The sequence below is a fragment of the Papaver somniferum genome, chromosome 5 (genome assembly GCF_003573695.1).
Source record: "Papaver somniferum cultivar HN1 chromosome 5, ASM357369v1, whole genome shotgun sequence".
NCBI lineage: Eukaryota > Viridiplantae > Streptophyta > Magnoliopsida > Ranunculales > Papaveraceae > Papaver > Papaver somniferum.
Window position 1 is genome coordinate 209,311,494 of NC_039362.1, and position 72,089 is coordinate 209,383,582.

The window sequence follows — 72,089 nt, forward strand, 5'->3', positions numbered from 1 at the left end:
CCTTTAACCTTAGGTTTCTACCGAGACCCTGTAGGTTAACGACTTGAAGACTTCATTGGGATTGTGAATCCAGACCCAACTATTTTCTCTGTAGTTGTGTGATCTGATCTTGTTGTTTCTATCGTGTTTGAGTACAATCTTAAGATTGGCTTGAGATTAATTTCCCCGATAGGAAAGATAGAAAAGTAGTCACAAACATCTTCATCTCATTGTTTGTGATTCCACAATATCTAGTTTCGCCATCATACGATTTAGATTATTGTGAGGTGATTGATATTTATAGGCTGTTCTTCGGGAATATAAGTCAGGTATATCAATTGGTTCGTGTTCACCTTGATTTATCAAAATACGGAACAAAAATCGTAGGTATTTCTGTGGGAGACGGATTTATCTATTCCTGTAGACTTTTGTGTATGATACAGATTTGTTTATTAAAGTCTTCGACTTTGGGTTGTAGCAACTCTTAGTTGTGGGTGAGATCATCTAAGGGAATCAAGTGCGTACTATCCTGTTGGGATCAGAGACGTAAGGAGGGCAACTGTAACTTGGATCAGTGTGAGATTGATTGGGGTTCAACTACAGTCCAGACTGAAGTTAGGTTATAGTAGGCTAGTGTATGTACTGGCTTAATACAATGTGTGCTCAATCTGTACTAGGTCCCGGTTTCTGCATTTGCGGTTTCCTCGATAACAAAACTTCTGGTGTCTGTATTATTTCTTTTTCGCAATATATTTTGTTATATAATTGAAATATCATAGGTTGTGCGTTGAGTCGACAATTGGTAAATGCAACCTTTGGTTGTTGATTGTAATTGATTGATCCTTGAACATTGGTCTTTTGTACCATTCAAGTGATGTCTCTTGTATTCAATTAGACTCGCAGATTTCTATTTGCTTGAGTAAGTATTGAATCGAGAAATTGAGATATAACTCCTTGATATACTTTTTATAAGATTGAGTCTGACTGTCTAGTTGATTCTCTTAAAAGTATATTGGATTTTGTCCATATAGATTGCTAAGCGAAATATTGGGTGTGGTTGTTAGACCCCCGCTTTTTCAATTAGTAACAGAGCAGGCAAACATGTTTAAATACCTTATAAGTCTGTGTTTGTAGCGATCTGACTATATGGACAGTAATATCTCTGATAAACGCGTCACAACAATAAAAGGTATGTTTTGGCAATTTCTATTAAAGAGAAAGATTCTTAAATCTCAAATATAGACGAACCTAGTGTTCTAACGAAACAGACTAACAATGTCATATCTTTTCCCGATTACCCTTCAAAAGAGTTCGACTCCGACAAAAGGGAAGCAGTTGAAGAGAGTAAACTGATTCTTAACCTTGTTAGAATCCAAGCTGATAGATTTAATCGGTTGAAAAACAATGTCCATGTTCTTCTCGGTATAGTAAGAGACTATGATTCCAAAGACGCTGAAGTTCAGTCTTCATGTATCTTACTTGAGGCAAGCCTCAAAAAGGATGCTATGGAAATCAAATATCGCTTGAATAAACCCTCGATTCAAGGATGTTCCAAAAAGTCCTCTATACCATCTACTCTGATTGTAACTGAGAGAGTTCCAATTCCAGAAGTAAAATCGGAATTACCTTCTATTGCAAAAGATGTGTTTATAGACTCTTCTAATCAAGGATGTTGCACATCATATGGGAGGAAGAAATCTTCAAATGATGATGTTAAGACGGAACTTTCTAATCACCCTCATGATCAGAAAGTATGTCTCTTTTGTGATTCAAAAGGGCCTGTTAGGCAAAAGAGAAACTCTAGGTTGAATAACAATTCCATTGTTCGACTTCATCACACCTTAGATTTAATCCTCAAAGGTGTAACTGACATTCTTATGTATAAACCAATTGGTTTCATTACTCACCCTGAAAGTCAGTTCTATGAGTTCCTCAAATGCTCAGAAGAATAATAGACGTCTCAACAAAAATCGTCTAAGAAGAGATCAGTTGTTTTCTTCTGTCAAAAATGGAGATAATGTTATGTGAACAAGGTTTCAGAAGAAGAGAGCAAAAATGATGATATGAGAAATTACCTAAAGGTGATAATTGAAGGTTATAAAGAAATCGTCAACAGACTGTCAACTTCCTCCAGTCAAAATTCTTATGGTAAGAACTCAAACCTTGTCTCGTATTATGATGACAGTAAGTTTTATGATATTTTCTCACATCAAAAAGAATTCTTTCCTAGATTCGAAAGGAAAAAGATACCCAACCGTAAACGCAATTCATTTAATGAGCTTAGAGCTCATACTTGTGTCAATTAATCACAAGGACTGAAAACTTACTCATAAAAATCTTGTTGAGTAAGATGTGTTAATAATCAGGTATACTGTTGCCAAAATTACTTTCTGTTTAGTTGAGATATTTTCTTATCGTCCATAGCTAAACTATTGTCTGCATACATATTTGCTTAAAGTATTGGTTGTGTCTGATGTTGTTCTTCTTTTGTTTTCGTTGCAACTGTTGGAATTTCATTTTCATAATCATCATTCATTAGACTTAAACATGATCATATAATTATCCTTATGCTGAGAACATTCTTAACCCTAGTATTAGCATGCTCAACAAACTAGAAATCACCTTATGCAGAGCTATTAGCACATACTAAACTTGAATGGATCACCATGATAGTTCTGACTTAGCTATAACATTCATATGGCTGTATTAGTAAGAACAATCAACTGAGATACAAACACCTTTTAACAATTCAGTATAAGGAAATAAAAGCATCACAAAATTAGAATAAGTCAATGACTTAGCTTCTACTTCCATTTCCTCTTGCTTACTTAATGGCAACTCACAAAATTCTGGATATATACAAGAGGTTAGAAGAGGGCTTAGTCATCACTTGATAGTTACGTGTCATCCAACCTGTCTATCATTAGTTGGATGACACCTCACTAGGTGATCCATGCTTAGTCAACATGACACCTAAGCTATCCTTACACTAATCTTAATTCATTAATTTAACTCTAATCATTCATTAATCTGGCATATACTTGAACCATCTTAGATTAGAACTAATCATAGATTGACTTAAGTTAAGCCTGATTTGTTATTAAACCAACATAAAGTCTAACATATCCCACTTTGGTTAGCAACAAATTCTTTACTGAAAACTGTAGGCTCAAGATTAAAGTACGTTAGCATTCGACTATGAAGATGCATACGCCATTTCCATAATCAGAAAACTAAGACGTACAATAATTCCAAGCTAAACTTTACGCATTCAACTGATCTTTACAACATAGATTTGTATACTTCAAAATTGAGTATTCTAGATGATCTCTGAAGAGATCGTTCGTCTCAATTAAGGGACTTCTTTATAATCATAACTGAGATCATTATATCCGACGCTAGAGATTTTCCCATGATCTCAAAAGATCTTCCAATGTCTCATTTAAGAGACTTATCTATCTTTGTTATTACAACGAGATTGTATCTCATTCGAGAGACTTTTTTAGGTCTTATTCAGAAGACTTTTAGTCTCGAAATAGTTGTTTATATATCTGCTATGAGATTTCTTTATAATCTTAACTTAAGATTTACACCAATGTCTCAATTAAGTGATTACAGGGCAAGCATAAATTTTGTATGACCTCAAATGAGTCTATTTATGTCTCACTTAAGAAACTAAGTGAACTCTTTATAATTTCACTTTCTGCTAATGTCTCAGTTAAGAGACTACAACAAATTCCTAATGATCTCAACTGAGATCTGCTAATGTCTCGCTTAAGAGACTACAACAAGCTTCTTTATGATCTCAACTGAGATATGCTAATGTCTCGCTTAAGAGACTATAACGAGCTTCTTTATGATCTCAACCGAGATCTGCTAATGTCTCGCTTAATAGACTACAGCTTACGAGATGTCTCTGGAGAGACTTTTTGTGCTCAGTATGAGCTATGTCGACTTCTTGTACTCAATATGAGCTATGTCGACTTTCTGTACTCAATATGAGACTTCTTTACAATCTCCGAAGAGATTTTCTGTACTCAACATGAGCCGTCTCTGAAGTACTTTTTGTTGTCATTATAATATACATCTCCGGAGAGAATTTTCTCTATTGTTCTCAATAATATAAATAGCAAGAACACATGTAAGTGATAATGAAACAAAATTATCATACTCCCACTGTTCTATGGGATTTTGTGTATCTATATTTCATCATTCTATGTTCATATAGTATGAATTGCTTACAACAGCAACAACTATCTCTGTTTATATGATATTAACAACACTAGCATATGAAACTTCATATAACTATAAATCGGAACTAACTATTGTCATTGAAACTTCATGATCATAGAACTCTGATTTCAGACTCAATACACCACGACTTCACCTTTGGGTAAACTTGTGATGTACTGAAGTCCCGACAAAAAACAAGACTAATCAGCTTATACATAGTACTCAAAGGATCTATTAAACCTTTGGGTAGAAAAGACCTATAATTTACTATGTATAAATAGATCACCTCGCTCCATTACAGACGTTACTAATATGATTAACCTTTGGGTATCGTCATAAGAACAACATCTGAAACGCAATTTTGCATAGCCCTTTCGTAACGAAATATGTATCTTTTATCAGCTCCCTACGTATCACTTTGGCGACGCATGGAAACGATAAAAGTTACATCAAGACTACTACAGTCATCAGTTATTCTCATTAAATTTCTTTCATCACTCTCAAAGCATCACTTTGGCAATGCTTAGTCGAGTAATGAAACAAGTACAGATTACATTAGAATTACAATTTTCAGAAAAACTGAAAATCAAACGACATAGATACAACAAACTAGTATACTATGAAGTTCAAATCTGCACCGTAAAAGAGAACATACCTGAAGCTTGATGTTGAACATACCTTCATTATAGTCCAGATTCCAATGATTGTCTTAAACCTATGGAACTCCTGAGAAGAGGAAAAAACTTTTGCTCCCACTGAACCAGGGCAGTACTCACATCAAATACATTCAGGAATCAAGCACCGGTATGATTAATAATCAGCGGACTCTCAAACCTAGGAACATTCTGAGTTGTAGTGTCTCAATGATCTGAGAAATATTTTCGGCAGATGTATCACCGAGAACCTTATTCAAAAGAATGGAGGTTGGTAAACTCAGACAACTCTTCTACTGCCAATCCAAAGTACTTGCTCTTTAGTAGAGTGCACTATAAAGTTCACCTCCATTACAACACTAGGCTTTAACCAATTCTCAGCTCTTTGAGCATTGCATCGACACTCCAATAGGTGCTTAACCTTTCCTGTATATGCCCTTGTTCTGCCAGGTTCTAATGGGAACCCATGATTTGAACCAACCACAAGCTCCATAGTCTACCTTCATCCAAACCTCTAACAGAAGAGCAGTATCACTAGATTCGTTTGCTGTCTCAAGAAGCGCAGTCCCTTAGTCTGTTAGCAGATCATATCAACACCTTATTTTTCCTGGTCATCCCTAACATAGCAGGCTCACTTATAATCCCGATTCTGATGACTTCCATAAACCCATGTAAGTCCTGAGCGGAGTAGGAACTTTTGCTCCCACTGACTTGTACTGCTTTCCAATGTATGCCCATACAGTTGCAGTAGTTCCAATTGCAAACTCATTCCCAAACGGTTGCAGTAGATCCAATTTGCAAACTCCTAATTAGAGCATGTTGCTTCATTGGTCTTTCATGGTTTTCATGCTCGACTTGTATGCCACATATGGAGCAGCTTGTAAGGAGATCAGAAAACACTTATATCTTACCCGAGCTTGATGGACCTACAAGTTCTGTCAAGTGATCCTCGCGTAATCTACCATGAAGAAGTAAGTTGAGCCCTTCAAATTCCATAGAACATGTTTATTCTTCCAAGCACCCTTTTAACACTGCCATGTATGTTCAAGTCTGCAGTAAAGATTGTTAATCTCATCCAAATCATTAAGATGAGAAAATAAAATCAAGTGCTACTACCAACGAAATCATTCCAGGTAAAATAAGTCTAAGCCATAAATTTTACCCAAAATAGATGTAGTGTCCATTAATCTCATTGACAGTACTATGGATTTCGGCCTTTGAGAAGAAAAAACATCAACCAGTGGTAGTATGTATCCATACAGTGAACTTCTTCATACATCCAATTCTCAGGTATATGATACCTCTGTTTGTTGTTCTTCATGCATCCAATTCCCAGTGAACTTTTTATTATAGAACTATGCTGACAGATAAACTTTAGGGCAGTCTTTTTCTTCAACACCTCAGCTTCAGATGCAACCTGAACTATTGGTAAGCCCGTGAATACTAGAAGCACTTTGCAGTCGTCATTCTGTTGCTTGGTCACCTTTACAGCTTGTGTATTAAACTATCCAATGTCTTACATAGAGGAAGTATCACACAGCTATAAGAATATGCTTATATGTAGCTAAACCAGAAACACAATTCCGTATATAACCTAGTTGTAGAACATGAAATAACTAGGAGAAATGGAAGTAGAATGTTGGAATTTCAGCTTCATAATCATCATCCATTAGACTTAAACATGATCATATAATTATCCTTATGCTGAGAACATTCTTAACCCTAGTATTAGCATGCTCAACAAACTAGAAATCACCTTATGCAAAGCTATTAGCACATACTAAACTTGAATGGATCATCATGATAGTTCTGACTTAGCTATAACATTCATATGGTTGTATTAGTAAGAACAATCAACTGAGATACAAACACTTTTAACAATTGAGTAGAAGGAAATAAAAGCATCACAGAATTAGAATAGGTCAATGACTTAGCTTCTACTTCCATTTCCTATTGCTTACTTAATGGAAACTCACAAAATTCTGGATATATACAAGAGGTTAGAAGAGGGCTTAGTCATCACTTGATAGCAATGTGTCATCCAACTTGTCCATCATTAGTTAGATGACACCTCACTAGGTGAGCCATGCTTAGTCAACATGAACCTAAGCTATCCTTAAGCTAATCTTAATTCCTTAATTTAACTCTAATCATTCCTTGATCTGGCATATACTTGAACCAGCTTAGATTGGAACTAATCATAGATTGACTTAAGTTAAGCCTGATTTGTTGCTAAACAAACATAAAGTCTAATAACAACTATGTTGTGTGCTCTAAATTATTTATCTATGGAGATATAAAATTTATTGAGCAAAAAAATCTTGTGATAATTTTCACATAGCAGAATTTATGTCTTGTCGTAAAAAATACGACCGGTTGCGTACCTTTGTTGTTGGGTCGAGTTGTGTTTGTACGAGTACCCATGTTACTATCACAAATCAATTTTTAGAAACCCTAAAAGTTACCTTCCCTAAAAAACCATTTAAATACAAAAACCCTTGACTCACGTACGCATACTCTGGGATATTTTATGGTTTGTCAAGAATGTCTTCTTCTAACTCTAGCGGTTTTGCAAAAGGTTTTCTTGACAAAGGTATTGGTTTCGAGTTCAAGGGAAGGAAGAAAAGAACCCTAGTAGAAGATGATCATCCTAATGCCTCATGTTACTATGCATATACACATCAGGATGTTGAGAATGAGAATATGGTTTCTGCTGAAGTGGTTCATGATTTTCTTAGATATTTTGCGGAAGCAAAACTGCAGCTCGTTGATACTTTGAAGAGTCTTGATGTGTTAAGAACTGAGTTGAAAAAGGTTACTTCTGACCTTGGTCTCATAAAGACACATGTTAAAGATCTTCTCAATGAGGATATCTTCTCTGAAGAAACAATAGATGTTGTCAATCACAATCTCAAAGACCTCAAGGCTCGTGAGGATTCCGAAACATCTATTTGATTTCAGTTCGTGTTCGGTTTTGATGGTTTAAGAGCCTGTCCTTGTTCTTTATCTTGTTGATTTTATTGTGTCTAGGAAATCTTCTTATAATATTTTCATTCTTGTGTTTTAGGAAGAATAACTAGAGTTTGGAATAGTCATTATTGTGATTACACATAACTATGTCCAACGATTTTCATCTTCTTTGTTTTTAGATTTATTTAGAACGCGCGATTGGGGGATACAAAAAACAATTGGGGGATAGAGGAAAAGGACAAAAACGGGATCCAAATATCAAATCAGGGTCACCCCTTACCTAAGTATTTTATCTAATTCCTAATCTACCCCTCACTAATCAGGTTTACTGATTAATTATAATTAGAAAAACCATAAGATTATTTGATAAAAGATTAGTATGTGTTTTTATTTGTATTTGGGTGGGTGAGGTGAGAGTAGAAGGAGGGAAAAAATTTGAGAGAGAATTTTTTTTGGTGAAAATGGAGGATGATTGTGAAGAGACAATTGTTGCTGAATCTTTAGCTCAACTACAACAAGGAGCATATCTTGAATCTTCATCCAATGCCAACGACTCACAATTGCAAGTACTTGTGGAACCAACACCTTTGGAACATGAATTTTATGAGCATGAAGTGTTTCGTGAAGAACCAACCCAAGAGAGTAAAGTAGCTCAACATATAAGCACTCCCAATACTCAGGTAAAGCTGCGAATAGGTTGAAAATTTGATTTTTTTTTTCTTTGAATCCATCATTGCTGCTGTTGTAAAATCTCGGTACTGGCATACTAAAAGTATGAATACCATGCCGGAACCACAAATACCGGCATAGTATTCATACTATGACCATGCCGGTACCTTGATATCCCCCATTTTGAAACTATTTTCGGCATAGTTTGCAACCAAAAAACTATGCCGGTACAAAAGTTACTTTTTACCTACCACGGAATATTCTATCGAATATGCTACCGGCATGGTTGAATTCTAAGGTTACCATGCCGGTACTGCATGGAAAACATACAGGAAGCAGTGTCTTCCGAAGCTAAATACCGGCATGTAAAGTTAATTAACTACCACGCGGAACTATGTACCGGCGTGGACTCTTAGATAACGATAGCATCGGAAGTCTGTACCGGCGTTGTTTAATTTTAACGTTACTATGACGGTACCTACAAAAAACATATAGGAAGTAGTGTTTTCCAAAGCTAAATGTCGGCATGGTATACTAAGTATGGTCCGCAACGGAAACTCCTACCGTCGTGGTAACTTAGATCACGAGCATGCCGGAACCAGCATTACCGGCATTGCTTTCAAATATATTTTTAATGCCGGAAGCGTCTCAAAATTGGTCATCAGTTTCTGTGCAGTTCGACCATGCTGGGACTGTGATCGAGCATGCCGGAACTGAGTACTGGCATAGTATTTAATTTTTCTTTTTTGGAACTAATTTATTTTCTTTTCGTTCGATCCTTAGGTTGTGACATATATTGATCCAATAAATGCAAAACCGCTCGGTCGGGATACGTTGGAATACTATAAAATTCCTTTGGTATGTTACCAAAGATTTATTTTCACCTAGTATCTTGAATATTACCAATGGATTGCTTGTAATGAACCTTATAATATCTCATTGTTGTCCTTATGTAGGGAATAAAATATCCAAATGAAGCAATTGCTTGGGCTAAAGAGACTGCTTTAAAGAACATGTGTGTGTTGGTGAGGAATACCGAAAGTTCAAAAAGCCGTTTTGAGATGGTTTGCGAGAGAAGTGGGAAATACAAGGAGAAGAATAGCCACAAGAGAAAGGATTATGTATATCCAAAGAAGACTAATAGGGTATACAAGACTCATACGAGGAAGGATAATTGCCCCTTTAAGCTTGTATTTCGTTTAAATGACAAGAACAATGAATGGGATTGTGAGGTTTCGTTCGGTCGTCATAACCACCGGGATCCGAAAGATTTTGGTGGTCACTCCCTAGTTGCGAAGCTAAGACCTCATGAAATGGAGGATGTAAAGAGATTGACAAAAGCATTTATCAAACCGAAACAAATTCTCAGAGGCTTCAAGGAAAAGGATAAGACGAACGTGTCTTCTCTAAGTACAATTTATAGCGCACAAGCAAGTTTTAGAAAGTTGGAATGGGAAGGGAGGAACGTTATGCAAGAATTTGAGAAGATAATTTGGGATTACAACTACACGCGTATCATTAAAACAGGGTTGGACAAAAAGCCCCTTCAAATATTCATTTCGCATCATTTGCTTTCACAATTGGCTCATACATGTTGTGGTGTTCTAATGATAAAAAGCACCTACAAGACAAACAAATATAATATGTCGTTGTTGAACATCGTGGGGCACACATCGGACAAGGTAACATTTGTATTGGCTTGGTGTTTAATGGAAAACGAGAGGGACTATAATTATCATTGGACATTACGTCAATTGAAAAGATTCTTCCGGGAAAATAAACTTCCGAGGGTCATCATAATCGATCAAGATGATGCATTGATGAATGCAATATCCTACGTTTTCCCGGATGCACAAAATTTCCTAAGTACATACCATATACGTAACAATGTGATAAAAACTTGCATGCCTTGTTTGAACCCACAAAGGCGGATATTAAGAAGAGAATGATTATTCAACTAGAGGAAGATGTTCGCAAGAACAAACTATCACCCGAAGAAGAAGAAGATGTGAGAGGCAAGATCAAAGAGCGAGTGGACAAAGAACATGAGGAAAATCATAAAAAGTGGTTGGAATTTTTAAGGGATTGGGAGAAAGTTTATTGGTCTCTTACGGAGGATATGTATGAAAAGAGATTGGACGAGTTTATTGCCGATTGGAATGGAGTTTATCCGACTGCCGTCTGGTATTGTCGGACTCAATGGTTGGATAAGTTCAAGGAAAAATTTGTGCGTGCATGGACAAACAGGTATAGACACTAAGAGAATGAAACAACTAGTATAGCGGAGTCCGCTCATGGGATATTTAAAGATCTCATCCGGTCCGGCCAAGGAAACGTGGTTACGGTCACCGAGGCAATAGAGCAATATTTTAAGAGTGATATCGATAGGATCAAGAAGGCTTTTGAGAAAAGATCAATGGAAAGGATGACTTCATATTTACCATATGTTAAGTTGCTCCAAGTAATAGAGTTCAACGTCTCTCAATGGGCAATAAAACATATGATGAGACAAATGATATGGGAGATACACTATGGAAAACCGGGTGATGTGTGTATTTGTCCCGACATGTATTCGTTGGGGCTTCCGTGTCGTCATATGCTTGTGAAGTATGAATAAGTGATACCTATTGAGGTTATCGATCCGTTTTGGAAGCAACTATATTTCGACCCTCCCCTTACGGAAGATCCCATACAATCACCTTGGGATACGAACGAAGCAAAGGAATTCTATGAAGCTTACTCACGTGGAAACTCGGTTAGCCGGCAAGTCTTGTTGAACCAACTAAGGCTAATTACACGCCCATGGAAATCTCAAAGTGAAGAGCCAACAAAGGGATATCCTACCGGTAGACCACAAACCAAAACGGCAAGGAGAAAACAAAGAAAGGAATGAAAGAAATGAGTGAACGTGAAAATGAACTCCATGCAAGTAAGAAACGAGATCCAACCGGATGTGAGATTTCGGAAGCAAGGTTCGCGGAAGCGCCGGTTCCAAGGAAAAGGGGTAGGCCGAGAAAGGAACCGATATCAAGTTAACAACAAACGACGGATTCCGAATCCACATCAAAAGTCGATGAACCGGAGGTTCCAAACAAAAGGGGTAGACCGAAGAAGGTACCCACATCGATCGAACAAGAAAAACAACATGAAAATTTCGAAGCCCCACCCATAGTCGTTGTAGCGGAGGTTCCAAAGAAAAGGGGTAGGCCGCTAAAGGTACCAACATCGAGCTACCAAGAACAACAAGGTGAGCATTCTGAAGCCACACCCATAATTGATGTAGCGGAGGTTCCAAGGAAAAGGGGTAGGCCGCCAAAGGTACAAACATCAAGCTACCAAGAACAACAAGGTGACGAGGCGGGGGTGCCAAACAAAGAGGGAAGGCCGAATAAGGAACCTACATCAATCCAAGTAAATCAATGTGACAATTCCGAAGCCGCCCCAAAAATAAGTGATAGTAAAGGTAAGCGACCCATATCTAGTCAACAACCCCACAATGGTGAGAACTCCGTAAGCACGACCAAAGTTGATGTAGTTTCGGTTCCAAGGCGAAGGGGTAGGCCAAGGAAGTACGGACTCCCAACACATACTGAAGACACCGGAAATGTAGAGATTGCAGATGATGGATTGGATATAATTAAGCTACAAAAGGGTAATATGAAGATGTATAAGGATCCCAAAACAGGTAGGACCATTAGAAGTTATCATACCAAGATACAGTCTTACATAGACCAACTTCCTGAGGTTATTCGCGAGTATATTGTATATACGGATGATGTCGATGGAGATGGAAATTGTGACTATCATGCCGTGATCGAACAATTAGGAATCTTCGAGACGGTGGTTAGTAAAGGGATAACACCATGCCGATATGCTAGAATGAGGATGTCCGAACAACTTGTGAAAAAGATGAGCTTTTATGAGCAATTGGTTGGTCAAGGAGATGGGTTTGATAATATGTATGCTCAAGTGTTAGGGCCCGAGCATGAAATGGAGTTCCTTCCTTCTCAATATTGGATGAGAATGTTGCTTTGCGGGCATCTATTAGCGGATACATTTAGATGTGTTGTTCTTTGTGATATTTTGCTTCTATTGCTGCCTCTTCTTCTTCTCTTTTCCTTCTAACTATCTCTTCTTCCATTGCGGCAATTGACTTGGTGGTTTGCTCTTTTCCACTTTATCATTCTGGCATTGTCGGTAACTTAGATCCCACATCGGAAATGCTCTTTACTGGTTTATGGTTTAAAAAATAGTCGTTATGCATTGAATGTTAAATTCCGGCATTGTACGGAGGAAGCAAAACCATGCCGGTTTCTGTTACCGGCACTCTTATGTATATACTTTCAGTGCCAGAATATGGTTTATTGTACACAGAATTTTGACACTAAATTCCGGCATAGGATAATATATAGTATCCATGGCGGAATTCTGACGTTATTGAATTATGTTAACAAAGTAAGTCGGAACTATAATTTATTTCAAATGTAATTCTTGTCGTAGGAGGCACGAATGCACTTAGCACGTGCATCAAGCCTTTAAACCACTTGGTGACCCAAGTGGACGAGTTATAGTCTCGTGAGGGTTTACATAGAGATGTACCCACGAAACCTTACCAAAAACTACCTTATAAACCTAACCAAATACCATTAAACCTATCAATCTTCTTAGGAAGAATCCGTCTCCGATTCACCCAGCTGGTGGTACTCCGTGACTTTGCTTACAATGTGGTTCACGTTCATCAAACATGAATGCTTCTCCCTTTTCCTGTAAGTAACGCGTTTTCACGACTTCATGCTACAAAAACAACACAAAAACTTAGTTTGTTACATAAAAATTGAAAAAGAGTGGATTGTATCGAATTAATCATAAAGATACTTACAAGTTGTTGAGCGGACAATCTATTGCGGGCAGCGTGCTCGATCCGGTGTTTCATTTTTAGATACTAAACCACCGCATTTAGGATGATGTCGTGCCGTTGCTCGATTTGTTGAGCAGTTCTTCCTTTCGGGTTACCGTAATCGTGAATAAATTTGTTAAAAATCTTCAACCACATGGAATCCCGCGTGCTGTTATCTATAGTTGAGGGGAGAGTTCCGGCGCATCATGCTTGGGTGATTGCTAAATCTTCGGAGTCGAATGATGTCATTTTTTGTATGTGGGATTAGGTACTACACTAAGCTATTTATAGATGATTATTCTAGGGTTTAGGGTTTCTAAGTTAAGAGGATCAAGGAGATATATAAGAACACACGAGTTTTGGGCTTTTGGGTCCAAGTATTAGCTCTCTTTATATAGAGAAAAACCTCAACGACTAGTTTTTTTGAAATCACCCAACTTCCGACATTGAAGTAAATGTGACATAGGATGCCGGCACCTGGTTCCGGTATAGTTTACTGTTAGATGTGCATGCCGATACAAGTGAAATTCTTCACATAGAAATATGAAACTATTACCGTCATGGTTGAACAACATAATTCCGCGCCGGTAGGTTATACCAGGATTGCATATATAATTGCGACCATGCCGGTAATTTTGAATTTCAAAAAAAAACGGCTAGTTTTTTGAAAAATAAGACCATTGGAGATTCATTTCTATATAATACCCCCCCCCCCCATTACTTTGGAAAAATGTACACAAAGCACCCACTAAATAACAAAAATCCTTCTCTCAAGAAAGCAAGCACCAAAAAATAGATCAATCAACCACGGTTAAAGCTTCACAAGCGATGGGAGATTCATCATCAAGCTCTATTTGCAAAGTAAGTAGATTGAACATTACTAACAATATATGGACAGTTAAAATCTTCTTTACTAGAACGTATCACTAATTAAATTTTCTCTTACAGAGTCATCATTGCAGCTGTCAAATTTGCAAGTCTCCTACTCATTTAGCCATGGACTGTCCATTTATTTATTCCCAGTGTAGAAAATGTTATGGGACAGTCGGTTTTGGATTGCAAAAACTAATGATGCTGAAAATGGAAGAATGTTTCTAAGGTGTTTGAATCACCCAAAGTGCAATGAGTTTCAATGGTTTGACAAAGCTGTTAAACTAGCAGAATCAAGAGAAAACCACAAGGGCCAATGCAAGCCTATCGATGGGTGTGATGGGTGTTAGAATATGTTGAAATAGAAGAAGAACCAATGAAGATGGTTCTTGACACCCCCATTCCGGACGATGTCTTCGAAGATATTCGGGAAAGGCTCAAAGGTTCCGCAATTGTTGAAAAGGGATGGAAATAGATTATGAGATCATCTTTAACCAAATTTAATCCATTCCATGTTTTTTATTATGTTTTAATTTAAAGTTTCAAATCCAATGTAATAGATTACTTAGGAATTAAATAAAAGATCATTCAAAATGGATTTAAAATCAAAACCGGCATTGCAGTTTTATCTTAAGCAATGTCCCGGCATAGACTCAATCAAGCTTACACTGTCGGTTTTCTGACAACTATGAAAATTTGAAAAAAATCATAGTTGCGGCATAGATATTTGTAAATACTGCTATGCCGGCACCGTTCATTATCTATACAGGAACATGGAATTTTGTATCATCTGGTTTTGGTATGGTTTTATAAAACAATTGCATTGCCGGTACCAAAAACCGGCATGGAATCATAATCATCTTTCATGCCGGAAACAGTATCGGCTCTGTAAAACCTAAATGTATCTATGTCGGCAGCAGTCGTAAATAAATCTTGCAAAGATAACATTTCACTAGAAATCTAAACATGTTCAACATAAACCAAACAACTGGATTGTGCTTAAATGTTCTTAATCCAGGTATCATAAGCCAAAAGCAAACCAAACAACTAAAGAGTTAACCATGAGGTACAAGCGAAAACAAGTTCGGAATTGTTCAAGACGTAACAACCACCATCCAAATAAAGAAACACAACTAGAGAGTTAATCACTTTCTTCTTTTGCTTCTTTTGGGACGGTTTCTTCCTAGTTTCCCCGAACAAATATTTTGCACTAAGGTCGTTTTCTTCAATTCTATCAAGCTTTTCCTCGACTTCCTTTATTTCTTCAAGGGATAGCACCTCTCCTTCCTGGTACTTGCAACCAAACATCTTCTTCAACTTTCCAAGCCGACGCCGCTAATTTAATACATCAAACACATAATTAGTACATATATGTTAATATAAGATTATGTGTACATTAAACGACTAAGCAATTAACAATACTTACTAGCAATCCAACGGTCTTATTAAGTTGGGCCACTGTAGGTGGTGCCTCTGAAGGAGTTGGAATGGGAGGGTTTTTCTGGGGTGGAACTTGGACGTTATCCGGGCGCACGACATAAGGATGTGACCATTCCAGGTAATCTTCCATGTAATCGTCATCAACTTCATCACCATTTTCCGCAATGTCCCACTTACTAATATCTACCAAACGACGTGGTTCCCTATCCCTCCAATGTGTTGGTTCCGGATCTGGATCATACTCTACATGCAACCGATTGGGAGCTGAAAAGCACCGAGAAAGGTCAAGAACATAACATTGAAGAGAGGTCGTCTCAAAACGTGATAATTGCTTATATCCAAGTTGGCGCATCACACGTGTAGGATCAGCCATAACGTATACTTTTGGGTGGAACAACGTCCCATTGTAAAATGCAACGTTACCAAACCTCAAAAGTTGGTGGTTTCCTCTAGCCTCCCTGTAAGGGTCGAACACAACATCTTTGGTACTCATCGCGTCCAGAGCCAATCTCATATTGATCAGTCTACCATTGTTACCGGGCTTCGGAATATTGTTGAACTCGTATCTCTTGGCTCTAGGCTCCTCGGGATCGTCAATGTGTGTGATCTTCAAGAAGGGGCAGTCCTTGAACAATGTTGGGAAGTGCTCATAAGCCCAAACCTATACCAATGTGGAATTATACATATAAGAATCAGTAAGTTTTGTTTCTAAGTTCATGATAAGAGTACATGTGAACAATATACATAAGAACATAAGTTTAAAAACAAAATTACCTGCAGTAGAGTGAAATTCCCGACAAATTGGTTTTTTTTAGCCTTAGAGGCCCTTCTCATCTCCGTCATCAAATGTGCCATTACCGCGGTTCCCCAAGAATAGTCAAAGACATCTTCCAACGGATCCAAGTACTGAAGGTAGTTTGCACTAATCCTGTTGCCATTAGCTTCAGGGAATACCTTAGTGCCCAAGATGTATAACAGGTACGTCGCGGCTGTATAACGAATTTTTGCAGGGTCCCATCCATCCTCCAAACTTCTTTCCTTTGTTTTTTCAAACTTCTTCTTAAGCAGCGTCAGCTTGAATGTCTTTGTCCTACAAGACTTGGATACATATAAGCTCTCCACATAAGTTTTGTAATCCCAACCAAATATCTTGTTAGTCAGAGCGTGCAACTTCGACCATTCTAGGTCCAAACACTCAACTCCTTCTGCAATTGATTTTTCGATAACATTCAAGCCTAGAATGTTCTAAGCATCTTCAGGGATGTAGGTCATCTCCCCAAAAGGGAAGTGCATGGTATCAGTTTCACCATGATACCTTTCGATGAAGAAATTGACAGTCACAGAATCAGGCTTCACATAATTTACAACCAAAGCATATAGACCAGAATCCCTTACTATTGTTTGGACCTCTTCACATTCCTCAGACAAATTCCAACCTTCTGCGGCTTGGTTTCGGAAAACACGCACAGCCTTCTTATGATCCTACAATTAGGAGACAATATAATTAAGATATTTTACATAAATACACAACAATACATATGCATAAGATAAAAAAGACTTACATAGGTTTGATAGATAGTACGAGCCCACAAGTCCTTGTATTCAAATAGTTTATTCGGTTCCGGAGCTTCACCCCAAATTCTACCACGTTCAATGTCAGGTATCATGTCATCAATGTGAGGAAGGTGGGAACCTTTAACTTTTACTTTGATTGTGTCGTTGCCCTTCTTGCCCTCGCCTTGTGTTGGTTGTTGACTTGGCCCACCAACTTCGCTTTGGCTTGCTAATTAACTTGGATGAACCTCATCATCTTCCTCCTCATTTTCCTCTTCATCATGCTCATCGTCCTCAATAGTTCCAGCAGGTTCACGGATTACAGGTCGACTACGGTCACCACCACTCTCCCAAATTATCCCTCTTGTATCAGCCCCCAAACGCTTTTTGCGACCTTCATTTTTCCCTCGAGGAGGCAGAGACTGAGGAGTATCAATACCGTCCTTCCTTCTTATCTTAGTGACATCATCTTTAGTTTTTCTTTTGTTAGCTTCCTTGGCTTTCGACCTATATCATAAGCACACGAAAAGAATATAAGACAACTCATTTTCAGTTTAATTACCGGCATAGACTCACTTAAACAAACCACGCCGGTACATATCTCCCGGCATAGAAACTTAGCAAATAACTCTTGCTGGTGCATTGTACCGGCAGTGGACATTAACTATCGACAATGCCGATAGTCCTATGTAATTCTCCAGGATACCAAAAGATCACTACCGGCACTCTCGAAATAAGTCAAATCCATGTCGTAACTTGGTACCGGCATACAATGCAACCTAAAACCTATGCCGGTACTGGTGATAAATTCATAGGTGTTCCTGTAAGTTTTAAGTCCACTACCGGCATACACGAATTATTATTAAGGAATGTCGTAACCTAAAACCGGCATAGTATTCAACCCAATTTCTATGCCAGTACATAACATTCAGTTTCAGGGTTTGAAAACGGCATTGCATTCATGTTAACATCTAAGCCGTAACTTAATACCGACACTGTATTCATTCTAGATTGAATGTCGTAACTCAGTACCGGCATTGTATTCATACATATTTCAGTGCCGATACTCTCTGTAACTCAACTGTTTGAGTTAGGTTTCGCGATTCTAACCTACACCCATTGCTGTAAATCGATTTAAACACTCATAAAGTAGTTTAAAATCACTTACCTTCTCACAGAAGCCATGTTTGCGAGAGGTTGATTGTCCGAGTTCGCTGCTTCTTATTCTTATTGCTCTTAAGCAATCTTAGCAAGTCTTTGTTTTAATTTCTGTTCACCAATCGATTTTGAGTTCAATTGGGCATTTGGTTTCTTTTGTGGAGGCATTGTTATGATTCGGGTAGGTTAATCGACGATTCATCGTCGATGAAGAACGGATGAAGAAGAAGATGGAAGAAAAAAATTCAAAACCTAACCCTAAGAGTGCCGGTACTCATTTGTGGAGAATGGGGGATAAATGAATTTGGTTTTTAGATTTTAAGTTTTAGGGGAAAGGGTATTATAGTCTTTTTATAATTTTTTAAAATTAACCAAAGGGTATTTTTAGTATTTTAATACCCAAAAATCACTCCTTAACAGACACTACTGGTTGGGGGAAGTAATGCATAACCCCCAATTGTTTTTTGTATCCACCAATCGCGCATTCTTTATTTACTTAAATTCTAAAGTTGTTTGGAAGATGATTTTGCAGTATTAATCTTTAATTATGGTTTCATATACTGCAATTTTTTATGGGATATGTGTGTTTGCGTCCGTGAACTATGATTGTCCCATACGTGGTCCAAAGTTAATTCTTTCATATGTCGATATGCAAGTATTGATAAAAGATTGAATGAACTTTTGACAAGCAAAAGTTAAGCCTTTTATGTCATTATGCAAATATTGATGGAAGAAATGATGAGGTTTTGTTTACAAAGATTAAGTCTATTATATGTTATTGTGCAAATGGTGATGAGAAATAGAATGAAACTTTGTCTATTCCGCAGTATTGATCTTCCCTGATCCATATTCTTATGTATATATTGTGTGGCTCCATAAGTTTTCTTATGTTGAGCATTTCCGATTGAATTAATCATGGGTTCTCTTGTGGTTAATTTAATTGAGTCTTTTGGATACAAATTCATATTCTTATGTGATTTCTGTTGTCCAAAGAAATCCTTCTTTTCTTGTGAAATTAAGGTCGCTCTTGTTGTTCTTTCGGGAATGACATTTTATGGGGGAGAGTTCTTAATTGAACTTGTGCTTAATTGGCAAATCTTCGTGGGGAGTGCAGCTGTGGAATATTATAGGGGTTATCTTGTATCTTTATAAACTCCTTGATGAATGCATTTAGTTTCGGCTATATGATTGCATCTAAAAAGTTGATATGTGCTTTATTTTGGTCACGAAGTGTCTCTATGGAAATTTCATTAGGATCTCACTAGTTTTCGTACCTTTGCCAATTTTATTGACAAAAGGGGGGGGGGGGAATTAATGTGTAGTTCACACTCCAAATACATATGGTTTTCGGATCATTATGTAAGGGGGAGTGGTTTCCATGTGAGATGGAGTATTGACTAAGGGGGAGTGATACATATCACCATAGTATTGTTGTCGAAGTTGTGATACAATTGAACTTTGATGTTGTGTAATAATACTATGACATCGTGTCACAATGATTGAGAGCTTTTGCTTTCTCATTGTTATTGCTACATATTTTCAACAACGATGATGCTGAACTTACAACCTTTGGAATCATTTGAGTACTTGGAAGTGACGAAGATTTCGAGTAATGTTGAAGAATCAAGGAGATCATGCATGTGGAAGAGAAGCTGCAAAGTTTATTTATTTTGTATTCCATATGTACTGATAGTTTTGTCACTAAAATTGAGAAAGGGGTAGATTGTTAGAGCACTGCTCGGTCGAACTCACAAGCATTGTTATCTCAAGCTTGTTTGTCAAGTTTAATTGCCAAAACTATAAGTCTTGATTTCTAGTCTACTTAAAGCTAAGTCTCGTACTAGGATAGAAAGTGTAGTTGAGCTCTAGACTCCACGACGTTCATCATACAAAGACGAAGAACTACTCAAGGAACTGGTGGAACTTCATCGACTAAAAGGTATGCGGAGACTTGAACTTATGTATCCCTCAAAAGTCTATCTACTCTATCTACTATCTTGAGACAAAAGTCGTATTCCTATATAGACTTCGATTATACACATTTGCTATTTCGAGCCGAGTTTATCTCGCTTATCTATTTCTCGAAATATGTGTTGGTAAGATTTCGCTTTGGCCAAGTTCATCTTTACTAGTGACGAAAGTCATATTAGTTTCAATTACTTGAAAATCGCTTTGACGAAAAATAGTTTGTGAACAACAACTATATAACGTCCTCTAAGAATGTTTCAATGATTGAAATGAGAGTTTAGAATATATAACCTTAATGGATATAAACATTGTATGTGAACTCATACGTGTGTAAGTCCAAAATCCTTGAACAAAAGTATGCGTACTTTGCTGCTCAAGATAACCAGAATTAAAGTCCGCGTACATGTACGCGTACTATCGGAAGTTCACATCCCGTGAATTTCTGCTGGAGTTTGTGAATTGAAAACAAACTTTATCCGAGTACTTAAGTATGCGTACCGGTATGCATACTTGACTGCGTTATTTTCTAAAAACGGTTTATTCGTGAACTTAAACTTATATAAACTAAGGAATGCATATTTGCAAACCGTGGCTATAAAGTTCATGAATCGATTGGAGTGAATCAAAATCGTTTTTTCTTCAATTGTGCCTTATATACTTCTATGAAATCTAAACAATTGAACAACTCTCTAACTAGTTCATTTGAGTCATTTGAACTAGTTGTGGTAAAGAAGAATATGGTTGATATAAAATTGCTCATATGGCTAACCATTTGGTTAACTACTGTTTAACCAACTAGGTGTACACGTTTAGGTACGGTTTCACAAACCTAAATGAACGTGCATTTCATTTGTGTATAACAAGCTAAGATTCGATCTAACGGTTGAAATATATTAGCTTGAATCTAATCAAGTTTTCATATAACGGTGAATATTGAATGCTTTGTTACCAAGGTATCATTGATTGCAAACCCTGACTTGAAGACTATATAAAGGAGAACTCTAGCAACTGGGAAACTTAATCCCCACACCTCCTGTGTGATACTAGTTGTATAAGCTATAGTCGATTCTCCTTTAACCTTAGGTTTCTACTGAGACCCTGTAGGTTAACAACTTGAAGACTTCATTGGGATTGTGAAGCCAGACCCAACTATTTTCTCTGTAGTTACGTGATCTGATCTTGTTGTTTCTATCGTATTTGAGTACAATCGTAAGATTGTCTTGAGATTAATTTCTACGATAGGCACGATAGAAAAGTAGTCACAAACATCTTCATCTCATCGTTTGTGATTCAACAATATCTAGTTTCGCCATCATACGATTTAGATTATTGTGAGGTTATTGATATTTATAGGCTGTTTTTCGGGAATATTAGTCTGGTATATCAATTGATTCATGTTCACCTTGATTTATCAAAAGACGGAACAAAAATCGTAGGTATTTCTGTGGGAGACAGATTTATCTATTCCTGTAGACTTTTCTGTGTGATACAGATTTGTTTATTAAAGTCTTCGACTTTGGGTTGTATCAACTCTTAGTTGTGGGTGATATCAGCTAAGGGAATCAAGTGCGTAGTATTCTGCTGGGATCAGAGATGTAAGTAGCGGAACTGTACCTTGGATCAGTGTGAGATTGATTAGGGTTCAACTACAGTCCAGACCGAAGTTAGTTTGTAGTAGGCTAGTGTCTGTAGCGGCTTAATACAGTGTGTGTTCAATCTATACTAGGTCCCGGGGTTTTTCTGCATTTGTGGTTTCCTCGTTAACAAAATTTCTGATGTCTGTGTTATTTCTTTTCCGTATTATATTTGGTTATATAGTTGAAATATCACAGGTTGTGCGTTGAACCGATTAATTGGTAAATCCAACCTTTGGTTGTTGATTGTAATTGATTGATCCTTGAACATTGGTCTTTGGTACCGTTCAAATGATTTCTCTTGTATTCAATTAGACTCACGGGTTTCTATTTGCTTGAGTAAGTATTGAATCGAGAAATTGAGATATAACTCCTTGATATACTTTTTATAAGATTGAGTCTGACTGTCTAGTTGATTCTCTTAAAAGTATATTGGAGTTTGTCCTACAGATTGCTAAGTGAAATATTAGGTGTGGTAGTTAGACCCCCGCTTTTTCACTTGCCTCTTGGTCATCTACACACACTACAAGAAAATCTACCTATCGCTACACTATATATTGTCACACCTTCAATATAGGTTTTGCAAAAGCAAATTTCTAGTGACAGTACCTTTTAGCTTTTTAGCTGACGGATAAAAGCTATAATTTACTGCTGCAAAATGAAGCTTTTGCTACACAACTGTAGAAAAAATATGAAAAGAGTGTGGCAAAAAAATATCTCTTGCTGCAGCAATAAAGAGTAGGTGCAGCAATAAACTTCTTGCTACATAGGTTATCGCGACACCAGTAGGGTTTATGGCATAATCATTGAGTGTTGCAATAGGTTAAGTTTCTTGAAGTGACAATCGAAATATTTCTAGTTTAGTTTCTTAAAAGTTAGTTGCAATTCCTTCAATAATACGACATACTTTATGTGACAGTTGCACTTGTGCTTAGCATCATAGACTCCCTTTTTCTGTATCAATTTCAGCCAGTGGTAATGTATATTTTAAAGCTCACAGTTACGGGATCCTTCTCTAATTACATCTAATTCCTGCTTTCGTTACTTTCTTTAATTGCGGATAATTTTTCTATATTTACTTGGATATATTTTTTGCATAATAAATATTAAGTCTTTTAAATGTGCCAAAAATTTTAATGCTCAAAATGAAAATTGTTTTTATACAACTCTAAATACTTTTCAGAGTGATTATGGTGAAGAATATAAATTTTGCATTCTCTACGTGACTTCTTTTCTTCTTCTGGTGTCTTGCATCAATTTTCTCGTTCTCACACGCCTCAGCAAAATGGTGTCTCTGAGTACAAGATTCGTCATATAATTGAATCTGGGCTTGCTCTTCTCCACCATATCTATATCAATAGGTCTTAATCTTACTGGTCAAAAGCATTTGCTACAACTGTCTATACCTTCCTTAGTTTTAAAGGGTCATTCTCCGTGTTTTAAGTTGTATAATATAAACAAGCAGACTCTAATTTTACAGTTTAATCAAACAACTTTTATCAAAATGATATTATTGTAAAAACAAGGAATTGTAGGTTTATTATTGTAAAAATAAGGAATTGTAGGTTTTTTCTCGATTGGTGTAAAATTACTCTAAAATATTATACTGACTATATATTTTTGGCGTCCCAAATGTGAAGATAAGAGCATCTCCAATAGTGGGTGTAAAAAATCCTACATGGAAGTCTTACTAAGACTTTTATTTAGGAGATTTTATCTTATACTAATATAAAGAAAAGGCCCTTTTTTCGACCGGAGACTACATTTTGGTTTGTACCTAAAATGGCAATTGTACCCTTTAACTTTTAAGAAGCGTTAATTCATTTTCTTTACGTCTTCTAGCAGAGCTTCGAGACAAACCAAAATCGCCAGCCAAATATGATGGAGAAGAAAATAAAATTCAATTCTAGATCGTCACTCCATCGTAATTTCTTCCCTCTTTTTCTCTGATGATCAAATCTACGATGTATTTACTCGAATTTGGATTCAAATTCCCTTCTGGATGGTTTCATCAAAGTGTATTTCATCTTCCTCTCTGGTTATCAACTCAACATCGTACTAATTTGGTAAGATTTTTCCGGAATTCTGAGTTACTATTAGTTAGATTTGAGTTACTTTAAGTATCCATTTTTTTGTGGTTTTTCTAAGAAATTTTTTTTTTTTTATCGGTGAGAAAGTATCGATGTTGAGAGTGGGTATAGGGAAAAAAATTAGGGCATTATCCTAATTTCTTTGATTAGGGTTGGTTCTGTTCTTTTGATTTCATTAAGCCTTCAATTTGAGTACTTAGTGATAAGCTACGGTTTTTGTTGTGAGTTTAAGGTTTCTGAACGCTATCTGTTTGTGTAAATGCTTGACAAAACCCATTTTAGTTTATGCACTAATTTTCCATTCAAAATACAACACTACTATAATGATTATAGGGACAACACTGAAAGGTGACGAATGACCACATACTGTAGCAATCAAGGCGCTCAACAGCCTCAACTGCACATTAATTCAATGTTTCATGAAGCTTATTGCAATACTAAGTATGGGTTTGCTCTGTTGACGTGCTTGGATGAGTTTATGCTTTGTTATTATTGTTTATTCTTTTTTCTGGATGATAATGGAAATAGAAAAGCTATTTTGTTCGTTAGATTATGATTTTTATTTTATCTTTTGTGGTTCATTTCAGTGTGCACATGTGAGCTCCCAAAAGATTGGTGAACATTTCTTATCGGAATCTATTGTTTCATTTAGAGCTCTCAACGTCATAGTTGTACATTTAATAAAATGCACAATTAGAAATTTAAGTTTTTTCTATATTAGCAAAATGAAAAGGTTCAACATTATAGTTCCAGTACCACTAATGTTTTCGGTTCGAGATATATCTATTGATAATCCATCGAGAGACATGAAATAAAATGAAAGGAAAGTTAGTTAAAAGGTATATTAGGTACAATCTTATTATAGGGGCGGCATGGTTTATTAGAGGGGCGGCATTCTAATAGGATAAAAAGGGTCATTACATGATCATTCAAGGTGTCCCTTATAAAAAAAATGAAAATGACAAATTAACCCTCATTATTGATAACCTAGTTTAGTGATGATAATCAAATTTAGTGTTAATGATAAATTTCACTTATATTAATTCGAAATCAAAACAAAATCAGATTTTTAGAATTAAAAAAAAAAGTTCAGAGGAGAAGAAAAAGAAAAACTTTTGTGATATTTGTTAAACCCTAGATTTTTATTCACTCAACCAAAATGAGTGATTCCGGTGACCCGGTATACTTCTAAATTAGTTCCCATTAGCTTTTTCTCGCTCAAAATTATCTAAAGTACGTAACAAAATCAAAACTTTTATATTTTCAGAAGAACTTACGGTTGCAATTTTGCTCGTGACCAACCGTAACTCTTAATTACGGTTCGTAAGTTATCGAATACCAACCGTAACTGGTTAAATTTGGGGAAGATCCAATTGTAAAACCAGTTACGGTTGGTAATTAAATTTGGACAACAACCGTAACTAAATTACGGTTGGTAACTAATGAATCGAGACCAATCGTAACTACCCTACGGTTGTGTGTCAACTTAACTTTTGAACCGTAAATCATTATTTGATAAATTCTTAAGACACAGGATTATTTACGGTTGGTATGGTTGTTTGAGTAACAAACCGTAACTCAATTACGATTGATAAATATGATGCAAATACAAACCGTAACTGAACATATATCTCAAAACTAAGAACCTACTGTTGGTATTTGAGTTAAAACCAACCGTAACATCAACCCAATCTACAGTTACGGTTCGTATTTGAGTTATTACCAACAGTAACTCACATGCAACCAGAAATTTCAATTTTCATACAAAATTCTAATTTTTGATACAAAATTAACTTAAATCCAACACGATAAACTAAACCCTAACTGGGTTTTTCCAAACATTTTTCAAATCGCCGATTAATCGAAGATGATGAAATTTTCAGTTTTAATGGAGGTTACGGTTGATGGAGGAGAAGAGAAGATGATGGAAAAAAACTGATTTGATTTTTTCTGATTCATTAGGTTTAAAAAAAATTGATTTGATTTTGGTTGATTTAAGGTGAAAAGGGTAATCTAGTCAATTTACATCCCCTTTAGGACATCCCCTAACCAACTAAAGGGACACTACTATCACAATGCCGCCCCTCTAATAAACCATGCCGCCCCTGTAATAAGCTTGATTAGGTACAAACCAATAGAAATTTCTGTCGGGAAACAGGTCTTTTCTTTATATAGTTAGATAGATTAGATTAGTAGACGGATTCAATACTCCATTTTAGTTTGTGCACTAATTTTCCATTCAAAATGTTCTGTTAACTTTTATGAAGAATTTTAACTCACTTTTGGGTTTATTTGTAGATGGATTCATTGCAAGGTAATGTTCCAGGTTTTCATCCGCGTCGAAGTCCAATAATTATCGACAAAGAGATGCTCTTTCGTGTTTTCATCTCTGTCTTAGTCCAAGAGTAATCGAGCAACAATACTGAGATGCTCACTTAGAGCGGCGCCATGTTCGCTATAAAGTAATACCAAACTCAGTGACCGAAGTCGAAAAGGAAGCACTTCTTGAAAAACGGCGTAATCCTTATCGTAGTCGGAAAAAAGAATTGAACGCAGAAACACAGCAGAAACAAATGAACAACTCCCTATCACGGCTAGACCACAAGACCATGGAGCAGGAACCAGGACACCAAGTAAGTGATCAATGCATACAATCTCTGTACACTTGAGTATCTTAATCTCCCTAAATTTGAGTATCCTTCTAACATCTAACATCTTTATTGATTAAAAAATTAGACATCTTTCTACAACCCAACTGTCTGCCCCTAACATAGTATTACAGAGGGACAGAGCAAATATTAATGTTGTTGTGGTGGATAGATTAGTTGAAAGGAACAAGTGGCAGATTGAATACTGCAATGTAATGGTTTTGAATCAATTAGTTGAGAGGAACAAATAGCAGACTGAATACTGCAAGATAAAACCATTTGGTATACCTTTAAATGCAGATCTCATTTTTATCTACTATTACGGATAATGCTTGATAAAATATTTGGTGTACAAAAAATTAACACCGGAGAAATTTAGAATACAAAAGATATGTACCTTTAAAACTGGAAATTGATATCAATATAATTAAGAAAAAATATGTGGAGCTCATTTCTAACAATTTGCAAGTACTTCAATTGAAAGAGCCAAGAAGTGCCAATCTGAAATAGACAAGGAATTGGCGGCTACTGAAAATAAAACAAGCAAGAAGTGCCCCCATGAAATCAACCCAGAAAAAAGAGAACTCTGATTGTCGGAACGGACTGGACGGCAAGCGCGTCGCGCGTGCGTGTTATACTAGTATATATATAAAATATAGGACTCCATGGTTAAAAAAAACTATCTCCAATAATAAGGGATTTAATCCTCATATTATTTTATATGATAAGATCTTAACGTTTATTTTTACTTTAACTAATTTCTTAAAAAAAATAACAATAATTGAAAATAAGACTTTCTTTAACACCTTCACAATTATTTTTCCAACCTTCCTAATTTGTAGGATCCAACCATTGGAGATGGATTTATGTTAATTGAGGGTTTAAAATTTTATGTTATGAAGAAGAAAAAAAATCACCCTCTATTGGAGATGCTGCAAGTCGGAAAAATAAAAATCGGATTATCATCTCACGAGGATGTTGCTCGATAACGGCAGGTGGTTTCCTAAAAACAGACCAACTTTATGGAGGTGTAACACTATAACCAGAGAGCATCATGGCAAATTATTGGCAATATAATGTATGAAGGTGTGCCACATCTGGGAATTGAGTTAGTTGGGCTTGGTTTAGCATGAACTATCAAGAAAATTAGCCATCTCCTTAAGAAAATCTTTGAGCAACCTCAAAATCTTTTGCCGTACGTTGCTTCAACGGTTTAGGCAGTCCCTTACCCAAGGGGGTCTATCAGCTACCAAAACAATCGATAAAATAAATAAAGAACCCAAGGTAAAACCTGTTATAAACGTGTAATTATGTTAAGAATATTTAGGGCAAATCCCGTTTATTACGGGATGTTTTTGTGTCTAATCCTATAAATAGAGGTTTTAATGTCAGTCTATCACACACATTAATGGAATTTCTCTTTGTCTTCTTCCCCTCTATTTTGTGTCTCCTTCTCTCTTTTTCTAGTTTACAATACGTCATCAGCGCGTAACTCTAATCACCGAGCATCTGATAATAGCTATAAACGATTCCTAGAAATTGAAACATAAAGAGGGATTTTTTCTTTTTTTTTCGTTTCCCATGCTTTCATTATATTTTATTTACATGTGCAACTTTGATTTTTCTTTAAGTTTTAACTGGATGTTATACTGTTGTCAGGATATTATGAATATATGATCCAACAAAGTGATGACTCAACGGGTCTAAACTTTGATCAAAGTCTTAAACATACTGTACAGGACAAACGAAACAGCAGGCTTTCTGCTTTGGTGTTTGAACTTTGATGCAAGTCTCAAGCCGCTATGGAAGATTTAGTTTATTCAATTAGTAGTGCTAACGGATTGTTTTTTTTTTTTTGCTAATCAAACTATTACTTCCTGTTTGATTTATTTTTTTGATGTTTAATGACAAACGATGCCTTTCTGTTTCAATACACATCCGGGTATATTTTTCTGCACCGACCACTATGAGTACTCTCGTATGTATTTGTTTTACCCGGTGCGATTGAAATATAATCCTGAAAAATCTTGATTTATACTTACGGGATCTGATGTGGGCGATCAATTTTATTTGGAATAAGTTGATTATTATTTATTTTTTTCTCTTATCCCTTTTAATAGAGAAAAATAAATAAAATAAAATCCATCGAAAGATGGTCTATAGTTTCTATTCCTTTAATGAAACTATAATCACCAAGAAAATTGGTGTCATCGCGATTTGGCTACCTTTACGGTATTTAATCACATGCATGGTTGAAAAATCTACGGCCAATTAAATTTGGTATCCTTGTCCATTAGACAAGGATCATGTATATGGTTTCTATTTATTCACAAGAAACCATACATCGATCACGGATTTTTTCTTTGCGATGACTAAACGACGATTTTTTTTTTCAATACGAGATTTTGAATTGGTGCTAATTTTGTCCGTCGTTTCCATAAGATTGGAATATTTTTCCAATTTATTTCCAAAATGTAGTGAATATTTGGACCACATAATTGATTTTTTTTCAAAGTTGGTAACGATAAGATTTCTTATTTTTCTTAAAAAGAAAAATATAAACCATTTAGATTTGGTTTTTCCCGATCCTAAAGGGACAAAATATCGTTATTATGTTATTCATAATTGCAAACACCAACACGAGGAATTGCTACATTCTTGAGGGATAGCGAGCAATTTTTTTTTCTCTCCTAACTAATCTCCAAAATTGAGAATGTTCTACTTGTAGTTAGAATACGATCGGACACTAAAGATCAATGGGTGCACACCCGGCTTGTTTGGCCATATAATTAGTCCTTGTAATGACTATCGATCTTGATATAATTTTCTTTGACAAAAAGTGTGTCCATAAATTTATTCTCAATAACTATCTTATCGGCCCAATATGTCACAAAATTATTGGAGATTTTATTTGCATATTTTTCATTTAACCAGTAAAATCCATGGTTGATCTTTACTTTGTATGAAGTACAATTTCTGGACATTTTTTTATGGATTTTGAAGTCATTATCAACAATCTAATTGGTATTCTAAAAATCTAGAGTATATTATGAGTATATGTCCTTGATTTAATCGGATAATACTATAAGAAACTTGTTTTCATAAAAGAGATAAAAATATTTCCTCCATAATCTGGGGAGACTTTACACCACTAGAAGTCGGTGTTCATTAACTTTAAAAGTTATATTTCTCTCCCGTCATAATTAAAAAAGGCCGTCATCTCAAATAGGCGCGAAAATATTTTCATTTTGCTTTTATTAATCTTTTTCCTCTTGAAGAGGATAATTCAGTCACATCTAGCCAGTATGTAGCTTTTTAGTACATGCTACAGATAATGCTCCAATAAAGTATATCAAAATAGGATCCACATTTTTCAAGTCAATATCTCTTTATTTGCCCATTAAGGGCACTGGTACCGGTAACAAATTGAATTTTTCAAGAAATGTGTACACCGAAATTTTGCGGGATCGTACTAAGCTAATACTATTGTCCAATATTCATTTATAGTAGCTACTAAAAATTAAAGATGGTGGTTGTTAACCCCTCTGCAGAAGAATATCGACATATGTGATTGGTTGGCACGTAATCCAAATAATGTTGGATTAATTTCTCGATTGACGCAATTTTGGATCTAAAATTTAACACCTTAAACATGCCAAGCCTATTGATTATTGGTTGGCGTAGTCATCATGCCTCATTATACGAGAAATTTGTTTCGTTTGTAAAAACGATTTCAGGGTCTTATTTATTTTCAGACCCTAGGATTGGTTTATTAATTGTTCTCATCATACAATGCACTTGGCGTGGTAGTCTTTGAAGGGATCATATTGCATTCACACAAGAAATGTGGTTGGAGAACATATTAAATTTGTAATCCTTGGAGGATTCAAATTATGTTTAGGAATCCACCTTATTTGCTTACATAAAAATTAACAATCCTTTATGTGTTTTTAGAAATTTGGTGCAAAACAAAAAAATTCGGATTAATTAGTTGATGATTTCAATGTTATAGGTCTCTTGAGGAGTCCTTAAAAACACAAAAATCCACGCTTTAGCAACATAATTCTATTTCTTTCTTTCTCAAAACTGCAGTTGGAATTATTATTTTGATGCTTTTCTTTTGTAAAACTCATATAGTTGGGTTAGCATCCATATTTACGTCAAAAGTTGTACTCTTTTCCCTTTATTTCGGGTTTTATCCCAGGTGGTTTTCCTGAAAAGGTTTTAACGAGGCAACATCTCGTTGACATTTGATTTCGTTTAAAAATATTGATATTTGTGCTCTTTTTCCTTCATCCAAATTTTTTCCCACTGGGTTTTATTGGCAAGGTTTTAGTGAGGCAATTTATTCAACATGGTGTTCATCCAAGGGGGGGTTGTATAATTTTGGTTATTTGGTGGATTCTCACCATTAACTAGGTCATTCTGTTTTGTTAGACCACATCAACATAAGAACCCTTAGGAATTTGGATATCATTCTGATCCATATATGGGATGATCACAAACTTTACTCGCCTATGGTACTATAACTGCATATTGGCACTTTGTTGAAGAAACTACATCAAATACTTTTGAAAATCATCTACGAGAAGCTAGGAATCCAAGAAGCAAGTCCTCAATGTACTTAAAGAAGCATGAAGACTCGAGAACACTACCATTATAAGACTAACACAAAAGAAGACTTCACCAACTTGGAAATTTCTCACGAAAGCATTGCTATCTCCAGCATTCAAGAAATTTGTTTACCGAAATTGGCTCGACTCGAAGATTTGCAAGCCAAGATTTAACTAAAGTACTTATCAGAGGGAGTATCAAATTAGAAGGTATTTTACTAGACTATCACGTTGTACTTTTTTTCCTTCATCAAGGTTTTAATGAGGCAACATTTGGAATTTCCTTCTCAAGGTTTTAATGAGTTTTCTCAATTATACTCTTTTCCCTTAGATCAGGTTTTGTCCTTTCGGAATTTCCTGACAAGGTTTTAACGAGGTAAATAGCTTAGACACAATATCATCAGGGGGAGTGTTATAAACGTGTAATTATGTTAAGAATATCTAGGACAAATCCCGTTTATTACTGGGATGTCCTTGTGTCTAGCCCTATAAATAGAGACTCTAATGTCTTTCTATCACACACATTAATGGAATTTCTTTGAAGGTTGTACGGCAAAAGAGGATGTCTTTCTATCACACACATTAATGGAATTTCTTTGAAGGTTGTACAGCAAAAGAAGCAATAAAGTGAAAAAATTGCACACCCGGTGGGACTCGAACGAGGACTTATCCATTAGGCCACGGGTGCTTGTTTGTTGTGCTCCTTACTTTGATTGTTTTTGTTTCTAAATGTCTCTCCTCGATGCATATGGGATTCTTCCAAATGATAATGCATATTGGATTCTAAAATACAACCACTAAGCTCCCATTATTTGGACATTTGCAACCCATCAGCTTAATATCCATAACACCAGCTTTGTTGTTGTTATTTACTTTCTTGAACTTAGAAAGAAAGAATAACTCGAAAGCAAGAAAGAAAGAAAGAAAAATGTTCCTTTCTTCAAATTCACTCTACTCTTTCTTTTCAAATCCTTTTGATAATAAATTGAAATCAGTACTTTACAACATTATCTATGTGTCTGTGTGTACATGTTCAGGAGGAGCCTTAGCTAAACTAAGAGATCTTTAAAACAAAATTCTTCCTTTAAGTTTTCTTTCTTTTGTTTGAGGCCGACCAAAAACTCATTCTATTCGTATTCTCTACCGCACTCTCATCTGTTTGCAGATGCTTCTCTCTGTTACTGCCATTATGACTTTGAGTACTATACGACTTATGCAAGAATCCTATATATGCATGGTTTATGTCCGTCAACGGACAATCTTATTCCGGTACCCTCTCTTATTATTGTACTGGAATATTGAAAAGAGGATATATAACTTGTGGAAATCTTCTTGCAGTTGACTCATATTTCCACTAAAATGTGTGGGATCTTATTAAGTTTAACTAGTCATATGTGATAATTGAATCAGGTTTGTGTCATATTTGTTCAAGTATGAAATTGTTGGAAGAATTTCCCAAAACATAATAACAATATTGATTGGCCTAAAAATTATAATGCATGTCCATATAACCATGATCCAAAGGCTATCATTCCATGACCTATTAATTTGCAACCTATTATAATGTTTTGTTCATTTTTTTTTCATTTTGGAACCTTAGTCACTGGGTCCTTTTGAACTTTGCTCTCTTTATCTGTATTCACTGTTAGTTTGCAACTTTGTAGTCTGTTTGGTTGATTGATATCAAGTTTATTACAAGAAAAAAAAAAGCATAACGTGTGGTGCCGTGTCGTGCAATATTGTTGTGCAATATTGTGAGTTTTTTCTAAAAGCTTGACAATACAACAAAAGTATAACTGTGCTTTGCCGTGCTATGCCATCTCCATGCACTTGACAGAATTAATTTTTATTTTTCAAATGAGTCTCAATTTTACGGATAATGATACTCACTATAACTTGAGAGAAGAAAAATCATATATTTCTGGATAGATTTTTTAATTTATTTTTTAATTTATAGCTGTAAGATAATTCAAATACTGCATGCATAAGACCAAGTGATAAATAGTAATTTCTTTTCTGGGACTGAGATAAATAGTAACTTCATCATTGGTTGTGGTAGATGAGCGGGATTTTTTTTCCCTTCATTTGCTGATAAAGGGCCACAACCAGAGATAGCTAGGACCGTGCCTGCTCTTTAAAGATGTGAAACTGTTCTACTGTTGTGAACTTGTGGTTCTAGTATATTATTATCCTCCTCGGTTTCGTTTATAGAGATCTAATAATTAAATTAAACAGTTACTAAAAAGAAGCAAATATTCCCTTGGTTTTGCTTCCAGACAAAAGGGATATTCCGAAAGTACAATATTGGGCATATGGGGGGGTGGTGAATAAAGAAGTAAAGAAATGAAAAATTAAAGAATTCAAAGTTGTTGTAGAGAAGAAGAGAATCTGAACAAAAGGCATGGGTTGGAGTATTGTACCAGAAGACTGAATATTAGGTTAGAAAGAAAGAGACTATCCATCCCTTCATTATTATTGTACAATTTGATGTATCACTTTCTTTCCTTTCCTTTCTTGCTCGCTCTTTTCTCCTCTTCTTAACCACATACATGGGTCGGACTTGGACTGGACCACTAATAAGACTAGTGGAGCCGGGCCAGAATTTAGACCACTAATGTGTGGGTTCAGAAAGCATCGTTTTGACCAGAGAGAGTTAAAAATATGCTTTGCAGTGGCAAATAAAAAATACAAATAAAGCATTTAAAAAATATAGGAGAAGAAATCATAAATTTTTACTCAAATTTTCTTTAGAGTGAATCGACAAGTGAGATAACCGAGTTCTTAATAAAATGTCTGTGTTCGTTGCAGCATTGCAACATGAATGAACTTGGATGGCTTACAACAACGCTTTGAAGCAAGAGAGTTCTCTTCCCACATCTGCACAACTGTTTTCTATCTTATACATACGAGAGAGTATGTACTGTACACTCTTCAACAAAAATTATATAATTATGATAGCGAAGAAATAATTTGAAAAGAACCAAAGACGTATGCAGTGAATTCACATTCAAACCACATGTCTTTATCATATGAATAAAAGAGTGCGATCATGAAAGTCAGCCTATATTGCTTCCCAGTACTTTGCTGAAACTGAAGTATGTCCGCCATCATGTTTAGAAATACGCCACACTGTGTACACATATATCTCACCATCGGACACGTGTATACGGAAAGGTACGTGGAAAGCATGCAAGCCAAGACATCAAAACACGATGCGTCGCGAAGCACCAAATAAACACCTAGGAGTTGCTTTATCTCATCCCCAGAAGAGGAGCTAAGATCAACGGTGGGGAGAAAGTCAGCTGACACGTACTGACAGGGGCAGAAGACACTTTTCTGACACGAGCAGACCCCTCAACCACCCGCATTAAACACTCTGAGCAGTGCACGTGTCGACCGACCTATGGAACGAGCGAAGATGCCTCCGCGGGATCGAGGGGGAAACGCAGACCTCTGCGTGATGGACACAAGACACTAGAAGATAAGGTTCCAACGGTCTTCAGAGATGGGTCCCACATTCCTACCTTATAAATACCCAATCTCCACAAAGGGGGAAGGGGATCGGAAAAAACATCAGGAAAGAGATAGGGAGAGAGAGAGAGTAGCAAAGGTAAGGAATCCCATAGTGGAGAGAAATATGTAAACCCCAAGTCATTCAACTATACGTGTAACCGTGAATAATATAGCAGAACAACAAACCCCGTGGATGTAGGCCTTAGTGCTGAACCACGTAAACCTTGGTCTTATTTACATTTCAGCACTTTACATTCATTTAGTTCCGCATGCATTTACTTATATATGTTGTTTTCCTTTTATATTTGTACCCCATGCATAATCGCTACGCATGGGGAAGATGGAGGAGGCCATGATAAACCCGCGGGTTTTGAGCCAATGAACCCACATCAGGGTATCATCATCGTAATCTCTTTAGACTTTAACAATTGATTGCGGGCACTCGGATCCCGCGTAGTTCGTGTGTCCACACACACTGTTGATCCATTATGACATCTAAGAACAACTTCGCAACCAACTCTACCAGGATTACCAATACAATATTCGATAACCGATAATCGAAGCTTTTTGTCCAAGAAAAAAGTCCTGGGTAGGCTAGAGATTTATTCTCTTAAATGTATAACAAGTTTTTACGTCAGCCTGTCAGAGACTCGTCACTACCTGCACCAAGGCAGGAGCATATTCTTGGCACTTTCCATGTCGCGTTCGTTTTGAAACAGAGGATGAAGTAGTCACCACTTCAGTGGAATTATGTATTCATGACCATTAAAGCGGATATACCCACATCCATGCCCAGGCTATACCCACATCCATGCCCAGGCTGCAGGGCTACCGGGGGATTCCCCCTTCGTAATCCTGCTAGCTCTTCACAGTCTGTTAGGATGATTTACATATTCGCTGGTTAAAGGGTGAATCCTCAATCCAAGTACCGAAATCCTGCCTCTTCCACGTGGATCGCCGCTCTCCACTTTCATCTTTCCAATGCCAGTTTCTTCGATAAATTCTGCCGACTCAGGTCCCACTTCACCACCTCGTCCTATGTTAGTTTCGGACGGCACGAGCACTTCATCCTTCCCTCAGCACGCATGATACGTCCTACGCGAACTAGTGCATCAGCGCATCTGATGTTGAGAGCATCTCTTCAATTGTTGCTACCTCAAGTTTCTTGCGTACATATTCATTCCTGATTCGGTCGTGCATCCTATATCCACATGACCACCCAGCATACGCATGAGGATGCTATCTAACTTGGACAATCTTTAGACATCAGAGCCTTCATATTTCTCTGTATTTCAGAAAGATCTTAAGATAGACAACTCACACCCATGTCATTATATATATATATATATATGAATCTTTTAACGTTAATTATTAAATCTGATACGTACTTTTAAGCCTTGCAAAAAAAATGTTGTAGTGGTTTTTCTTATTTCCGAATCGTACTTCATTTCTCTCATACTAGGTAACTTTAAAACAATCATAATTTATAAGACAGACTCGGGGATCAATTGAAAATAAAGTAATTCAGACCATCGGATCTCTGATCTAGTACCCCCGCTAGGTTTAGTATTCTTTTATAAATCCTGAAAAATATCATCACTGATTTTATATTCAAAAAATTAGCTCATTAAATTAGAGTGTGTCGTATAGCCAAACAGTAGACTTCAAATAATATTGTTGTTTATTTATTTATATATCACTAGATGACCGTGCATTTTGGTTTATCATCTTAGGATTGTCAAAAGAAATGAGAAAAAATCCATACGAATTTGAGTAGAGCTGAGAAATGTATTCAAATAGAAGAAATTGGAGTCATTTTTAAGTCAAGGCAATTGCATCAAATTGAATGTTTATAATCAAAATGTGAAAATTCAATTCAGTTGTACTAAACTGAAAGCAATTTCAAAAATTTCGATGAAAACTCGATCGAGTTTGAAATGATTAAAATAAAATGAGTGCAAGTTGAGTCAAATTAAAAATTCTTTTGAGATAATGCGACTGTAAACGATTATAATAAAAATTCGACGTTTTTATTTGATAAAATGAAAGACATTTAGAAAAAATGGATCAAAACTTAATCGGTTTAACTAAGACGAAATTGAAAACAAAATTTAATTGATGAAGAGAAAAACTATTTCATGTTGTTTTTCATATAAAACACCACATAAAAGGGCCTCTTTCCAGTCGGCCCAATAAGATGGTTAGGGTCTAACTCAAGTTATAGCACCAACAGAAACATGCATCTGCCACAAAATCTCACAAAGTGCGTACTTTGAACGAGAAAGAAGAGAATCTTGCTACCTTACTAGCCACTTCACTAAAGTCAATAGCATAGAATTCCGCAGCAGGGAAGAAGAAGATTCCATGGGGGTGTGTGTTAAGTTAAGGCTTTATTCTTTTAGGGTTGGTTTTCTTCTTTTGTGTAATTAACTTTGTTGACAGTGTATTCCCTTGGTTTTAGAGTCGTAGAATTTGCAACTAAGATATTCCTTGCTTACTTAAAAAATCAATATCATTTATACTATCTACTTTCTCTAAATAATGCATTAGATATTCTTAGAAGATGTTCTTCATCTACATAATGCAAGAACATTAATAACACTTAAACTTTTCTTGAAACACCTCTTAGAAAGAATTTTAAAGTTGAACCAATGGTGGATATAGAATATAGATACTACTACATCCTAATATACCCACTTTTTCTTGATGAATTCCTCCTATCTTTAAAATTTTCTTTCTTTTCTATCACTACCCACCACTTCTTTTTAGGGTTCTTCAATTTAATACTAGTTGGTATCTCTTCTTCCTTTTGATGAAATTACTTTGTATTAAAGAATAATCATGTTAGAATCATTCATCTATAAAAAAAAATTATTTTTTATGAGATGCTTTAATTAAGGAACAGAGTTCAAGTAGTGCTTGATACCCTAAACGTGTAATGACAACCAACAGTAAGATAATATTCTAATCAATCTTATTAGGGTTTAGGCTAGCTAGAAAAAATATTCTAAGTATAATAAAATAAAAAAGAAAATATTCCAAGTATGATGTGTATCAAACTCTGCTATATGAATCCAGACTTTTGTCTATGCCAATGTATATCCATGACTTTGCAGGAGGGTACATATACCAGGAAGTGGAAGTGGTACTCTTTTCTCTATAATTTTAGTTAATTTAACAAATAAAGGTGAATTAGTAGTATATATTAAAGTTACACCTCAAAAAAAAGGACAATAATTTTTAAAAAAGTACTCAAAGTAGTATAGAACACAGATTCGTTTGTTGAAACCTCCTGGTTGAATGTGGAGTTGCATCAAATTGAGTGCAACAATAATCAGACTATAATGAGTGGATGAGTAGTGATTCATTGTAAACATATACGTACTATGCCTTTTCCGATAGTAGGCTGCCCAAGCTATGGTGAAAAATAAGGGAATAGGTGCACATATGTTAAGATTCAGGTGAGAAAGAAATGTAGACAGACAGATTTCCATGGATGATATGCAAAGTTGGACCTGTCACCATAAGTGGCCAGCGGTACTGCCAGTCCAGCCCTCCCTGAGATTTTTTTTTTGATCGGTAAAGAATTTGGCGCTGGCGAGTTTCGAACTCAGGTCACTGGTATCATTACTCAGTGACTTTTACCATTGTACTACAGTGTCATCATAAGTGGCCAGCGATACTGCCAGTCCAACCCTCCCTAAGATCCCATTACACATATGTTTCACCTACTCGGTACACTAGGAGTAGGAGGTATATGTTAGATGAGTTTATCAAGGTTGTTACAGAAGTTACCAAATTACACGGAATTATACAATCTGGTGGATCTGAGTGGTGATATTTATTTCGTTTATACGTGGACTTGTAACTTCCTCATGTAGTAGCCTTGAGGTTTATTTTCCCAAAGTTCGAACATGAAGAGAAAGATAAGAATTCATCCTACTAAAGGATAGGTTTCTCCTTTTAAGTTTGTTTGCTAATAATAATTTTCTTGATATATACTCGAATAATCCCCTTCCTGTCAAATGGTAAGAATACCAACTCTAGTACCATACATGGAAGACTATTATTGGGACGTTACACTCCATTAGAGGGGTTTCACTTGGATTCTTATTATTCAAAAAAAAAGGTTATGGGATATCCTAATACATAAAAAAATGCCTAGATTACCCTTGAACTAAAATAAAAATTTAAAAACCTAACTTTTTCTATTCTAATTCACAAAAAAACTGCTCCTCTTCCTTCTCAGTAGTTTCAATTCAATTCAACTTCAATTCACTTCATCATTGCGATTACGTTTAGGTTCGCCAACCGTAATTCCAGTTTTTGAAGAACTTACGTCCAGGTTTGAATGAATTCAAACTGTAGAATTAGCTTGCATGTTGGTTTACGTTCAGGTTTCTCTTTATTCCAACCGTAGAAATTGAAATCACGTCCAGGTTCCTTTTAATTCCAACCGTAGAAAATGAATTTACGTCCAGGTTTATCTTATATGCTAATCTAGACGTAATTCTTCCTGGATGTTTTAGAAGAAGCTTCAAATTGGATTACGTCTAGGTCCGTGATGTAATTTTTCCAGACGTAATCTTCTACGTCTAGGTTCGAGAAATTTTTTTCCAAACGTATTCTCCCACGTCTGGGTTTCTGAAGTGTTTGGCATGACATATTACCAACCGTAATTCAATTTTGTCCTATTGGAAACCAGTTACGGTTTGGAGTTCTTGCAAAACCTAGACGTAAACCTAAATTACGGTTGGCAACGAAGCTAAACTCAACCGTAATTTTCCATGAAAGTCTAAAAATCTCAAACTTTTTGCGTACTTAAGCTAGTTTTGAGCGAAATTGAACCCATGGGAGATAGTTTAGAGGTGTACCTGTTGATTTTCAACCATTGGTTCTTCACTTTGTTGATTTATTTCTTCAATTGGTTGAGATTCATCATCACTTTGTGTTAAACCCTCTCTACCATCTAACAAATCATCCATCTCTTGGTCTCCAACATGAGGAATGTAAAACTTGTTTTCTCTATCATACAAAGATTCACCCACCTCGAATTGATAACTTGTTTCATCCATTTTGTTTGAGTGAATCAAAAAAATCTAGGTTTTGAAAGAAATCTTCAATTTTTTTCTTTTTCCTTTTCTCTCTAGTTTTTTTCCCACAAAAACTTTGCCCCAGAATTAACAAAATTCATCTTCTTAGTTTAATTAGATAATAATTAAATTAAATTAAAATTAACTACATAAGGATTGTTTGGTCATTACAACATTATCTGAGATAAGGGGTTTTTGATATTACTTATGGGTGACCCGTTTTTGTCCTATTAGGTAACGCCCCTCTAATGGAGTTTGACGCCCCAATAATAACCTTCCATAGATGTTTGATCACATGGAAAGAAAAGTAAAAAATAAAAAAAACCAAAATTTTGTTGTAAAGACAAACTATAGCACTATTTGATTTTGATTCTTAGGCGAGGAGGTTTGAATAATACTTTCAAAAAAGTAGAGATATGTCATAACTGAAAACAACAAACAAAGAGAAGAAAAGTAGGACAATAAGAAGAGAAGAATCATCTTTTGGTTTATATTGTTATAGAGATTTTGAAATATTCGCAACAGCAGTAGTACGTACAAATATTTATCAATATGTGTTCAAATAAGCTTTTCAAAAACTCACAGCACATGATCCTTCTGTACCTCTCTAATCCTTGAGATTCCTTCATATATATCTGTAAATAACTATATATACAGACTAGCGCTAGAGTCCCCCCAATATAAGCTTTTCATATCTTTCTTTCATTTGCTTTGATCTTTTACTTTTTTTTTTCATTTTTGCACTTTGCTCTTTGCAAGAAGTTACCATACCCTTTGCTTTATCTGTTTTCTTTAGTTTCTTTTTCTTCTCACTCTCTCTAATATTCCTACTTTATTCCCCTCGAACTCACCCCTAAAAGGAGTCATCCTCTCCTTGATCCTCATTGTGTTCTCTCTTCCTCCCACTTGATACCCCAATATCACCCTTAAAAAGGGAATATCAAACCTCATTTCATCTTCTTATTTGTACATCACTGCTTCTCTATATCTATATTCACCAATCTCTTATTACTATTCATTTCTTTCGTTCATTTTTGATGTGTGCATGAACTTTGAAGAAGATTAACAAGAACACGATATATACGTAACATAATATCATCATGAGTTCATCGTCTGAACTAAACCAAGCGGAAATCAAACCCCAAAGCTATTCATTACTCTTAAAATCATTTGGAGATTATCAAATACAACAAAACCATATTCATCAACCTGGCCAAACCCAAAAACTCGAAGAGTTTCTCGCTCATCTCGAAGAAGAATGGCTCAAGATCGAAGCTTTTAAGCGTGAACTACCACTTTGCATGCAACTTCTTGCTAATGGTAATCATTAATAGATCTTCATGCTGCCATGCATTATATTATCGTTATGAAATCATTTGGCAACTAAAAGCGATTTTTCTTGTAGCTAGTGGTATATAAAATATTGGTTATTTTCTTGTAGCAGGTACTAGGTAATGATTCAAATTCATTTAGTAATTATATTGTTTATTTTTCGTTTTGCAGCCATGGAGGCATCACGGCAACAATTACAGACTTGTAGAACTCCAAACCAAGATGAGGCGGCAAGACCTGTTCTAGAAGAATTCATACCTCTAAAACATTCAAATACTGAAGGATCAGAGAAAGCATCCAACATATCAGAGAAATCAAGTTGGATGATATCCGCACAGCTATGGAGCAATTCTAACGAAGGAATAACGAAGCAGCAGCAGCAGTTGTCGAAAGACGAAACTGATCGAATTTCATCAGAACCAAAACTAGCGTTAGAGGATAAGAAAAGAAATGCAGGAGCGTTTCTTCCATTCTCAAAAGAAGCTGCGGATACATGCTCCAGTCCAACATTACGTGTCCTTCCTGATTTAGCACTTAATAGTACTTCAACCGACAAAGAGATCATCGACGAGAAAAAGTGTATCGAGTCAGAAAATAATAGGATATCTTGTCGAAGGAGAGACAACAATAATTCTGGTATCATCAACGTTAAAGGCGGTGATGGAGGTAACTCCATGACCGAACAAGGTAAAGTTGTAGCAGCTTCTCAAGGTGATGCACAAGGAAATTCAAACTCTACACAAGCACATAGAAAAGCAAGAAGATGTTGGTCACCGGATTTACACCGCAGATTCGTTAATGCTCTTCAGATGCTTGGGGGATCACAAGGTACACATATAGTTCTTTTTATTTACTTGTGCACAGATATCTGTAAGTAAATGATATATCAAATGGTTAAGGGTTTACTAATAATCAATTTTTTGGTCTAACACAGTGGCCACCCCAAAACAAATAAGGGAGTTGATGAAAGTTGATGGTTTAACAAACGATGAAGTGAAGAGCCATTTGCAGGCTTGTCTTTCTTCATTTTGCTTTCTTTCTCTATGTCTCTAAATGCTCTGGTCTCATGCAAACTGCATGATAAATGGTACGCAAATCTCTGACACTTGATCTTGCATCTGCAGAAATATAGACTCCATACAAGAAGGCCAAGTCCAAGTCCACAATCAGCAGGAAATCCAACACCGCAGCTAGTAGTATTGGGCAGTATTTGGGTCCCACCAGAATACGCAGCAGCTGCTGCTGCAGCACACAATAATGGAGGAGGAGGTCCTACAATATACAGTACACATCCTGCTTCCTTAACATCTACACATTATTGTGCAACACCAACTCAAGTAGCAGTACCACAGGAGTATTACACAACACAGCAGCCATCCCATCATCTTCTCCACCACAATAACCTTCAGCTCCACCATCATCATCCACACCACATTTACAAACTCTCCCCTTCCTCAAAAACACCACTAAGTTCACCGGAATCAGATGGTAATAACACCGTCAGCCGAGGAGGCGGAGGGGGTGACCAGTCCGAGAGCATCGAAGACGGAAAATCTGAGAGTAGTAACTGGAAAGGAGATAGTGGTGGTGGTGGTGGTGGTGATCATCATAATAACACTAGTGAAGATGAACAAAGAAGAGGTTTGGCTTCATTGAGAGATGAAAGTGATAAAAGTAATGGTACTAGTGATGAACATCAAATTACACTCAAATTCTGACATTATGGGTTTCTTCTTCTAGCTAGTCAGTCATAAAGAGAGTCTTCGAACTTAGGATAAATGTATGACATTTTTACTATAACAGTGTGACATTTTTCCAATTTCTCTGACTGATTCTATTTTTGTTTCCATTTTTACCCTTTTGGATTTTTGCTGTTTAATGGTATGAGGAGGAGCTACAAAGGGGTTAAAATTGGAAGTTTGTTTTGTATAATATGGTTTTTTCCTTGTAGATTTTGCCTTTACTTTTATAAGATAATGACTGGCCCCTCTGATGATTGTTGAACTGAAATATCAGGTGTAGTACTATGAGGATGAGTCTGACTGTCTGAGTTAACAACTTTCAGCTTGTTTTATGAAAAACATGTAATAATTTCGTCCTCAAAGAAACAGACAAAATCATACGGAAAATAGGAATCATTAGATATGGATAATTTGACTGCCTACCTCGATTTCTGTGTTGGTAGTCATTGGTGATGACCTCATGGATGAGACTGATCGCTCTCTTGGTCTCTAAGAGCAACTACAGTGGTGCGACTATAACCAAAGACCAAAGAGGGAAAAAAAATCAAATTTTGGGTTTAGTATGGTGTGTGACGCTACGGTGGAAAGACTAAATTTGGTCAGACGTACATTATACGTTCGTCTGGTGTGGGGCGTAGACTATACCAACGCCTGATTGGGACGTGCACTAAAAGAAAAAAAAAATGAAAGAAGTGGGGCGGAGGTATAAAGCCCGCCCCACTAAATTGATTTTCAAAACAAAGAATGGGGCGGGGGTATAATGCCCGCCCCACTAAATTGATTTTCAAAACAAAGAATGGGGCGGGGGTATAATGGCCGCCCCATACAAAATAATTAAAAAAAAAATGGGACGTAGACTTTACGTACGCCCCATGTGGAGCGTAAACTATACCAACGCCTGGTGTGGGACGTGCACTATATGTCCGCCTGGTGGTGGGGCGTGAAGTATATCAACGCTCGACTATATCTGGGTTTAGTCTTGGTCCCAGACCAAATATACTCTGGGTTTTAGTCGTTGATCAAAATTTAATCGATAGTACGTTCCACTACGTCTGTTCAAAAGACCAAATATTTGGGTTTACTCTCCCACTGTGGACGCTCTAAGTAAAGCTCCATCTAATTCATCATATCAGCAGTATTTTCTTTTTTTAAATATAGTTTAAGATAATTCTCGTTGCTAGGCTTCCGGCTAGGTTGTTGTGTAATAATTCTTTTGTTTAATATACGCGGAAAAAATCCTGACTAAATTGGGATTTATGTCCACTAATTTGGGCCTACGACTACATGACAAAAAAGATCATTGAAAAGTTAAAAAAACCACCCTTTGTCCAATTATTTTAAAAAATGGTTAATTTATCTCTTGATTAATTAGTGTTAATCGGATGATTAATTGATGTTTAATCAAATTAATCTAAAAATTAACTAATCTTGATTCTTCATCAAAATGTGGAAAAAAAAATGAAAAAAATCAAACCAGAATTGGTATACGTTCGTGCTCTCATAAACCGATTCTGGGTTGATTTTTTCAATTCACAAAAAAAAAAAACAGAATCGATTTTTACAAATGTACACAAAAAAATGATTATGGGAAAAAAAAAAATCAAACATAATTTAAATCATACTCGATCTGAAAATGAGTATGATTTCATACTCGATTTCAGTTCGCGTATAAATTTCATACTCATTTTGAGATCACGTACGAAATCATACTCGTTTTGAAATTGTGTAAAATCATACTAATACTCATTTTTAATTCGGGTATAAGCAGAATCGGTTTACACGATGCACACATAAAAGCCGATTATTGACGTTGCATAACAGGAATCGGTTTATAAAAGTGCTCATGTAATCCGATTATAACCAAAAAAAATACAGAAAAATAGAGAATTTTTTTTTACAACAATCGGTTTACTCGACACACATCTAAAATCTGATTCTAGCATTATACATCAACAATCGGTTTTTATAAGTGCTAATGTAATCCGATTATGGTTCAAATTTCTCAAACCAGAATACATATCAAGGACAATTGGTCTTTGTGGGCATGAACATAAACCGTTTCTATGTGCGATCGGATCACATATACATTAACGTTAACCGATTCTGATAAACCAGGAAAAATTTGATTTCAAAATTTTCAATTTTTGAACGATTTTATGTTATTATTATAGGATTGGGTTGAGAAGAAAGAAGAAGAATCAGTTGAAGTGGAGATGGAAATGAATTTGATTTGAATTTTAATTTTAATTTTAGTTTTTAATTTCATGATTTTGGTTTTATGATTTTGATTTTGATTTTAGTTTATAATTTTATGATTAGGATTTGATGGAGACAAATTAGTAGTATTAATATTTGATAGAAAGTAAATTGGTAGTTTTGAATTTTTTTATCTTGTAGTCATAGGCCCAAATTAATGGGCATAAACCCCAATTTAGCCAGGAAAAAAATCTGATACAAAATCGTATCTGATTCAAATTTGTACGAATCTGATATACGAGCCGAGCCAAATTTCAAATTACATATCTGATAGGGTGAGATTTAGTTTTCAAATTAGATACAAACAAACAAGGTGCTAGTTAACAATTTGACTTACAACAAACATGACCGATACTTAGCAATTTGACTTACAACAAACATGACCGATAGTTTATACTTGCGTATTAATATGTTAAGTGAAATGTTCAATTAAGAAGTTAAATCACATTTAATGCGTTTTACGTATACTAATTCAGTATATAAAATTATGTTCATCTTACTAGTACAAGTATGATTTATAGTTTCTTTTAATTTATTGAGTTAAAACTAAATAACCCAAATTATTTTGATGATAATCGCATATTTATTTTGTCTCAATTAAGTCCACAAACTCATTTTTCAAACCTAACTTTTCATAAGAATATTGGGAGATAAGTTGAGAATTAAGGATTCTTCAATGAGTTTAGCAGCTTCATCTTTTGGCAGTGTAACCATTACCACTCTACCCATTGAACCTTCTTTTTCACTACCCTTTGGTGAGGGAAGGATTAGTATTTGCCCTTCTCCAAATACAGGTCCCAAGTGGTACGAAGCCCGTACCGGTTTAAAACCGGACTCGAATTCGGCCGAATACGGGTCTAAGTTATCCCAGCACATATAACATCATTACCATTTATCGGTTGGAATATTCGATGAGTACCAGTATTCTTTTTCAACCATTCAATCAAATCCATAATCCTTTCCTTTTCCTCCATTTCACCAACAACGCTCTGCATTGCCCGAGCCGCATTCGCTAGTCCAGCTTCTTTCTCTGCTACCTCAATGTCTCCAGACACCTTGTTGAAAACCATACAATTGCCAAAAAAATCTTTTCCAAGTCCCAACACATTTCTCATATCTAAACACACACACATGTTGATAAGCCCTTCTTTTCTCCCTTTCACCTTACTAATGCATACCCAAAACAGTGCGGCCAGTGCAGCAAAAGGCGATGAATCTGATGACATCTCGAATATGCATTTTCTAACCATTTCATCACTAAATGCAAAAGTGATTGTTGAGTACTCTTCACTTTTTGATGCGGTTATTGGGTTAGAGATGCTTTCTATAGATGATTTGTACTGGTTGATCAAGTCAAAGTGTAGTTCGTGGTTTTTTGTATTGGTGCTGCACAGTTTTCGTGATGGCAAGGGGTGGAACAATGGAGGAGACTGGATTTTCCTCAATAGGTGCGAATCAGCCCAGGCTTTGAGGAACATGGTGGCGGTCATTGCGTCTGCAAGCAGATGGGCACAGCTTAATCCAACTGAAAAGCCACCTTCTTCAAATTCTGTAAGCTGCTCACAAAAATTAACTTATGTCAAGACTGGAGATGACTAAAGAATGGCTGTCAGATAAGGCTTTGGCCCGAGAGTCCATCGATGCCTGGATCATCGAGCCAAAGCTCAAGAATGACTAAAATAACAAAGAAGTAAAGATATAAGGTACCTGAACATAGAAGGCAGACCATAAATGTGGATTGTTAGGCATTTCATCCCAATAAATAAGCTCGAGTTCCTTCTCTCTGGTCACAGACATCAGCCACTCTTCAAGGCTACAGTTCGCTCTTGCTTCAATGGTTCTCACACCATCATCGTTGCATTTGATATGCCAGTGACCCTCTGATGGCGTAGGGTTGGCTATCAACCTCCCAACCACAATTGTAAATGCTGAAAGTGTGTATGATATTGAAATACCAAACTTTTTCTTCAGCTTGGCGAAGTTGGTATTAGCTGGGAATTGATAGTATAAGACGATGCGGAGGCTAGACGGTTCCATGACACGGTCGAGTACTGATAGGTTACAGAATTTGCCATCTTCAACCTCTTTAATAGATCCCAACGTTTTCTTACGCATTATTGATACAGAAGATGCCATTGCTTGAAAAGAAAGAGTACTCCATGATTTATTTCTTTACTGTAAAATTTATATACGACTTTTTGCATCTAAGAGGAAGAGAACTAGTAGGAAGTTTCAACAAACCATAGATTAGGGCAGGGCATCTTTGGATGACCTGAAAAACAGAAATTCAGTTTTTCTTAAAACATTTTCGCACCTAAAATGTTAAAAACATGGAACCACTTGCGTTCTGTAATTTACTTGCAAGGCAACAGGAAGGTGAAAATGAGCAAAACGCGTGCATTACACTAGTAAACATTATGTTGATGTCCATTCCTAACCTCCTAGGCTACCCTTGTTCCAAAGAAGTCTGAAAAACTCAGGATATTTTCGTGTTTTCACAGGCTAATTAGCAGAACTGGACAGCAAGTCTGCAACTAGCAAAAATGAGAACCCCCAACAATCACGATGTTTCTTGGCACATGCTTAAATGAAATACTTACACTTTACAAGGAGAGAAGGACAAGAATATTCAAGTGACTGGAAATGTATTTAAATTCTTAAATTACCAAGAACAGGAAAAGGCGGAGAACATTTAAATCTGAATAAGAACAGACCAATCCATGGGTATATCATAAAGTTACAATGGTTGTATCAGAACAAACTAGAGATCAAATGCCTTTCTGATTGACACTTTCAAAATTCGTTTCGAACATCAATCCATCAATGACTCTGAAAATGGATATCAACAGACATGCTCATAGGTCACTATCATCAAGAGCTTTTTACCAACTAGACCTTTTTCATTTTTCAATAGAAATTCTACAAAAAATATGATCTGCGTTTAAATTTGATAACCTGGAGATTCAGACGCATATACACTCAACTGATGTGCCTTACCATTTGTGCATAGAGAACCATCCCATTTCAATCATCCTCATCCCCGTGATCAACATCAGCCATTACAGTTTCAACAAGAGACTGGATTAACAAAATGAAGATTTCTCAGTTCATAGTGTGGTGAATAAAAGGGTAAAAAACGGAACTTATATACAAAAAAAAAAAAACAGGAAAGATAACAGGAAGAGCTACCTGGAGTTCCTGTTCCGAGTTTTTAAGCTTTTCTCTGTAGTCTTTTACTTGGAGAAAACACCTCTGCAACTGTCAAATATGAAAAAAGAAACTTATCAGCATGTCAGCCAAGTCGGTGCAATGCCACATTGCCACTTAAAACTACACTTAGAATGAAGTAAAATGAAACAACAATAATAACTTACCATGGTCAACTGCATCTGCCGTTGAGAAGTAAGCCTCTTTGCAGAGGCAACTGAGTCCTCCAATTTCTGCACTCGCAATCACAATAATAAGGTGAAATTATAAGGAACCTTTCAATATCTTAAAAGCAAACATAAGCAAGTTACTCTTGTCTGGCATTGTGTACCATCTTAAAGAGAAGCATGAACCGTCTGTTTAGAAATACTAGAATTACCTGAGATTTTTTCTTTAATTCAGATACAAGATGGTTTTTCTCTTCTAACCTCTCTTTAATTTGAGAAATCTGCTTAATTCAATAAAACATTCAGAGCTCATTATGCACAGCAAATATGGTGAATTGGTAAAGCATGAGATAATGCAATCACTTACTAAGGTTTCAAGTTTCAACCCTCAACCACTGTGATATAGATAGATATTCTAATGCAACAGGAATAAAAGACATGCTATCTTCGTCACCAGATAAAACACCCAAAATCAATATGATGTAGATTGTCACTTAACTCTCTGAGTACAGATAGCCAAATTGGATCTCAATCACAAAATACAGGAACATGGATCTCTAGCTAAACAGGAGGGTTTTGTACAACATTACAAATAGATATACAGGTCAAAGGCAGTAGCAGTAGAAAACTCTTTGTCTTCTGTTAAGTAAATTGTTAAGAAAAGAAAGTTAAGTACCTTCTTTTCAAGATCTCCATGCTTTTGTGTTGACACATCCAACCGTTCCTTTCCCTAATAAAAAAAAAGTGTGTGAGGACCCATATGATACCATACAAACTTAACAAATGGGGGCATGCCCCTAAAATAATAATCTACTACCTCGTCATTATAATTATCGTTGGAGCTCGATGACAGCTCCCTGCTACGGCGATCATTAAAATGGGAACTGTTAACAGGAAACCAAATGTACAAATTATAACCACTTCCAGGGGTCCAAATATCAAATAAATATGACCTAATAGCGGTGGAGGCAAATTTTTCTTATGGCAAAAGAGTACATGGTAGGATGCAGTATTTGATATATGAGATAGATATTAACATCTATTGGCTCTGAGTTCTATCGAATAGAAAATGCAAACAAGAACGAATACAGTCAAGATCTTACCCACTCTGACTCCTTGTATCCATATCTTTTCTGTTATTCTCAATACTTCTATTCACCTCAGTATCTCGCTTCAAGTCCAGCTCCTTACTGCGAGCTCGATCCTGGCTCCTGCTCCTGTCTCGCTCATGATAATCACGACCCCTGACTTGATCTCGGTCTAAGGAGCGGTCTCTACTTCGATCATAATCATGTGGGCGGTCATATTCAGTCTGCTGTAACAAGTCAAGATCCAAATTATGGTCCTTACCCCTGTCTCGATCATGACTCCTGTTCCTTTCATGCTCATAAGGCTCAGGAACCCGAACTTGATCTCTATCTAAGAAATGATCTCTATTTCGATCATAATCACCTCGTGGACGGTCATATCCATCTTGAGAGCGATCAGCATTATTATTTCTTTCACCTCTACCATAACGATCCCTTTCATGATCATAACCCCCTCTTTCCCTTTCTCTACCTCTATTGTTCCAGTCCATATCCCTCTCAGAAGTACGATGAAACGGAGGAGGTGGTGGTCTTCCAGCTCCTCTTGCATTCACTTCATTCACTTTTACAACACGTCCACCAATCATCTAAAAAATTCAAAATGTCACTAAACCCAGTTTTGGATCTATCTAACAGAAAGCAAAAACTGAAAAAGCAACGGCAACATACATAGTTACATACCCTTCCATTCATATCATTAATGGCGTCAATTGCAGCTCTCGGATTGGTAAAAGTGACAAAGCAATAGCATTTCCCACCAACATCACGAGCGTTAATAATCTACACACACAGGATGAGTATAAGGTTTTTAATCGATCTTCTTATTTGAAACCCTAGAATAAGAAACTGAAACACACAGAGATTTAGAGAAAGAAGAAAATCAAACCTTAACAGCGATAACAGAACCGTATAAATCAAAAACTCTGCGAATGTCTTCTTCTGTGCAATCATATGGAATCCCACCAACGTATATTGAATTATCATCATCTATCGTCATTTTCACTCAACTTACTACACTGAATGCTCTAGGTTAACAAAAAAATTGAATGAATGAATAAATTATAAAATCATAAATAATTGAGTAATCTGGGTAAGGATTAGTGAGGGAAATCAGAGGATTTTTTTAGGAGCGAATGAGTTTTTCTTCAGCGGAGGACTGCTGCCCTGGTAGAGACGGGGAAATTGTGGAGATGCGTGGAATGGAGAAGAAGGGTTGGCCATAGGCCTATGTAATAGGAAAATGAGGCGCAAGCCCAAAAAAAATAATATTCTCATTGTCAGGCCCGCAATTATTTAAGGTACCGTGGCACCCATAATTACATGAAATTATTAAAAATGTCTGCATGACGTATTATGCATCTGCATGATGGATTATGCATCAGAGGTACAATTGGCAACGCAACTTGGATATAACAGATCTAAAAATCCGCGCCTTGGAATTTTACAAATTTTATATCGTTGGAAATCTTTTTAAGAGAGCTACGCTACGAGTACAAACAAGAATATAAAAATTTTGTTTTTCACGAAAAAATCGGAGGTGATCATCAATTTAGGCAAAATTTTCGAAAACTTGATACATAACCATTATGCAGCCACCAAAAAAGATGCATAACACATTCTGCAGACGCATAACGAATTATGCAACAATTTTCTCCACTGCATAACAAATTATGCATTTGGATAACAAAGTTATGCATCTATAACAAGTTATGTAACCATTATTTTGGTTCATTTTAGTGCGTACATAAAAAAAATTGAAGCATAATGCAGTATGCATCCATATTTACGGATACATATCAGGTTATGCATCCATTTTCTCGATGCATAAAAGTTTGTGCAACAATTTCTAGATGCATAATGCATTATGCAGTCATATTATCGGATGCATAGCATATTATGCATCCATTTTCACGACTGCATAACATGTTATGTAGATATTATTGTAGGTGCATGACAAGTTATGCATCCTTATTTTTTGTTGGTTTCAATACTAAGAAAAAAGTAGCTCCATAACGTGTTATGCAACCGTTTTCTGGACTGCATAACAGGTTATGCAAGAAAAAAAAAAGCTGTAGAACGTGTTGTGAAACCAATTTCGAGAATGCATACCAAGTTATGCAACAAATTTTGTAGATGCGTAACCTATTATGCATCACTATTCACACATCCATTTTCTTTTAAATGCACGTCACACGCACACCAAACCCATTTGCACTTCCATCTCCTTTGCCTTGCCACTGCAGCATCCTTTTACCTCCATTTTCTTTTAAATGCATAACACATTGAAACGAACATCAACACCACCATTCCTAACTCACTTTGATCCACAGAAACATACCATGCATAGTGTTGCAAATAAAAAGCTTGCTCCAGCTTACTATCATAGTTTCATGAAAGAAAAAGGTTTCATTTGGCCAGCTCTGAGACTAGCAAAAGACATTCTCAAAAATATTTTACCATAATGTTGATAACAGAAGACTTTATCAAGTTTAGGCAAGTGACAATTCCAGTACCCAATAAAGACAAGAGATTATATTTCCAACAGGAACAACAAGAGAGCCTTGAACAATTTGATATATGTGTCAACAAAAGAGAGACTCTTATAAAGATGACAACCAAAGGAAAATCAACAATTCCACCTGCTCCTGCCTTTGTTTTTCACTCGCTTGCTGCACCTCTAGCCTGTAAGGTGGAACAAAATTTGATATATGTGTGTTTTTCTACCTCCAATGACGAAACATACTTCCCAAGATGCAAACAAACCTAATCCACAACAATACTGGCAGTGGTAGATTCGCTGCAAATAAAAAAGAACGGCGAGTTAAGAATTCTTGTTTAAAAATTTGCACAGATGTAGCAATGTTTTATTTAAAAAAATGTTTTGAAGTTAATAGCATAGATACATAATTACACACCATTTCAGCTTTGCGTCGCGAATTTTTTTTATGCATGCGATGTGCTTTATTACTTGTTTCAAACACCACTACTAGTACTGCAATAAGGTGATAGTACTCCTGCTAATACAGTAATTCTTGTAATGCCACTAATTTCACTATTCCAAACAACATTACTAGTACTATTAATATCGCCATTCTTGCCCCTAATTAAGTTATTATATTAATCCTTATGTTATAGATCTTAGTGGTATCCTGTACTGTGCTCATGAAAATGTTAGTTTGTAAACGGAGGAAGAATATATTCCAGCGGAAGTTGAAGTTGTTTAAGATAGCTATGGGCTAAAGGATTCAAACTCACAGAAGGAAGTTCCAAACAGATGCACTGACAGATCCTACTTGTGACTCTTAACACCCTAGCTTACACCAACAACCTGAAAAGGTCTAAACATTAAATTTGTACTTAAAGGGAAAATTTTTGATGCCTCTCCAACCAAGTAAACACTTTGCCAATCTTGACAAAAGCATTAATCTGTTGGTAAGATTGGCAATCCGGAAATATGAAGTCTTCCTCAGAAAAAATACATCTCCTTACCAACTCCATGGTGACCTACACAAATACTCCACGAAATAGATAGCTTTTGAGAACTCCAGTTTTGTGGATACTAAGGAAACTCTACACTGTCCTAAACTGTATCAAATATTAAGCTTGATAGTTGATACTCTTAACACTAAATATTGAGTCTTGACGTTTAATTAAGCCTTTGTAGAGTGTAGAGTGACATTTCTTTTATTGGGTCTTAATACTCTAAACACTCTACAATGTCCTATACTGACTACAAAAACAAGCCATAAACATGTATCATTATCATCACAGTAAATCAGATCTATTCCCAAACAATTCAACTAACATACATCGGACAAAACTGAAACCACTTAACCATGAAAAATATACAGAAATCGCAGATGGGATCAAAATCAAATCCTAGAACAAGTTATTAATTAGATTCATCACCTAAAGCATTTCCAATCTGAGTTGACTTAAACGAAAAATCTCAATCCAGTATCAAAATCGATCTTTCATCAACACACATTATCAAACCAACAAAACAAAGACAGATCTAAACAAAAGTATCAATTAAAAACGATGGGAAGGATGTTATTGAGAAATATTACTCTGAAGAAGAAGATCCAGAAACAGCATCAACAAATCTAGAAGCAGAGATCAATGGAGCAGCTAATAATCTTTTTCCTCCTTTCTCAATACAGCGGCAGCAATGGACGACGACATGGATGGGAAACTCGTTCTATGAAAGAAAAAAAATCTCAGAGAAATATGATTTTAGAAAATAATGGGTTTCGGAAGAATTTTTTCTCCAAAAATGGGTGCGCGCGTGAAGTTTTTCTCCCGTGGGTTTCACAGTGGAAATATCTACAGAAATGGGTCTGGCAGTAGTTTTCACCTATGTAATTCTCTCGCTTGCTGGGTTTGAGATATGGGATACTAACTACCAAGTTCCCGACCTATCCGCTAACTAAATAGCGTAAGCCTAGGGGTGAGCATTTGGCCTGGAATCCGCGGTTTAGCCGGGACCATCCGTATTTTTGCGGGTGGATGTCCGAACAGTTCGGTAATAGGTTGGATGCGGATGAGATTTTTGAAATCCAACAGATTACGGATTGGGTCCGGATGCAACTTTCAAAATATGTTGGACATTCATACCCATTAGTACATTTATTTATCAAAATTCTTCAGTACAAATATGAAGTTAATATATTTATTTTTTGCCGAATTAGGTATTCCTTTTATGTTATTCTTTGATGAGCTTAAAGATACAATACAAGACCAATATATGCACAGTTGGACATACTTGAGCTCAAGTACACCAAAAACATCTTATTTTAAAGGGGTCGGGTTTTTCATTCTCTTCAAATTTTGAATAACTTCAAAGTGTTACACTAAAATATAATTTTAAGATCTTAAATAATGTAGTCTTATTTCTAAAACCACTTATGAACTTGTTGTCTTTATTTCTCTATTATAAACTTTAATTATAAAACAAATTCATCGGATTATCCGCATCCAATCCGTCCATCCATTGGATAAAAATCCGTTGGATGTTGGATTTGATGCGGATGAAGTGAAAACCGGTCCATATCGGCCCATGCTCACCCCTATTGTAAGGCATGGATCATGGCGGATACGTATATGTATTATTTTTTATTTTTGACACTGATCCAGGATCCTTGTTTATCCATACCTACTCGATAGGGGATGGATGCGGTTGGTGACAGGTGTTTTGAGCACTGCTAGGTCGAACTCGTAAGTTTTGTTGTCTCAAGCTTGTTTTCAATGTTAGATGCGCAAAATTATATATCTTGATTTCTAGTCTACCAAAGTCAAGCCTCGTATCAGGATTAGAGTATCGTAGTTGACATCACTGAATAACCCTCGAAGATTGAAAACTGGAGATCAAAGGAATACATTTGAAGATCTTTATCGACAAAGAGGTATGTGAAGACCGAACCATCATGAAATTTACCATTCTATCTTATGAGACTATGTTGTATGATTTCTAGTAGATTTAATATTACAAAGAAGAAATTTCGAGTCAAGCTTGTCTCGATAATCTCTCGAAATTTGATTCAAGCAATGGATGTTATAGATCCTCGACAATCTTGGTTAAGAACATCTATTGTTCATGAACTATTTTTGTTTCAAGTTGATCATTTGGAAATTGCACGAGCAATGATATTTATTATTTATGGAGATTGAGAATGTTTTAAATTTTTTAAAGAGAGTTTTCAGAATTTACTGAAATTTTGGAAACATGGTAGGTACTCATACCTAGTATGTGTATCCTGGTGATCTGAGTTCCAAAATAGGGTAGGTACGCATACCCATACGCGTATCTTAAGGTTCTGAATTCGTGAATGAGAGGGAGGTACGCATACCAGTAGCGTACTTATAGGATCTGAGTTCGTGAATGGATAAGGGTACACATACCAGGTATGTGTATCCCAACAACCTGAGTTAACGGATTGATCTATAGGTACGCGTGCCTTACACATACCTACCCAGTATCGAACTATGAATATGCTCATAAACTATTTTTACAATTGTCATAAACACTTATAAGACAACCTTGTTCACGAAATCATTTTGTATTTGTGAATCATGGTTTAAGTCTTGAGTGTTAAAAAACACGTTTTATTCTTGTATTTATTCTTGTATTTGTGATTATACACGATTCCACAACCCTGGACCATAGTGTATATTCTTCTGTGTATTTTCAAAGCGAACTTCTCACATGCTTATATGAATCCCGAATAAGAATTTCATCAAAACTGAGAAAGTGTTTGCATGAATCTCAAGTTATCTTAGCTTGAATGCAAATCTACCTAGAGCCTTGCAAATATATAAATAGAGAGACTCATGCAACATGAATTCTCAATAACTGACACTTATTTGTCCTGGTCGCTTGCTAGAGTTGTCCTCTATTAACCTAAGAAACATAGTTAGGTTACAACTTAAAGACATCACTTAGGGATTCATGAAGCCAAATTCGACTATCTTTTACCAAATAGTTCGTGTATCCTGATATTTTTCTTATTGATCTTCGAGGTTCTTCTTATCTCAAATCAAGGACGAAATATATTGCAAAGTTAAAAAACGGGGGCCTAACAACCACACCCAATATTTCGTTTCGCAATCTGTATGGACTAACTCCAATATAATTCCAAAAGAATCAACTAGACAGTCAGACTCAATCAAAGAAATATATCCAAGAGTTATATCTAAGTTTCTCAATGTAATCAGCAAATCAAACGAATAGGAATCCATGAGCCTGATTATTATGAGAAAAAACTTGAACTGTACCAAAGACCAATGTTCAAGTGTCAATTAATTTCAATCAACAACCAAAGATTGGATTTACCAATTCATTGAACTACACACAACTTGTGATATTTCAATTATATAAACAAATATAATGCGGAAAAGAAATAACGTAGACACCAGAAATTTTGTTAACGAGGAAACCGAAAATGCAAAGAAAAACCCCGGGACCTAGTCCATATTTGAACACCACACTGTATTAAGCCGCTACAGACACTAGCCTACTACAAGTTAATTTCGGACTGGAACGTAGTTGAGACCTAACCAAGTCTCACACCGATTAAGGTACAGTCACATTCCTTACGCCTCTGAATGCCATCAGGACTCTACGCACTCAATTCCCTTAGCTGATCTCACCCACAACTAAGAGTTCTTATGACCCAAAGTCGAAGACTTTATAAACAAATTTGTCTCCTACAGAAAAGTTTATTCTAATAGATAAATTCGTCTCCCATAGAAGTACATATGAAGTTTTTGTTCTGTCTTTTGATAAATCAAGGTGAACAGGAACCAATTGATAATCCGGTCTTATATTCCCGAAGAACAGCCTAGAAATATCAATCACCTCACAATAACTTAGCTATATGGTAATAGAACAAGTTATTGTGGAATCACAAACAATGAGACGGTGAGCTTTGTGATTACTTTTTATATTTTACCTATCGGAGATAAATCTCGAGCCAATCTTAGAGAAAATAGTAATCAATACGATAGAACAAGTAAGATCATAACGCGCAACTACAGAGAAAATAGTTGGGTCTAGCTTCAGAATCCCAATGAAGTCTTTAAGTCGTTAACCTATAATGGTTTTAGGAAAAACCTAGGTTAAAGAGAATCGACTCTAGTCGCAACTAGTATTACACCAAAAGGTGTGGGGATTAGGTTTTCCAGTTTCTAAAGTTCTCCCTTATATAGTCTTCAAATCAGGATTTGATAACTTTAAAACAAGCAATCAATATTCACCGTTAGATCAAAATCTGATTTAAGATTCAAGCTAAATTTGCTTAAAATCAAAGCAATATCTCTCCACCGTTAGATGGTCTTAGCTTGTTACACACAAATGAAATATACCTTCATTTAGATATGGGTAAGCGTACCTAAACGCGTACATTGAGTTGGCTCAATAACAGTTAACCGAAGTTATCCCTATGAACACTTTTGTATTAACCACATTCATCTAACACTTCTAGATCAAATGATAATCAAATGAATCTAATTGTTTTACTCATAGAGTTGTTCAATTTTTTATATTCTCATAGAAGTATACAAGACACAATTGAAACAAAATCGAATTTGATTCATGATTGTACAAAGTACTTATTCAAGAATCAATTCATGAACATTAAGCCATAGTTTGCAAGGATTGCATTCCTTAATTTATTAATGTATTTTTTCATGAGTATGAAATCATAGTTAATTTTAGAACTTAAACCAACTCAGTTTGCAAACGGGTACACTAACTTAAGTTCCGGACTTTGGTCTTTTCCGATAGTTCGCAAACGGGTACGCATACTGTCGTTCCGGCCTTAACTCAGGTAGAACCGTTCGCATACTGGTATGCATACTTGGTTCCCGGACTTTAATAGTTAAAACCATTCGCATACTGGTATGGAAACTTGGTTTCCGGACATGAATCACACTACAACAGTTTGCATACCAGTATGCATACTGTGTTATATCCAAACAATGGTTAATTGTTCTAAACTCCCATTTAAATCATTGAAACACCCTTAGAAGACGACAATAACTGTCTCATACAAACTATTAGCTTATAAGTAATTTTCAAGTGATCGAATGATCAATACGAAACATTCCGAATCGACATCAAATGACTGTCTCACACAAATCATGTAAGACATTTCAAGGCAATTTTCACATGACCATCTTTTGACTTATTATTTAGTTTCCAATAAATAAATTGTTTCCAACTAAACTCGTCAAGAATAATGATGAACGTGGCTAAAGCAGAAAGCTTCCAACACATATTTCGAGAAAGATATAAACGAGTTAAACTCGTCTCGAGATATCAAATGTGTATAATGTAAAAGTATATATAGATATGTGACTTAGTCTCAATAGCGATAGATAAGTTTTAGTCTCCACATACCTTTTGTTGATGAAGTTCCTCCAAGCTCTCCTCAGTAGATCTTCGTCTTTAATCAATGAATGTCATGAAGTCTAAAGCTCAACTACACATTTTATCATAATCCGAGACATAAATATAAGTAGACTAGAAATCAAGACTTATAGTTTTGATCACCTAAACTTGACAAACAAGCTTGAGATAACAACGCTTGCGAGTTCGACCGAGCAGTGCTCCAACATGCTTGATTTCCTTGGTTCTTCAACATTTCTTGAATCTTCGTCACTCCAAGTACTCCAGTGATTCTGAACGTGTTGAACTCAGCATCATTTTTGTTGAAAATCTGTATCCATAACAATAAGAAAACAGTTGTTCTCAATTGTTGTTATACAGTGTCATAGTATCATTACATAGCGATTGTATCACAACTTTGACAGTAATACTGCGGTGATATGTATCACTCCCCCTTAATCAATTCTTCATCTCACAATGAAAACCACTCCCCTTACATAATGATTTGTAAACCATATGTATGTAGTGTGAACTACAAAATGATTCTCCCCCTTTTTGTCAATATAAATTGGCAAAGGTACCAAAACTAGCGGGACCATAATGAAATTCTCAAAGAGATTATTCATGAATAAAAGAGAACATATCAACTTGGTTTCGATGATTTCACATAGTCGAAACTTAGTGTATTCATCAAGGAGTTTATAAAGATACAAGATAACTCCTACATATTCCACAGCCGCACACCCCTCCTCCATAAAATGCCATTCCCGAAAGAACAACAAGAGCGACCTTACTTTTACGAGAAAAGAATGATTTCTTTGGACATTGACAAATCACATGAAACATGAATTTGCATCCAGGAAAATCGAATAAATTAACCACAAAAGATCCTTAACGATTAATTAAATCGGAAACGCTCAACATAAGAAAACATACAGAGCCGTACAATACTTTAACATAAAAGTGGATAAGGGAAAGATCAATACTGCGGAATATTCAAAAGTTCATTATATCTTTTATCAATATTAGCATAATGACATAATAGACTTGAAAAAGCGGGGGTCTAACAACCAAACCTAATATTTCGTTCGCCAATCTGTATAGACTAACTCCAGTATAATTCCAAGAGAATCAACTAGAAAGTCAGACTCAATCAAGGAAATATATCCAAGAGTTATATCTCAATTTCTCAGTACAATCTGCAATCAAACAGATAGAAATCCGTGAGCCTGATTGATATGACAAATAAGTTGAACGGTACCAAAGATAAATGTTCAAGTGTCAATCAAGTTCAATCAACAACCAAAGGTTGGATTTACCAATTGATTGAACTACGCACAACCTGTGATATTTCAATTATATAAACAAATATAATGCGGAAAAGTAATAACACAGACACCAAAAGTTTTGTTAACGAGGAAACCGCAAATGCAGAAAAACCCCGGGACCTAGTCCAGATTTGAACACCACACTGTATTAAACCGCTGCAGACATTAGCCTACTACAAGTTAACTTCGGACTGGAATGTAATTGAGCCCTAACCAAGTCTCACACCGATTAAGGTACAATCGCGTTCCTTACGTATCGGAATCCCAACAGGACTCTACGCACTTGATTCTCTTAGATGATCTCATCCACAACTAAGAGTTGTTATGACCCAAAGTCGAAGACTTTATAAACAACTCCGTCTCCCACATAAAATTCTATTCGGATAGATAAATCTGTCTCCCACAAAAATACTTACGAAGTTTTGTTCTGTCTTTTGATAAATCAAGGTGAACATGAACCAATTGATAATCCGGTCTTATATTCCCGAAGAATATCCTAGAAATATCAATCACCTCACAATAATTTAACTATATGGTAGTAGAACAAGTTATTGTGGAATCACAAAGAATGAGACGAAGAGCTTTGTGATTACTTTTTATATCTTACCTATCAGAGATAAATCTCGAGCCAATCTTAGAGAAGATAGTACTCATTACGATAGAACAAGTAATATCAGAACACACAACTACAGAGAAAATAGTTGGGTCTGGCTTAAGAATCCCAATGAAGTCATTAAGTCGTTAACCTATAATGGTTTTAGGAAAAACCTAGGTTAAAGGAGAATCGACTCTAGTCACAACTAGTATCGCACATGAGGTGTGAGGATTAGGTTTTCCAGTTGCTAGAGTTCTCCCTTATATAGCTTTAAAACAAAGCAATCAACATTCACCGTCGGATAAAAACCTGATTTAAGATTCAAGCTAAGTTTGCTTAAAACCAAAGAAATATCTCTCCACTGTTAGATAGTATTATCTTGTTACGCACAAATGAAATATACCTTCATTTAGATATAGGTAACCGTACCTAAACGTGTATATTGAGTTGGCTCAATAACAGTTAACCGAAGTTAGCCGGTATATGAACACTTTTGTATTAAACACTCATCTAACACTTCTAGATCAAATGATAATCAAATGAATCTAATTGTGTTACTCATAGAGTTGTTCAATTGTTTATATCGCATGGAAGTATACAAGACACAATTGAAACAAAATCATATTTGATCCATGAGAATTAATACATGAACATTTAGCGACAGTTTGTAAAGATTGCATTCCTTAATTTATAAATGTATTTTTTTCATGAGTATGGACTCATACTTAACCGATTTTCGAACTTAAACCAACTCAGTTTGCAAACGGGTACGCAAACTTAAGTTCCGGACTTTGGTCTTGTCCGACAGTTCACAAACCAGTATGCATACTATCGTTACGGACCTAACTCAGGTAGAACCATTTGCATACTGGTATGCAAACTTGGTTTCCGGACCTGAATCATATTACAACAGTTTGCATACTTGTATGCATACTGTGCTATATCCAGACAATGGTTAATTGTTCTAAATTCCCATTAATTTCAATCATTCAAACATCCTTAGAAGACGACAATATTTGTCTCGCACAAACTATTATAAGTAATTTTCAAGTGATTGAATGATCAATACGCAACATTCCGAGTCGACATCAAATAACTGTCTCATACAAATCATGTAAGATGTTTCAAGGCAATTTTCACATGATCATCTTTTGACTTATTATTTAGTTTCCAAAAAATAAATTGTTTCCTACTAAACTCGTCAAGAATAATGATGAACGTAGCTAAAGCAAAAGCTTCCAACACATATTTCGAGAAAGATATAAGCGAGTTAAACTCAGCTCGAAATATCAAATATGTATAATGTAAAATTCTATATAGCTATACACTTAGTCTCAATAGGAAATATAATAGACTTCTAAGTGATAGATAAGTTTTAGTCTCCACATACCTTTTGTTGATGAAGTTCCTCCAAGCTATATGAAGTCTCCACATACCTTTTTAGTCTCCACATACCTTTTCCTCAGTAGATATTCGTCTTCAATCGATGAATGCCATGAAGTCTAAATTTCAACTGCACATTCTATCCTAATCCGAGACATAGCTATAAGTAGACTAGAAATCAAGACTTATAGTTTTGATCACCTAAACTTGACAAACAATCTTGAGATAGCAACGCTTGCGAGTTCGACCGAGCAGTGCTCTAACACAAAGTTATCTTCATCTCAGAATTTGTGATTCCATAAGATGATATCTAAACACTTCTTTGATTTGTTTGGATTGTAATTGAGAGGTAGTTAGTAAACCATACTTCTAAGCTAACTGAGTGTAAGTGTTCCGAATTAGTAAGATATGCTAGACTGTGTCTGTTGCAAATAGATTTCCAAACCTAGATTAAAAGGAAAATCAAAGAGGCTTATCTATTAGAGGAAGATTGGTAACATAAGTCTTCACATGGGTTAGGGAAACTCTTATGATATAAAGGACGCCAGCTAAGAGAATCAATTGTGTAGAGCTTTATGATAGACGCATTTTTGTGTCTAATTCGTCCTCAATGTTTCGTATTATTAGTACTTGTTTTTGTCCTTATTATGGTGTTTTGTGTGTTTTTAGGTATTTTTTGGAAATAAACAATTTTGGAAAAATCAGCTCGAAAACTTGCCCAGGGCAACCTTGAAGAACAATTGTTATTCGTACTTTCACTATTGGTTAAGGGGCACCTCAGTTGGACACCTGCTATTCGCATCCCAGTTCAGGATAGGGGGACACCCTTCCTTCTTCTCAAATTCAAATAAACTTTTTGGCGGGAAAATATTCTTACTCTCTGGCAGATTTTCAATCAACAAAATGAAGGTGTTATAGGGAGATTAAATCGCTGAAAATTTGTGGTATTGTTCCTGAGACATTTAGAAATCTATTGCAAGTGTTTTGGTCAATTAAATTTGGCTAGAATTGGCTAGGGAAGCCACGAACTGGAAACAGGGGAGAACGTGCAGAGAAGAATTATTCACGGGATTTCTTGTGTTTGCGTATGGCTGAGATGATTTGGGAGAGTTATAACTATTGTTTGATGCGTATAAAGTCTAAACAAGGGAATAATCAGAGCTGGAAACGCGTGGAGAAAGAAAATATCTCAAAATATTCTCTCTTCACTGCCCGAGTAAAGAAGAATTATTTGGAGTTATTGTGAGGGATTTCAGCGTGCATGTGAGTATATAAAGGCTCCTTGGGTCGACTAAAATGGGTGTCGAGAGTTGGGAGGAGAGAAGGAACGCTGCAGAATCGAGAACCATGATTTCTCTCTGCTGCTGCTGCTGCCATTGATGAAGATGAAGAACACGAAGAACAGACAGCCAAAGACCGTCGTTCTTCAACAGTGTCTAAGACGCAGTCCGAGGGTCGTAGTTCGTCGTACAACAACAGTTACAATTTATCGTTCTTCTTGTAACAGCTGAACAGCGCCTTTGCAACAGTTATTTCTGTTGTGATTTTTCTGTTCAATTGTTTTACACCTTTTCATCATTTGTAAACCACTTTTTGAGCAATAAATAATTATTTTGAGAGCATTTTTACTATGATGAGCTAAAACCCAACACTGGGACGACGGAGGAGGCCAAACTTCATACTTGGGGTAATTTCATTTAATTTTTTTTTATGACTTTTGCATTAATTTAAAATTGAAATATGATTTGAATTAATTGGTTGTTATTTAATTTGATGATGTATGCTTGGCTTAGGTGTGTTTGATACATCATGCTTAGGACTTACAATCAATGATTTGAAAATCTACTTTGGCAAAATAAGAGTCCATATAATTTATGTTTTGAGCGATTAATGTCGAGAATAAATCATTGAGCCCTATGTTATGAAAATTGGCCGAATCATTAGTCCCAGGACCTCTCACCATTGTTAATAATTTTTTTGTATATATATTTTTATCAAATCTAAAAAATTATCCTTCACAAGTCCGAGAGTTTGAACCTCATTACTACAACCACATAAAAATCATTAATCACTTTACAAGGTTCAAGAGACATAAAAAAGGGTTAATTCGACCTCAACTACATTCCAGTCTGAAGTCTGATAGTAGGCTAGTATCTGTAGAAGCTTAATACAGTTTGGTGTTCAAAGTTCGATGAGGTCCTGGGGTTTTTCTGCAGGTGCAGTTTTCCTCGTTAACAAAACTTCTAGTGTGTTGTGTTTTTCCTTTTTCGTATTATATTGTTATATTTATAAAACTATAACAAGTAGTACATAGTCAATATAGCTAGGTGGTTTCAGTCCTTATTAGTTGTGATCAATACGAGACTTGTTCTTGTTGAATTCATATCTTGAATGATAGATTACAAGTTTCATACTTTTCAGAATACAGATCTTCTTGATTTGGATACGACTAGATTGATCTTGGATATAGATTTATGAGATATCCAAGAACTTTTCTATAAAATCAGGTTCATAGTTTTCTTAGTCTAAACATGTTGATTGTGTAAGAAATTAGATTAAACCCTATATACATATTATTTAAGGATCTTTAATTTAGATCTACTTGCAATTGTATTAGATTTTGCCCATATAGGTTGTAGAAAGAAAAGGTTGGTAGTGTACTTGGTATCCTCTCATTTTCAATGGGGACGTAAAATCTCCTTAATAAGAAAGGAAATTAAATGTTGAAATTCTTTTAGTTTCACATATACAAGAATTCCTTCGTCATTGATACTAACTAGGATTACTTATAGATTTCATGTAGTTGAAGAATCAAAACACAATTGAAACAACATATTTGTACGTACAAGATCGAAATTTCCAACAATCAAAAAAACAGAAATTGACAAAACCAAATACAAAAATGATAGAACCGATAAAATTGGATAAACATAAGATAGTATTTTTAAGACGTAACAATCAACCATTTTGGTAAGCTGTCTTCATGTAAAGGTGACGCTCCAATATAAATGGAATAATCTTCCAAAAAAAGTGAAAGGAAAACTAAGAACCCGATATCTGAAATACGACATCGTACTTAATAAACCATATAACCAAAAAAATGATAACCTTTGAAGTATAGGAGAAGCACCATACAAGTGCAAACAAAAATCCCCATTAAGGTGCATACAAATGAAAACCCAAAAATTGCAATCTCAATAAAATAAATTTCAAAACCAACTACAAATTTTGAAGGTGGAAGGAAATAGGAGCTCAGATCAATTTTAATATCGTGTCTCGGACTCGTCTCACCCGACATCGGGACACCTTGACAACATTATCCCAAGGTGAAACTCAAAAGAATCTCGAAGTAACTCCCTTATAAATTACCAAGCGCGACTAGTTGTAGTTATGTTTATAAATTAACTTTTTAATGGTAGTGACAATCTCCTCGAAATAAAGTTATTTCAGAGGTCACTACAAAAGAAGACAAGTCATTTCGAGAAGAGAACATTGTATTGTATCTAGACCTAGGAAGTTAATCTAGGTTTAGTGGTTGTTAATGTTAGAGAGAATGCTTGGTTTAACCCACATGTGTGTTCCTATGTCAAGTTCGTTGTCAAATTTAGATGTCCAAACTATTTCTTGATTTGTAGCCTACAAAAGTCATCTCCGGACTAGATTAGCTTAGGTAGTAGAGTTTTAGGATTTATCCAAGTTACTCTTGAAGATTGAAAATCACACGAACACATCATTTGAATAACTTCATCAAAGGTTTGTAACGAAGACCGTTTTTTCTTTCGGATTATTTTCCCTTCCATCTATCTATATTTCCAAGCAAAGTTGGAACTTTAGTATTTCGTGAATTGCAAAGAAAGATCAAGTAATAAAATAACAAATAAAAATTATCTAGTGAGGTTTTAAATATGAGAGGGTACCAAGTACACCACCAACTTTTTCGTTCGACAACCTATATGGACAAAGCCTAATGCAATTACAAGTAGACCAACTTCATGATCCTTGACAATATGTATATAGATTCTATATCTCTATCTCTTTTCAATTAGAAAGACTAGATAATGGAGTCTGTGAACCTGATTTAAAAAGATTACTTTAATCTAAAAAATCACTATCCAAGATCAGTCTAGTCGTATCTGATATATCCAGATCTGAATTCTGTCAAGTATGAAACTTGTTATCTATCTTTCAAGATACGAATTCTACAAGAAAAAAATCTCATAATTGATCATAATTATATGGACGTATCTACAAGAATTGATTACGTAGTACTTGTGTAAATCATATTATAAAGATAAACAAAATAACAAGGAAAGGAAAAAACACAAGACAACCAAAAGTTCTATTAACGAGGAAACCGCAACTATTGAGAAACCTCGGGACCTTGTCCATATTTGAACACCAAACTGTATTAAGCCGCTACAGACACCCTCCTACTATCATACTTCGGACTGGAATGTAGTTTAGACCAAATTCACCCTCCAAGCAATTCAGTTATGGTGGCGCTATTTACATCTCTTGAACCTCGCAAAGATCTACGCAATTGATTCCCTTAGCTGACGTCCTTTATAACATGAGAGTTGCTTCAACCTAAGTGAAGACTTTTGATACCAATCTGCCTCTAACATATAAGTATATTTTATTTCCCTTTAGATCAAAGATCGAGGTTTGGAAATCTGTTTGCAACAGACAAAACTAGCAAACCTCGCAAATCCGGAACACTTATACTTATTTAGATGAAAAACTTGGATTCTTAACCACCTCTCAAAAACAATCGTGAACTAATCAATTAAGAATAGTTTTAAGATATCTATCTTGAGGAATCACAAAGTTTGATACAAAGAGAACTTTGTGATATTATCTTGCCTGAAAGAGATTACGAAAACCTCGATAATAGAAAAACAAGATCAGGAACTATCAAAGTATTATAGTCGAACCTGGCTTCACGAATCCCCAAGTGAAGTCTTTAAATCATAGACCTAATTATGTTTCTCAAAGGAAACCTAAGTCAATAGATGATGACTCTAGCAATCAACTAGGCCAGAAATAGTCGGGGGTGGAATTTCCTGAACCTACAAGTTATGAGAAGTTCCTAAATTCCAAAATGTACTTGATTTCGCGAACCTATTAGTTGAGTTTTGAAGTTCATAAACTCGAAAACTTAATTGAGTTCGCTAAACCAAATTTAGGGACTGCAACTGACCAAATTTTTATTCTTGTCTTTGGTGCACCAAACATTTCACACGCTTATGGTTGCTATTCTTAGTATTTATTTCGGGCGAAAAACGTTTAGTTCTTTTCAAGAATTGACCTAAACTGTGAACCAAATTTTGGATCTTCATTTAGGCAGTTAGAACTTCGTGCGTGCACCTAGCTTTAACAATTTGTAGTTATCTTTAGAAGTAATTTACTCATGGTAATTACTTGATGCTAAATTGTCTGAATACCTCAAACTTATGGAAAGAACTTCAAAGAAACATGCCTTTTGTATTTGAGCAAAGAACTTAAACTTAGCAGCATTGAGAAGAATTACCTAGGTTACAAGTAATCATTACTTACATCTAAATCATCCTAGCCTTGATTGATTAATATCTATTGAAAAAGAGGGGGTACAACAACCTCACCTAATATTTCGATTTGCAATCTGTATGGACAAACTCCAATATTCTTTCAAGAGAATCAACTAGACTCAATCTTAACAAAGTATATCAAAGAGTTATATCTCTCTTTCTCGATTCAATTCTTACTTAAGCAAATAGTAATCTGCGATTCTAATTGAATACAAGAGAAATCACTTGAACGGTTCCAAAGACCAATGTTCAAGTATCAATCAATTTCAATCAACAACCAAAGGTCATATTTCCAATTGATAGATTCTAACGCACAACCTGTGATATTTCAATTATATAATAAAATATAATGCGGAATAGAAAAAATAACACAGACACCAGAATTTTGCTAACGAGGAAACCGTAAACGCAAAAAAACCCTGGGACCTAGTCCAGATTGAACACCACACTGTATTAAGCCGCTACAGACACTAGCCTACTACAAACTAACTTCGGTCTGGACTGTAGTTGAACCCCAGTCAATCTCACACTGATTCAAGGTACAGTTGCGCTCCTTACGTCTCTGATCCCAGCATGATACTACGCGCTTGATTTCCTTAGCTGATCTCACACACAACTAAGAGTTGTTATGACCCAAAGTCGAAGACTTTAATAAACAAATCTGTATCACACAGAAAAGTCTACAGGAATAGATAAATCTGTCTCCCACAGAAATACCTACAATTTTTGTTCCTTTTTTTGATAAATCAAGGTGAACACGAACCAATTGATAACTCGGACTTATATTCCCGAAGAAAAACCTAGTATTATCAATCACCTCACAATAATCTTAATCAATGCGGCGAAAGAAGATATTGTGGAATCACAAACGATGAGACGAAGATGTTTGTGACTACTTTTCTATCTTGCCTATCGGAGATATAAATCTCAAGCCAATCGTTACGATTATAGTCAAAACGATAGAATCAGTAAGATCAGATCACACAACTACGAGAAAGTAGTATCGGTCTGGCTTCACAATCCCAATGAAGTCTTTAAGTCGTTAACCTGGTTTTCAAGAAGAAACCTAAGGTTAAAGGAGAATCGACTCTAGATAATAAAACTAGTATCACACGGAATGTGTGGGGATTAGGTTTCCCAGTTGCTAGAGTTCTCCTTTATATAGTTTTTCAAATCAGGGTTTGCAGTCAATGTTAGCTTGGTAACAAAGCATTCAATATTCACCGTTAGAAGAAAACGTGATTAGATTCAATCTAATAATTTTCATCCGTTGGATCGAAAACTTAGCTTGTTACACACAAATGAAATGCAAAATTTTAGGTTTGTGTAACCGTACCCAAACTTGTACATTTGTTGGTTCAACAATAGTTAACCAAATGGTTAGCCATATGAGCACTTTCATATCAACCATATTCTTCTTCACCATAACTAGTTCAAGTGACTCAAATGAACTAGTTAGAGAGTTGTTCAATTACAAGGAAATCTTATGTAACTACACAAGACACAATCGAAGCAAAAACGATTTGATTCACTCGAATCGGTTCATGAACTTTATAGCCACGATTTGCATTTTGCATTCCTTAGTTAATATAAATAGGTTCACAAACAATCGTCTTTAGATATAACCTACTTAAGTTCGCAGACTTAGTTCGCGGACTTAAGTTCCCGGAAGGATTTCTCAAACTCCAGCTGATTTTCTCGGGTCGAGAACTTTCGCCAGTTCCCGGAATGAGTTCCGGACTGAGTTCACGGCTCTTGTTCCGGTTCTCTTGATCAACAAAGTTCGCAAACTTCGGTTCAAGGAAAAAAAAGGACTTATACATATATGTGTTTCCACACAATGCTTATATCAATCATTGGTTATATAATCTAAACTCTCATTTCAATCACTGAAACATTCTTAGAGGACGTTATTATATAGTTGTTATTCACAAACTATTTTTCGTCAAAGTAAGTAATTTTCAAAGTGATTGAAACTTATCATGACTTTCGTCACTAGGTAAAGATGAACTTGGCCAAAGCAAAAGCTTACCAACACATATTTCGAGAAATAGATAGGCGAGATAAACTCGGCTCAAAATAGCAAATGTGTATAATCAAAGTCTATATAGCAAAACGACTTTTGTCTCAAAATAGGAGATAGAGTAGATAGACTTTTGAGTGATAGATAAGTTCAAGTCTCCAGATACCTTTTAGTCGATGAAGTTCCACCAATTCCTTGAGTAGTTCTTCGCCTTGTATGATGATTGCCATGGAGTTCTTGAGCTCAACTACACTTTCTATCCTAGTCTGAGACTTAACTATAGTAGACTAGAAATCAAGACTTATAGTTTTGATCACTAACATTGACAAACATGCTTGAGATAGCAACGCATGCGAGTTCGACCGAGAAATGCTCTAACAAACTCCCCCTTTGTCAATTTTAGTGACAAAACTATCAATACATATGGAATACAAAAATAAATGAATTAACTTTTGTAGCTCCTATTCCACATGCCTAATCTTCAACATTACTCGAAATCTTCGTCACTTCCAAGTATTCCAATGATCCCAAAGGTTGTGAGTTCAGCATCATCATTGTTGAAAATCCGTAGCTATAACAATGAGAAAACAAGAGTTCGAGTTCTCAATCATTGTTATACAGTGTCATAGTATCATTATATAGTATCAAAGTTCAATTGCATCACAACTTCGACAACAATACTATGATGATATGTATCACTCCCCCTTAGTCAATACTCCATATCAAATGGAAAGCACTCCCCCTTACATAATGATCCGAAAACCATATGTATTTGTAGTGTGAATTACATATTAATTCTCCCCCTTTTTGTCAAATAAAATTGGCAAAGGTAAGAAAACGAGATCCTAATGAAATTTCCGAAAGAGACATTTCATGACCAAAAGAAAGCACATATCATCTTATTTAGATGCAATCATATAGCCGAAGCTAAATGCATTCATCAAGGAGTTTATAAAGATACAAGATAAACCATATAATATTCCGCAGCCGCACTCCCCACAAAGATTTGGAACTTAAGCACAAGTTCAATTAAGAACTGTCCCCCATAATATGTCATTCCCGAAGGAACAACAAGAGCGACCTTAATTTCAAAAAAAAAAGAAGGATTTCTTTGGACATAACAAATCACATACAAGTATGAATTTGAATCCAAAATACTCAATTAAATTAACCACAAGAGAACCCATGATTAATTTAATTGGAAATGCTCAACATAAGTGAACTTATGGAGACTCAAAAATTCTCAATTAGATTAATCACAAGAGAACCCATAATTAATCTAATCGGAATACACAACCAAATTAATCACAAAAAGTAATCAATTTAATTGGTCATGCTCGACATAAGAGAACTTATGGAGCAACAACTAAATAACCAAACGAGGATGATTAATTTAGTTGATCATGCTCGACATAAAGTACCTCACGGAGCAACAACTAAGCTATGAATAACTCAGTCGATTGTGCTCAATATAAGACACTTTATGGAACAACACAGTATATGCACAAAAATTGTAGACCGGAGGTCGACCAAATACTGTGGAATAATCAAGGATTCATTCTATTTTCCATCACCATTTGCACAATGACATACAATAGACATAATCCTTGTAAACAACAAATTTTAACCTATCTTTCATCAATAATTGACATAATAGGCTTAACTTTTGTATTTGTCAAAAGTTCATTCCTTCTTTTATCAACACATGCATATCGACATATAAAAGACTTAACTTTTGACAAGGTATGGGACAATTACAGTTCATGGACGCAAACACACATATCCTATAACAATTTTCAATATATAAAACCATAAAGATTATATACTGCAAAAATCATCTTCCAAACAATTTTAGAATTTAAACCAATAAACCTAAAACATGAAGATGAAAACGTTGGACATAGCTATGTGTAATCACAATAATGGCTATTCCAAACTCTAGTTATTCCTCTATACAAAATAAAAAAAATAGAAGATTTACTAGGCAAACTAAAGGAAAAATCAGAGTTCATTGAGAACCTCATATCTTTCAATGAATCCGTCAAAGAAGGTATCACTGATTTCCTTTATTCCCTTTACTGTAGACACACCATGTTCGTGAATTAGAACACTAACTTTGCGATCAACAACCCGAGCAAGCTGTCTAGCTTTGACACAGTTCATGATGAGCTTCTTTTGATTCCGTATCAGAATATTCTGATTAGCAAGGATTCTGGCCTGACCATCTAGGAGTTGGTTTATTTTCAATTGAAGATTCGCAAACTCGACCTTTGAATCGTTCTGAAAACGAGTTAAATCCTTGACAGAATCATCAATACAGGAGTTGTGATCCTTTCTTTCAAGCATCTTCTTTAGAACCAGCTCCTGAATTGACTCACGTTCCATATTGTCTTCCTCCATATCAAGATGCACAATCTCTTGAGATTTTGCAGAGTACTCTATGTATTTTTTTTTGTTAGGGAAGGAGAAACACAATATAGAATAAGTATATATGTGTTTGTAAACACGAGTCGGAAGCTCTTGTTACGAAAA

At 35.7% G+C, this 72,089-nt stretch overlaps 3 protein-coding genes and 1 long non-coding RNA gene across 6 annotated transcripts; 2 read left to right on the forward strand and 2 right to left on the reverse strand.

The window, feature by feature from the left end:
• The first annotated feature begins 23,858 nt into the window (after positions 1–23,858).
• Positions 23,859–28,711, forward strand: LOC113278528. The gene is made up of 3 exons (XR_003325552.1): positions 23,859–24,091; positions 26,414–26,748; positions 28,423–28,711. It is a non-coding gene; the product is annotated as an uncharacterized LOC113278528 (long non-coding RNA).
• Positions 28,712–40,812: 12,101 nt separating this feature from the next.
• On the forward strand, positions 40,813–43,304 carry LOC113284486 (myb family transcription factor EFM). The gene is made up of 4 exons (XM_026533968.1): positions 40,813–41,302; positions 41,486–42,142; positions 42,249–42,325; positions 42,439–43,304. The coding sequence occupies exons 1-4, from the start codon at positions 41,083–41,085 to the stop codon at positions 43,030–43,032; spliced, it is 1,548 nt and encodes a 515-aa protein (XP_026389753.1). The 5' UTR covers positions 40,813–41,082; the 3' UTR covers positions 43,033–43,304.
• Positions 43,305–45,701: 2,397 nt separating this feature from the next.
• Positions 45,702–50,958, reverse strand: LOC113284487 (U1 small nuclear ribonucleoprotein 70 kDa-like). Of its 3 annotated transcripts, XR_003328163.1 has the most exons (11): positions 50,661–50,958; positions 50,456–50,554; positions 49,790–50,361; positions 49,504–49,570; positions 49,363–49,416; positions 48,899–48,967; positions 48,687–48,752; positions 48,502–48,570; positions 48,310–48,390; positions 47,020–47,584; positions 45,702–46,868 (listed from the first exon to the last, which is right to left on the reverse strand). XR_003328163.1 is itself a non-coding variant. In XM_026533971.1 (10 exons), the coding sequence occupies exons 1-9, from the start codon at positions 50,769–50,771 to the stop codon at positions 48,337–48,339; spliced, it is 1,161 nt and encodes a 386-aa protein (XP_026389756.1). In that variant the 5' UTR covers positions 50,772–50,958; the 3' UTR covers positions 47,947–48,141; positions 48,310–48,336. The 3 variants fall into 3 exon arrangements, 2 of the variants coding, with proteins under 2 accessions (XP_026389756.1, XP_026389755.1); XM_026533971.1 differs by lacking the exons at positions 45,702–46,868; positions 47,020–47,584 and adding an exon at positions 47,947–48,141; XM_026533970.1 differs by lacking the exons at positions 45,702–46,868; positions 47,020–47,584 and having other exon boundaries at positions 47,947–48,390.
• On the reverse strand, positions 46,170–47,448 carry LOC113280668 (protein ECERIFERUM 26-like). The gene is made up of 2 exons (XM_026529266.1): positions 47,020–47,448; positions 46,170–46,868 (listed from the first exon to the last, which is right to left on the reverse strand). The coding sequence occupies exons 1-2, from the start codon at positions 47,446–47,448 to the stop codon at positions 46,170–46,172; spliced, it is 1,128 nt and encodes a 375-aa protein (XP_026385051.1).
• Positions 50,959–72,089: the final 21,131 nt, after the last annotated feature.

Excerpts from the sequence above, each read along its gene's own strand:
- LOC113284486 (XM_026533968.1), top strand. The coding sequence starts at position 41,083 with ATGAGTTCATCGTCTGAACTAAACCAAGCGGAAATCAAACCCCAAAGC. Across the intron at positions 42,143-42,248 it reads GATGCTTGGGGGATCACAAG|TGGCCACCCCAAAACAAATA; the intron begins GTACACATATAG and ends GGTCTAACACAG. Across the intron at positions 42,326-42,438 it reads AAGTGAAGAGCCATTTGCAG|AAATATAGACTCCATACAAG; the intron begins GCTTGTCTTTCT and ends TTGCATCTGCAG.
- LOC113280668 (XM_026529266.1), bottom strand. The coding sequence starts at position 47,448 with ATGGCATCTTCTGTATCAATAATGCGTAAGAAAACGTTGGGATCTATT. Across the intron at positions 46,869-47,019 it reads GGTCTGCCTTCTATGTTCAG|CTTACAGAATTTGAAGAAGG; the intron begins GTACCTTATATC and ends TTTTGTGAGCAG.
- LOC113284487 (XM_026533971.1), bottom strand. The coding sequence starts at position 50,771 with ATGACGATAGATGATGATAATTCAATATACGTTGGTGGGATTCCATAT. Across the intron at positions 50,362-50,455 it reads TTAATGATATGAATGGAAGG|ATGATTGGTGGACGTGTTGT; the intron begins GTATGTAACTAT and ends TGAATTTTTTAG. Across the intron at positions 48,391-48,501 it reads ACTCGGAACAGGAACTCCAG|TCTCTTGTTGAAACTGTAAT; the intron begins GTAGCTCTTCCT and ends TTGTTAATCCAG.